This window comes from Gambusia affinis, linkage group LG19, assembly GCF_019740435.1.
Source record: "Gambusia affinis linkage group LG19, SWU_Gaff_1.0, whole genome shotgun sequence".
NCBI lineage: Eukaryota > Metazoa > Chordata > Actinopteri > Cyprinodontiformes > Poeciliidae > Gambusia > Gambusia affinis.
The window spans coordinates 2,689,065-2,761,153 of NC_057886.1; the positions used below are offsets into that span (position 1 = coordinate 2,689,065).

At 39.8% G+C, this 72,089-nt stretch overlaps 1 protein-coding gene across 10 annotated transcripts; it reads right to left on the bottom strand.

The window, feature by feature from the left end:
* Positions 1-8,307: 8,307 nt before the first annotated feature.
* On the bottom strand, positions 8,308-39,312 carry LOC122821360 (A-agglutinin anchorage subunit-like). 10 transcript variants are annotated; one of them, XM_044099193.1, is made up of 13 exons: positions 39,180-39,312; positions 23,606-23,663; positions 22,927-22,992; positions 20,964-21,017; positions 20,771-20,848; positions 20,543-20,663; positions 19,568-19,591; positions 19,280-19,321; positions 17,008-17,688; positions 15,565-15,588; positions 15,011-15,082; positions 14,812-14,921; positions 8,308-13,853 (listed from the first exon to the last, which is right to left on the bottom strand). In XM_044099193.1, exons 2-13 carry the CDS (start codon positions 23,633-23,635, stop codon positions 13,761-13,763), a joined length of 1,395 nt encoding a protein of 464 aa, XP_043955128.1. In that variant the 5' UTR covers positions 23,636-23,663; positions 39,180-39,312; the 3' UTR covers positions 8,308-13,760. The 10 variants fall into 10 exon arrangements, 9 of the variants coding, with proteins under 9 accessions (XP_043955128.1, XP_043955129.1, XP_043955133.1 ...); XM_044099194.1 differs by lacking the exon at positions 19,568-19,591 and adding an exon at positions 19,443-19,466 and having other exon boundaries at positions 39,180-39,307; XM_044099198.1 differs by having other exon boundaries at positions 15,011-15,043; positions 17,404-17,688; positions 39,180-39,307.
* Between the last annotated feature and the right edge of the window lie 32,777 nt (positions 39,313-72,089).

Below are 72,089 nucleotides of genomic sequence, written 5' to 3' on the forward strand. Positions count from 1 at the left end.
CAGTGTAAAGTCTGTTAACAAGCCAGGCTTCTGTTAGTCTTACGTTAATAAACCTTTAAACTTCTCGGGGTTTTCACTGAAAAACGCCTGGGAATACATTTTAGGAACATGAATACTTTTTGTCTAGAAACCAAATTCAAGCTGACTTCCTCACCACACCAGCAGGTGGTGCTAATGTACTTACACGATTGAGTCACTTGTCAAGACACTTTTGTTTATTGAGGACCTTCTACAAAACAATTGTAAACTCGATGTGCTTCAAATAAATTGGAATGAAAAAATAACCATGACAAATAATCAATAATCAGTGATTGAGTTTAAACTCTGCCAATAAACCTGGTCTCTCTCTCACACATATTCACCTTATTGATATTTAAACATGTTAGTGATGCTGAGGTTCTTAGTAGGACGGTTCCGGAGGGAGGGGGGTTCTGTCTAAGGCCCCATATTACCTTGGACCGGTTCTGCATGAGCAGCCGCTGCGATGCGCATCTTCAATATTTTCTCTGATGTTTATTTTGTGAATTCGGCCCCGAGATTCGGCCCAAATGCTCTGGGCCGAATCTTCCTTTAACACTTGAGATTCTGCAATAACTTATACAGCCGGGAACCTCCAGCCCAGATCCCGTCAGCAGCGGCTTTAAACCGCCTGGTAGAAACGTTAATGAGAAGCAGAGCAAACAGTCAGCAGGCGGTACCGGGCGGTGGACCGACTCACGCTGCCTGTAGTGAACCGGGCTTTTAGCAGAATGATGAAGTTAAAGTCAGAAGTTTTCTCTGCAGCTGAAGCATTTCTGTGTTTAGGGGTGAGGAGGATTTTGTCCCACTATTGCAAGGACGATTATAAAAATATACAGTTTTTTTTAACGTCAGCATCAGACCTACGTTATTCACAAACCAATGTATAAAAAAATATTCTTGCCCATAATTTTATAGTTAGAGGACACAGATCCGCCCCCCTCCTCCTCACCATGGACCCGGTGTGTGAACAACATGGAGGTTCTGAGAGTCATTATTAGACCGAGGGCAGCCAGACTAGTTTATTTTGCTAACTTATATTTAGCTAAATATTATTGCTGAGGGGCACAAACAGGCATTCTGACATACAGATTAAAAATAAAAAAAATTTTTTTTTTTTTGAAAAAAACAAAAAACTCAAAAAGGCATCACGGATAAAAAGGGCAGAGGCTGAACTTACATGTTCACTCATTCAAGACATAACAAAATTAGCTGGATGATTATGCAACACAGCCTGACTGCAAAATAAAGAAATTGCTCCACTATCCCCGATTACTTGGGATTTTGCCAAACAATCTGGAAACAAATTAAAGCGTTCAGTGAAATGCATGAAGGCCCTGATCTGGTGCCAGATTTACCAATCCCAGAGTGTTTGGATGTTGCTCCTGGAGAGATGAAACCCACACCTGACGTTGACTCATAAAAGTTAATTGTGGGGTTTATGTCCATGAAATTGCAACATTTCCATCTGTACTTTCCGCCTGTATTAGTCCCACAAACGTTTCAAACCAACCGACCTATCGATGACTAAATATACTAAATATGTTCCAATATTTAGTGCTAAATAAAAACTCAGAGCCTGGAAAACGCCATGCCTTTTTTTCAAATCATGGGCAAGAATATTTTTTTAGACATTGGTTTGTGAATAACGTAGGTCTGATGTTGACGTTAAAAAAACTGTAGATTTTTACAATCGTCCTTGCAATAGTGGGACAAAATCCTCCTCGCCCCTAAACACTGAAATGCTTCAACTGCAGAGAAAACTTCTGACTTTAACTTCATCATTCTGCTAAAAGCCTGGTCTGTTTAAGACATCAAAACGATGTTGAATATTCAGACCAACACACCCAAATATGTGTGTGTTCGTCCGAACCAGAACCAAACGAGGAGAAGCAGCATTCAGCATCTATGCACCACAAATCTGGAACAAACTTGCAGAAAACTGTAAAACAGCTGAAACACTGACTTCCTTTAAATCTCAACTAAAAACCCACTTGTTTAGAGTTGTATTTGAAACGTAATCAATTACAAATTATTGACGGAACCTGACTTAATGTTGTGTTCTGATTGTTGATTCTATGTTGCATTGTGTTTTTGTGTTTGATTTGATGTAAAGCACTTTGAAATGCCTTGCTGCTGAAATGTGCTATACAAATGAAATTTGATTTGATTGATTACATCATTTTATCTTCACAAAGACTTTGTATCATTTTTCATTTCCATATTCTAACCCAAACCATTACTGGTACCTGAATAACCCTAAACCTATTCCAAACTTCACCAATACCTCAGTCTTAAACCCAACCCCTCTCTCAAACACAGCAGGCAAAAATTCAGGAAGTGACGAACTGCATCCTCTTCACCTCCATATAAACATGGTGGTGGCAGAATTATGGTGTCAGAAGGGCTTTTGTGATCCGGGACAGGGCAATTGATCTGAGTTGATGAGAAGATCATTGGAGTTAGACAGAGAACAATACTGGAAGAAAACCTACGAAATGGTGCAAAAGACTGAGGAAGAGCTTTACTTTGACCAGAGCACTCACTTTAACCGTCCAGCCAGCAATACAAAAGAACAATTTGGATATAAACTTAATAGTATAAACTGATCCAGTTCAAGACAAATGTAGACCCAGCACAGAATATTTTGTGGGACTTGGAACGTATTGGAACGTATCAATCTTAATGGACTGAAACTCTTGTGCCAAGAAAGATCAGCAGAAGTTAGCAGATATACAGTGGATACCTCCTTATTTACGGTTGTTGGATTCTCCTGTCTGCAGATATTTCAGTGGAGCACAACTTCAGATTATTTGCGTTGTGATTATTTAGAAAACATTCTGCCTCTTTTCATCTTTACCACCCAGTGTGAGACCCCAGTGTGATTTCCACTAATGACTACCCAGTAATCGGTGTGACCATCTCCGTCTCTCTGCACACTTTTCCTTTGATGTGGTTGAAAAGAACAAGATAATCTAAACTGTTGTTAAGCTTGACTTTAGCAGCAGTATTGGAGCTTGACATTTCTGACTTAAACAGCTGAAGGCTTTCAGGAAGCAATCAGGGCTGTGATTGGGTTGACAAAATCAGACAGGAAGAGGCTAGCGCTGGCCTCAGAGAGCTGGGAGCCCCAGTGGAGTGTTGAAGTGAAATATTTACATCAGGGAACGTGTCATTTTAGCTATTTTCAGATGCAAAAATTGGACTCCGTCTGCAACAGGCAGAATAGAATATACAGTGTTATTCCAACTGGAATTGAGAAACAAGAGCAAAAAGTACGAGGTCTGGTTTTCTGAAGACGTGTCTTCTTTTGGATCCTGTTTCTAATCATTTGGAACATCTGGAAAGTTGTTTATTTGAAAAGGAAAAGGACATCCGTGATGTTTTACTACGTTGCAGTAAAACATTCTGATCCGGTCCGGGAGTTGGTCGTTGTGAAAACCATTCCTGGTTTTGCTGCTTGGTACGGTGATGAATACGCAGGTTTAGGAGGCTCACAGGTTTTTCAAAGGGTTTCGGATCATTTCGTCACAGACGTGCGTCAGCTGAAAACGGAGCAGGTGTTGCAATTTTGCTCCCCAATCGAACCGAGTTCTACCAGACTGAAAACACACTGACTCGTGTATCCCTGGTATTCACGGTGTTCTCCTGGTGCCATTTTCCCAGCCAGTCCTCCTCAGTACAACCTGCTAATAATCACCTACATTTATAATGTTTGCAAATACACACCTCCGTTTAAGCCCTTTTATTTCTCTCTGCTTTTGCCTGACTGCCAGTGTAACATTCGACATGATTTAGCTAAAATAGCCAATAATTCAAATGAATGGATTTGATAAGCTTTTCAGTCTCTAAGCACCCTTTCATGTCAGATTTATGAGCGTTACCTTATCTCACCTGGATCCAGAGGTAGCGTTCACGTCTTCAAAGCTGTTTATTTGTCGGAACCTGCTCTTTTCATAATTGCAGCGCTGTGATTTCACACGCAAGAGCAAATTCCAAATGCCTCATACTACGTCGTATCAACCCTACAAACGACTGCTTGACAATGCAAAGTTAAAGCTCGAACAGAAACAAGGAGAAACACGTTGGGAGAAGGGAATGAGGAGATCATTAAAATTTCATTCTGGTTTTTTTTTTTGTGTGTTTTGGGAACAACACAGTGCTGTATATCACACTGGCAGTCTAATCAATGTTTGACATAATTTCTATCATTTACAGTATTACCCTGCTGGTCCCGACTTGTCTCTCTCTGGGTTTTTTTTCCCGGCCTGATGTGTTTTGCACGGGAATTGATCGTGCAAAACGGAGGACATGTAGAACATCAGACTTGTTAAACTTAGAATAACAACTGACAACTGTCAGGATCCTCCGTTGGACCAAATCCAAGGTTCGACTATCCAAAAAGTAACTTTGCTTTTGAAAAAAATAAATAAATTATTATTTCACTTGACACCCATGTTGTTTCCATCTTCTCCGCTGCAGTCTTGCTAAATCATGACTCTTTTGGATAAACAGTGGTAAACAGAGCTGAAGAGCAAATGAAAAGAACAAAAAAACAAAAAGCAAAGGAAAACAGATGTCAGATCTTGTGAGTCCGGTTAGGTTGCACTCCCCGTGGTTTATTGATTGGACTGAAATCTGACAGAATTGGAGACAAATTTTTTAATCATACACTCGGTCCTTTATGGCAGAGTGAAATATTCTGATGAAAGAGGCCAAAGCCATAGGGTCTTGTTTCAATTACAACATCAAAATGCTTTGGTTGTTTCAAAATGACTTGTATATGAATGGTTGGACCCAAAACGTCCCAAAACACCTTCGCTCAGAGCGTGACATCAACTCCGTCAGATTGTACATGCATAAGATAATGTTGACATAAACTGCTGTGACATGTTGGGATTGGAGATGTTTTAAAGTAATAAATATATCCACAGCTTCATTGTTATATGTACAAAAAAAAAACTCTGAGTGCTTATTACATTATATAAGGACATGACCTTAGACATCGTAAAAGGAACATATAAAGGACGACTAAACCGAGAAAACTACTCAGTCGTTGGGTTCTAGAGATACCTTCGTTCATCATCACTGAGGTGTGAAACTGGTAGAAACTCAAAGGCACAGAAATGGATTCTTCCCAGGCTGATAGAGAAGGCAGCTGAAACTGGAAAAAACTCTTTGGACTTTCATTGGTTCAAACCGCGATGGATGAAACAAACAGAGAAATCCCTTGGAATCCTCTACTGAGCCTCAAAATGGCATCGCTTGGGATTTTGTTACGATCTTAAAGGTAGCAAAATCCTTTAAGATCGTAAAGGATTTTGCTAGAGGGGTTGAGCTTTACGTCATGCTATGAGGTTATTCCTTCTCCAAAACCAGACCTGGAGTGTTGCTTTGATTCTTTCATTTATGTTTGAGAAATCCTTTAATCTCCATGGCAACCATTGAGCTGTGCAAGATGCATCGGTGGACCTAGCCCCGCCTTCGAGGACGAATCTCCTCCTCTGAGCTGCAGTTTCCGAGCTTCTGCCCCACTCAGCTCCTTCAGACTAGCCAGCAGCAATTAGCGAACACCTGCTGAGCTCATTATGGGAGATGCTTCTCGGAGCAACGCTGGTAAAAATGTTGGTAAAGGTTTAGAAGAGGGGTTGTGATGACTTCCTGAAGGTGGAGTTTCAGAAACAACTGGAGTTTTTACGACATTTGTCTTAGACACAAAGACAGAGTCAGGCTTCACCTGAGTCAGACCGACAACCCACCTTCCACCGTCGCCCCCAAATGTTGGACTTCTAACGAAAGCCTTTCTGCACAGACTTTAAACTTTAACAGTGTGTGACAGCTGGCTGGTGACAACAGGTGACAGCATTTGTGACGCTGTCGTGGTCAGCATCACACCTGGTGGGATGCACGACTGAACTCTTGATTTCTTTAGTTTTTTAGAATTTTCATGTTTGCTGCCTAGGCAATGAGAGCGATTACATTTTTTTCCCCAATCAGTCAGATGATCTTCCTGTCAGAGCAGCTGCCCTGGATCTCAGACAAGATAAAAGATTGAATGCATTCATGAGGTATTTATGAACAAGCCTGAGCAGAAAATGCCCTGAGGATGGTTGGAGACACGCTCACTTTTTAGATTTTATTTGTGCTTATGTCAAAAACAGTAACACATGTCAAATGTTCAATAGGTAAAGAGTCAGTGTTTTAAAACGTTGACCTTCATTTTTCATAAACCCTGCAAAACTTTGCCATGCTAAAAATGAACTTCTGAATCCATCCATCCATTTCCTGTTCATCCTTGTCCCTAATGGGGTCAGGAGGGTTGCTGGTTCCTCTCCAGCTACGTTCCAGGCGAGAGGCGGGGTTCACCCTGGACAGGTCACCAGTCTGTCGCAGGGCAACATAGAGACATACAGGACACAACCATTCACACACACACTCACACCTAGGGAGAATTTAGAGAGACCAATCAACCTGACAGTCATGTTTTTGGACTGTGGGAGGAAGCCGGAGAACCCGGAGAGAACCCACCATGCACAGGGAGAACATGCAAACTCCATGCAGAAAGAACCCGGGCCGGGAATCAAACCCAGGACCTTCTTGCTGCAAGTCAACAGCTCTACCAACTGTGCCACTGTGCAGCCTCACTTCTGAACCCATTCATGGAAAATAAAGTGAAGTCGATTCAAAGCACATTAACTACAAGTACTTCTAAGAGAACTTCAATTAAAATCCAAGAAGGAAAAATAGCTTCAACCTTAATATACCTTCTAAAGCTTTTAAGGGATAAGCCAACACAAGTGGAGTGGAAGAAATCTTTCACAATTTAAAAGCTACTTGAGCCCCAGAAATTGTCTGGCACAACGCTCAGAACCACATCAGAGGGAGGTGAAAGCTGGTTGTAAAGACTGTTGGAGGCAAACAGCTGGAAGGTTTTCACTCTGCATCCCGAAGGATCTGATGGAATGTTCTGAGCCGCGGATGTGCAGAGGAACCCGAGAGGCATGAGCTGCGATTCTGCAAAAGTATTGCGCTAATTCGATTCATTCTGTAATTTCAAATGTTGTAAAAACTCCAGTTCTTTCTGAAACGAGACTTTTTCACAGATTCTGTTTGAAATTACATCTGGTCGACACACACAAGGAGAGAGAAATCCAACAAAGAGAAGTCATGATAGAGTCAAATGTAAGATAAATCAAGGTACAGCCGCACACTAATCTGGAAACATGATGAAGTGAGATCAGAGCAGCCGTAATAATGGATCAGTCAGTCTAAACGTTTGTTCCTGTTGACTTTGATTCTCTGGTGTTTTCATTAATTGAACTGAAGATGTTATGAGTTATTTTACTGCAGTGTAGCTGAAAGGTTTCCCCTGTGCCTGACCTCTCCCACAGTTTGCTACGTTGCCACCTTACTCCAAAGAAGATTGCAAAATTTCTCGCACGGAATTTGACACAGAATACTTGGACATCAGAAATGATCAGCAGAAATCATGTCAATTCCCAGCCTTTGCCAGATGGATCCTTCAGACGTTTCTAGAAGCCCACTCTGCTCCTTCAGACTAGCCAGCAGCTATTAGCAAACAACTGGTGGAAGTGCTCATCTGTTATAGGAACTACTTCTCAGTGAAACATCCTATGTACGTTTGTTCCTGTTGACTATTAACCCTTTTGAAGGGTTAATAGAGGAGCCATGTTGTGATGACTTCCTGAAGGAACAGGAGTTTCTTAAAGAGACAGAGGCCCAATTTCAAGGTGTCAATTTATGAAGTCAAATTTCCTTTAAGTCATGTTTGATATTTTTGGCATTTTCCTAACAACTGACGGTAACATAGTTACGTAATTGTGCTATAAAATATCACTATATGTCTGGAAAATACATGAAACTGACAATAAAATAAAAAAAAATCAGTTTTTTCACAATTTAGAGTGATTTTTATTTTTTAAAGGTTTTAACCAATTAAAATCCGTTTTGTTACTTTAACAGAAGAAGATTTGTTTGAAGGACAAACTAGTTATTAGTTTCCTCACAAACTAATAATTCCCAGTGTGCGGAATTTTGAGGAAAAAGTGATTTCGGAATAAGAAAGAAACCCAAAACGGTGTAAAAAGTGAAGCACTCTGAATGTCTTCTTGTGGCTGCTGACACTAACGCACTCCCAGGGCGCATGCAGAATGATGTTAAAAACGCGTGAGCTGAAAACGTGTGCTTCTGTTGTAAGGAAAAGAAAAAGAAGAAAAAGAAGGAAAACCAGTAAAGCCAGACGCTGAACAGACAGAAGACGACACGTGGTTTGTTTGTTGAGTACCTGTATTTTATAGATCCTTTATGCTTGTAAAACCAATCCATGCTTCCACAAAAGGTCATAAAAAAATAATAATAATAAAAACAAACCGAGGCTTGATCACACAAATACTGTTGCGCTGGAAGCTTCGCCGCTCCGCTTTCTAATAGAACCATTTTGAAACAACAAAGCATCTTTAAAACGAAGCACTGAAATTATAATCTGAAGGATTAAAGTTGCATCGATGCACATCTGTACAGTTGACCCAGCTGACAGACGGTTCAGTTCTTTCTGTCACAGCCGAGCCGTCACACAAGTGGCTTCACCTTTTTTTCTGCAAACCAGCTTGAGGCGTAAACCGAGCAAAGCGTTCCTCTTTGAGCCGAGAGTCAGCATTTCAGAGATTCACGTTCAGCAATAACAACAGTTTAAATCTCCAGTACAAAGAAGAGCTGCACAAACAAGCTGCCTCTGTGTAGCATCCATAAACCTCCGTGTATTTTGTCTTGGGATTTTATTCCATAGACTGACACAAGTTGCACAAGCATTTTATCTTATTATTATTATTTTTTTATATTTAAAAAATAAGAACCTGAAAAGTGTGGTGTGCATATAATACGCACCACACTTCCTTCAAAAGGCATTTTGGATAATATAATCCCAGCTTTACGTAGCTGGTGCAGACTGACCTGAAGAGACGTGAAGTTGAGACTCTATTGAAGGCTGGTGGAATGAAAACATTGATTCAAATGTTTAATGTTTGCATTTTTAATCTGTAAAAAAAACCAGCAAAAAACCTGTTTCTATGTTGTTGTTTTTTTTCACTTTACAGGTATAAATTCCTTTAGGTTGGTCTATCACAGGGGTCACCAAACCTTTTAGAGACTGGGAGCTGCTTCACGGGTCCAGAGCAACACGAAGGGCTACTGGTTTGATACAGACATCAATATTCTTGGCTCAGCCTTTATAACAATAATACATATATGTATATATGATTACATGCTGCTTGATCATATTAATGTTAGGGACTACTGACAATAGTTATCAGTAATAATTTACCATGGCAGATATGGTTAATTGCTATTATGTGATCAGAAGTTCTTAGTTCAGAGTTTTAAGTTTGATTCCCTTTTGGAGCTTTTCTGTGTGATTCTAAATTGCCCACAAGTGACTGAGAGTCTGGATTGTTGCAGCTGAACAGCTGTAGGCACTGAGAGATTTTCCCTTAAATAAAAAAAAGGAAAGAAAAGTTATTGTATTTTTATTATTTTTTTATTATCCAACCCTCTTTAGTATCAACAAAATTGTGGAGAGAAGAAAAAGATTTTTGCCAAAACATGCAGCGCACATCAGTGTGAGACTCTGGGGGTCAAAGGGCAGCCAAAGCCTAAATCTTATTGGTCAGTTTAATTTTTCTGTAAACTAAAAATGATGAATGGAGTTTGAATCTCCCGTAGTTCTAAGATCCCGCCTGAGCTTTTTACAGTTCTGGCAGGTCGCCGGTTTATTAGTTGTTTTTTTTTTTTTTTGTAGTTTCACGAACTTAGAAGCTGACGGGTCACCTGTTGGCTGACACCAGCAGATGTAGAAAAAAAATTTCTGACAGATCGGAAGGTACAAAGCTATCACTGCACCTGACCTGCAATAGAACACCTCTCCATCACGTGAGCGTTGCACAAACCTAAACCACTAAACAGCGCACCCTTTTTTTTTCTTTGTTTTTTTAACACAAACGATGCTAAATAATAAAGACATGGAAGTGAAGCCTACTGGTAGATCCACGGAAAGAGGAGGATGTTGATTCCAGGTTCAGGTGGTGTCAGAGTCCAAAGGAGGAGAAAGTGAAGCAACAATGTTTGATTAATTGTGGAACGTTTCGACTAGATTAAATAGTTTAACCCAGAGTCTTAGCGCGACGCTCAGGAAGAGCAGCAGATGTCAGTTAACAGGTGACCCATCAGCTCTCCAGTTCGGGAAAAAGCAGTTCATAAACAGGCGACCCGCCAGAACCGACACGGTAAAAAGATCTGCTGGGATCCAAACCGCTCTTAGATCTACGGGAGGTTCAAACTGCTCATTCATTTTATGCTAACAGAAAAAGGGCCAAGCTGCCAAATAAACAAAAGCAAACTGACCAATAAAATTTTAGCACACAGTCAGATATGCGCTACATACAAGATGTTTTGACACAGAGGATCTTTTTTTTTCTCCACAATTTTGTTAATTGTAAAGAGGGTTCGATAATAAAAATATCAGAAATTATTCTTTTCTTTTTTTACTTCAAGGAAAATCTTAAGGTAGGCAGACTGGGTCCAGCCGTACAGCTGCAGGCGCTGCTGCCCTCCGATAAAATCTTGCAGGTGTCTGCGCAGTTCTGAACTTTAACTATAGAAAAGAGTTTTATGCATCAAGCAATTTATTTTAAACGTTTTTTATAATCAACTTTTTTTTTAAAAATCTAAATATAAACAAATGTTATTAATTCAATGTAAAAACATTAAATTAAATAATTTCTTTGACAGTGCTCCCTAATGATAGTGGCTATTTTTAGAACTTGCTCCGCGGGCGACTGACAAGGTCACCTGCGGGCACCGCGTTGGTGACCCCTGGTCTATCACAACGAGTCCCCGTAAAGAAAAAAAAAAAAAAAAAAAGTAAAAAAGAAACAAAACAAAAACATGTGGTTGTAGCTTTCAATAAGCTGTCTGAAAACTGACCAAAACCTGATTAGCAAACTCCCACCGGTTGTCCAACCGAAGGATAATTCAGCAGAATTCTGTTGAATGACTCAAACTGCAGCTGCACTTTCAAAGACGGAAAGAAATAAATAAGGTCACAAAATATATACACATAAGCTTTCTTTTTTTTGTTTTGTTTTTGTTGAAAAATCGTTTTTTTACACGTTTGCCAAATCACAACCAACCATATTAGCATTTCCACACTCTGTATCCCTCGTGACAACGCAAGCAGAAGGGTAGCAAGGAAACTTTGAGTTGACGTACTTTTCACAACATATGTATTTCCTCTTTGGTTAGCAACATTTTCAATGTTAAAAAAACAAAACAACAACAATGGCAACGACAATAGAGCTTTCCAAATGGATAATTTTGAAAGGTATAGATTCAAAACTTAATATATTGACTTTAAAAATAAAAATCTCTTTTTTTAAATTGCATAAACTTAAACACTGTACACATTTACAAACTTCTTTCACAACATTTTAAGCTCTACAGTTGCTGTATTTGACAGCCTCTCTACACCAGTAGTAAACACACTCATGAGAAGTCGGCTAGAAAAGCATCACCTTTTCTCTTTCTAGGGATGCAACGACACATCCAGCTTATAACATGGAGATTTGGGATTTTTTTTCCACACACACAGAAACCCCCCAGCTTCATAAATGTGAGCTCTTTTGGTAAACTAAGACATTTCAGTTCAAATCTCATCAATCTGGGTGATTCACATTTTAAAACAGTGTTTAAATGAAGCCCAAAAGAAATAAAAAGTTACCACTTTGGTTTAGTACTAATAGGTTGCATCCAGGTTTTGGCTAGGATTAGCTGATAGAAGCTAGGCAGTTAGTTCCCATCAACAGCTAGCCGGATTCACTTTCTCAGTGGGCTCACAAATATTTTCTACCTCGTCTCTCACTTTGTCACAGTTTTCTTTATCCAAATTGCTGCCGCCAATTTTAACGCGGTGGAAGCAGCTTCAATGCTTTTGTGGCTGAAGGTCGTCATCAACACAGCAGGGAAGTATTTCAAGAACTACTTCTTTCTGAACTTAAAGGTAGGAGTCGAAAACACAAGACAGTGCGTCAGGTTCAAGTCCCTACCTTCATATGTGGGAGCTGTAAGCATGGCTTACATTTAGACCATCAGATGAAATCCCATTCTGATGATGGACAGCACGTCAGAGGTCAGATTTCACACTTCCTGGAAGCACAATGATGCTGTGGAATCTCACAACACCACAAACTTCTCCTCGGTGCGCAGAGTTTCAAGTGAAACTTAGATATTCAAAATTTCCCCTTTAGAATTTTGATGGTACCTAGCAAAAGTATTCTTACCCTTTGAAATGTTTGACATGTCAGGTTTACATGTACATCAAACATCAATGAGGACAGTTGGGCTTTTTTTATGTAGAACGCTAGCGCTAAAGCTAGCGAAGTAGTAGCCATGATAGCTAGTTAGCCAGTAGTTGGCCAGCAGTAGCTAGCGCCAGCGTATAGCTAGCGCAAGAGTAGCTAGCGCTGCATCTTCTCATCTCCCTTCAATGGTATGTCTGGGATTTCTCCCCTTGAGTTTGATTTCCCAGGAGGCGGTTCATCCAATCGGTGAACAGAAGTTGAGTTGCGAACAATGATGTCGCGGTTTTGTGCCGTTTTTGAATTGTATTCTACATATGGGAGTGGAGGAAGTCAACAAAATGGTTGAGTCTGTGTTGGCCACTATTCCAAATATTGAGCAATTAAAGTTGAAGCAAGAGGAAACTTTAAGACATCTTATTGCTGATGTCGTTTGGCTTTGACTTCTCTTTTGGCAGTGGGGAGGGGGAGTTATTTATAGAGCAAATAATCTCTTCCTTCACGATCCAGCAGGTGCATTACAAATGTCACGTCCATACTGAATAAAATCCGATCCAACTGTTTAAACCGTAGAACAACAACATGCTGCTTTTCACCAAGCTACTCCGTAGGGAATAACGTCGCGGGTTGACAAGCTAGTAAACCTGTGGAAGATGGTGCTCTAGTCTAATGAGATCCAAATTCAGCTTTAAAATCCTTGGCACATGGGGAAAAATACCATTTTATGGTGAGGAACACGTTTCTGGTGATATTTGTTTAAAAACGTGGCTGGAGTTCATTACATGTAATCAGTCCTGACAACTTTAAGGAGGTTGTAAAAGAATTTTTGGCAGAACTTCAGTACTGAGCAGTTTTAAGGGCTTTCCGTGTAAAACAAGTGAATTCCTCCCTGTGCTGGTGTAAAAAGACAACATCCCACTAAAATAGTTTACGGTTTGTGGCAGTCGCACAACAACAACACAGGGAAAATGGTCCAACAGGTCTGAATACTTTCACCAGGTACTGTACGGTCAATGCAATACAGTTCAGTGCACCGGAGGTTCCTACTCAAACATTACATTCAGTTATTGGTTCTTCTAATAAGAAGAGCGTTCACATCACTGAGCGTCATGGGAGGAACACAAACACATAAATGCCTCAGCCTGTGTTCAGTCAAATGGAGTGATGTGACCTGTGTTGCTGGAGTTCAGCCAGCAGACTCTGTGACCAACGCAGCTGCCTGCAACGTCTCCTCTCATGTCTTGGACTTTTTTTGTTTGTGTTTGGTGGACAAAATGATCTAGAGGCTCATGTCTTCATTCTGCGACAAACAGTTCATCCAGGAAAAGAGTTGCCTGTGAAGAGTTTGATGAAGCGAGGTCATGAGTTTGGTCTTCAAAGCACAGTGTCGTTCGAGTAACCTAAGCTTTTCTCTGGGCTTTCTTCTGCCGCCGTTGCGTCTGCATTCAGGGAGATGTGTTCGACGCTCTGCAAGAGAAGATAAGAGGAAAGACAGAAAGTGTCAGTGTGTTAAAAGCGACAGGTTTATACACGTTTTATACAGTCGGACATGTAAAAACTTCAGTAAGACGCAGCGAGGTTTGTTGGTGAAATGTATAAAACTAGCCACTGTGGATATGTAACACCAAACAGTCCAAAAGAGAAAAAGTCTTTGTTAAACTATGTTTTGAATCCTTTTAATTGAAATTTGTTTTTATATATTAGATATGATCACAGATACAACAACGGCGCTTTACTCCAACCATGTTTAGACAAGCCTGTGTGTCAGTTTAAGGTGTTGGAAATATATTCCTCTCATTTATATTATTTCGCACGCCAAAAAAATGTGCAGTTTGAAAGAAAAAGAAATACCGGTAAGAGCAGTGGCAGCCAGCCTGATGAAGTTTCAGCTCTCCAGTCTATCCATTTATTTTTCTTTCAAATATGCTACCAGATGGTTCCCTCTTTGAATGAAACTCCTGTTGGCTCTGCAAGCTCAGCATGTTTTTGTGGCTCTGCATATAATCAAGCTCAGCTGCATAAAGCAGCTTTGTCAGAGGTTGGAATGGGAAGGTGTTTCCATAGCGCTGGAATGTATTTATCGCCTTTCATGCCAAATTGTTGGCCAACCAGTTTAGCTCTGCCAGCTGAGTTAAGCTGCCCCCCCTTCCCCTTCTTAAGAGCTCGGAGGTTCACTTATATCACAACCAAACCCTCCTAAGAAACAAATGTAAATATATATCTGACACAAAACTCATCCTGTTACACGAGATGCGCTGTTCTCTAGTGAATTTTGAAGTCATACTCAATATTTTTAATAATTGCAATATTAAAAAGTATATGTCATGTGCCCTATTGGCAGCCTGTCTCCGGCACTGTTCATTTTTGGGTCGCAGGCTGAAGCGTGAATGTGTGTTTTTCGTTGGGGATCAGCGCTCAGGCTCACCATCTCCTTCTGCTTCTTGAGTCTCCGCTTCTGCAGGAAAGAGTTGAGCCCCTGCATGAGGTTACCGATGATGGACAGTATCAACGCCACCAGGATGGAGGCGGTTTGCCCTGGTTTCATGAAGAGATCGGAGAGTGGTTGTCATGCAAATCGACTCCGTTCTGCATGTGTAGATGTAGCAGCAACGAAAACACTTTACCTGTGAGTGGTGCTGATGTTTCTGTTGTCGAGCCTGTGCAGACAGAGATTTTGCACGATGAGCACATGGAGGCTACGAAAGAGTTCATAGAATATTTGACTTTCCCTGGAAACAAATCATGAAAATACGTTTCGAAATAAAATTCAGCTAATTGTAAGAAAAAAAAAAGATCCCTCGCAGTTTTATTGACATTGATTAATTTAGTGTTTTTCTTGTTTTTATTTTCTTTCCAAAAATGCTTTCTCACGAACTATTAGAAATATTTTCTCAATTAGCAGTGAGAAAATATTAGACTTTTGAACTAAAATTAGCTTAATCTTCACAACAATTATGTAAGGTGTAACCACGAACTACATAGAAATTCACAGAACATAAACAACTATTCCACTTTCCCCGGACAGAAAACACACAATATGTTTTTTTTTTTGTTTTTTTTTTTTTAAATGAAAGTTACTAGAAAGGAAAGAAAAAAAAACCCACAGCATTTCTAGTGATGTTTAAATTTGTGTTTTTCTTTTGATTTTTTTTTTTTTGCAAAGACATTGACAGCTCACCTGTTCTCCAACCCATACTAGGCCCTGGAAATGACAAAAACAGAAAACAATAATGTTAGAATTTTAAGCAAGCTTATTAATGACATTATGAAATTTATTTATGCATAACATGTAATCAGTGGAAAAATAAGCAATGAAAAAAATGCATAATCGTCTCTTCTATTGGGCAATTTAAGTAAAATCAGGGTACAGTTCACAACAAATGTGCAAGGTAGAACTCATTCAGCGTGAATATGGACATATATATATATCTGTGTGTGTGTGTGTGGCTCTAGTAGCCTCCACCTAAAAGTGCCAGGACAGAAAAGTAGGCAACAAGAGAGGGAAGACAGCCCAGGTCATGTTGGCCGAGCTGAGGACCAAGGCCTCCCCATGTGGGTTGTGGGGATTTGACTCTGAAGGTCAAAACTGAGCTGTTTCCACCTTGAGATGTTTCTAAACTGAAACGGAGTCCAACTGTGGTAACTTCAACTGATTGGACTTGACTTGAAAAGCCACACACTCGCCTGTCTGAGGCCCGTATGTCAGAAGACTCAAATACTTTCTTCCGGAATAACGTTTCCACACAACATGTGGAAAAAGTGCAGTTCTCTGAATACTTTCTGGATGCACGGTGTACTTTGATGTCATTTACAATTTACATGAAGTTATCGTTCTGTAACGTCAAAATCTTGTAAATATGGGATGAATCACATCCTACTTTGATGCATGACAGAAGATGAAATGTTTAATAACACCTTAAATAAATAAATAAAAATATTAGTTTTATGTTGAGAGTCTAAATTTAATATTTTACTCCTAAGTTGCAGTAATACTAGTCAAATGTACTAGAAACATTAAAAAGACGAAACCTTCTGTTGTTGTTCTTGTAGCTGTATAAGTCTAGTTTTTTGTGACAAATCTGATGATTGTTTTGCATAGATGTACAGATAACCATCAGAAAACAAAATTTGATGAAATGGGTGATCAGGCATAACATTATGACCACTTGTAAATAAGGTGAATAACACTCATCAGGCCTCGGTACTTCACATTGGGTGGGACATACTATTTTAGGCAACGGGTGAACATTTTTGTCCTTAAGGTGTGAGTAAGGTGACTGGGTGCGAACATCTCCAAAACCTCCGCTCTCCTGAGGGGTTCCTGCCATGAAATGGTCACTATCTATCAAAACTGTTCCAAAGAAAGAACAGTGGTGAAGCTGGGGTCGCAAATCGACACATACGTTTTGCTGCTATAATTGCTGAAGGACTTAATTCTGGTCCGAATAGAAAGGTGTCAGAGTACGCGGTGTCTGTAGTGTACGTGGCTGCATAGCCATAAACCAGTTGGACTGGCAGTGCTGGTCACAAGGTAAAGGCAGAGTTTGCAAGCAGAGTTATTAAAAATCATCAAAGAATCTTTTCCAGCAATGAAATGACCAAATAAAGTGGATCATCTTACCACTTTCGCAATGGCATGCCAAACAAGGTTTAACGGTCATTGGTGACCGCCGTGTTGTTGTATTTGACCATTGTGTTTGTCCTTTAGCTGTTGACCGTGTTGTTAAAGATGATCTTGACGTAGTTGTCAGCGATCTTGTTGACGCAGTTGTCCTAGGTGACATTGACGAAGTTGGGCTGGATGTTGTGGATGTAGTTGTCGTAGGTGACATTGACGAAGTTGGGCTGGATGTTGTGGATGTAGTTGTCGTAGGTGACGTTGATGTGGTTGTTGAAGATGTTGTCAGTGAAGTTGTGTTGCGTGACGTTGATTTAGTCGGGGTAGATATTGTGGATGTAGTGGTCGGAGTTAATGCGGACGTGGTTGGTGGAGATGCTGTCAACGTAGTTGTCCTACCTGACGTTGACGTACTTGTTGGCGATCTTGTTGACGTAGTCCTACTAAGTGACTTTAACGTAGTTGTTGTCGACATAGTTGTTCTAGGTGACATTGACGAAGTTGGGCTGGATGTTGTCGATGTAGTTGTGCTAGATGATGTTGACGTGGTTGTTGAAGATGTTGTCAATGAAGTTGTTTTACGTGACGTTGATGTAGATGGGGTACATATTGTGGATGTAGTGGTCGGAGTTAATGTGGTCGTGGTTGGTGGAGATGTTGATGGGGCTCCTGCAGATGTTCCATCTAAAATTACAAACATTTCAGTAAGTTCTAAGATATAAGCTGAGAGTAAATGATAAAGATTCAAATAAAGAATGTGTCCAAAATGTAAAGATACACTGAACCACATGAAAGTCAGGGTTAACTTTCGTAAACATCATAGCTGTAACAAACTCTTAACAGTAAGTTTTCACACAGAGACAGCCTGGGACTACACTGTTTTTACTGAAGATGACGATGATGATGATGATGGTGACAAAAGTAACCAAGACAACCTCACATCATGAGCCTGGCAATTCCAAATTACACAGTTTGGTGTTCTAGGGTTTGAAAGCTTCTTCCTTTGTCCTCCAAATGTAAAGGTGGCTGGTAAAAGAGTGACCTCCAGGGATTCTCTGTGGGTTTAGTGACCACAGTCTACAGGACGTAGGTTTCTCTGTGGGTTTCTAAATCATTTCCTTCCACTTACTCTACAGACAAGACTCTCTGTGAGTTATCCCAGCCTCCTGGTTGCTGCTGCAGAGCTGGTTGCCCTTCCGCAAGTGAGCTTCTGGTTTTTGGTTAGTCTCTCTGGACAGGACCCTCCTCCTAGGATCCTTCAGCCCCAGGAAATGTCCTGGTGGTTCCAAACTGCATCCATTTACCAAAGAAGGAAAGCACCAGAAATCATTGTCTTGCGTCTGATTCGTGCCTTGAAGTGCTTTGGTTTAGCGGTTTGTCCCCATGGTTTCCACAGCTGGACTCCGAATAAGCAGTAGAAAAATGTCAACTCAGTGGAAACAAGGAACAACTGAGTTTTTAAGCTTCAAGGAAAGAATGCGAATCCTTGACTTTCTACTTTATTTTCATTTCTATAAACATTCGCTGGAACGTAAGGGCAGAAAAAGAAGCTTTTGTTGATGTTGTTATTGTGGGATCTAGCTTGTAGAGTTTTCAGAGACTCGAAACAAAAGTTGCATTTTCACAATGCTCACGTTTCCTTTGGTGAACAAGTTCAAATTTATTTTTAAAACAAGTTTAGGGGCTCTGATAGAGTTATCAAACTGACTTTGATGTCAACTTTTAGTAGAGATTTCCCTGGCATAGCATTTAGTCAGAAGAGACGCGGAGTGATTCCTAGTTACCAACAATGATAATACTGTTATGCCTGATCAGTGTTTCAGTGACTATTGAAGGCTTGTGAGCAAATTTAATGCTTGAAAAAAACAAATAACCAGGAAGAAACATCAAGAAATTACAAAAAATTAAACAGTCAGTGAACAAATGGTGGACAAATTAGTTAATGGAATAAAAAATTAGGAAAATGTTTTTGGGTTTGTTTTTTGTTTTTTTTTTTTGCATAAAATGAGCCACAGTTAAATATTGAATACAATTTCTAAAATCAGTGAGATAGAGTTTGTAAAGCAGTCATGAATAAAGGGCTTCACTGCTGACTTTATAACACTGCAATTACAATTTAGATTTCGAATGAATGAATTTATTTATTTACTGCACCAGGTTAGAGCCTAACATGCTCATTCCTGCTTGTAGTTCCCAAAAACATGCAGAAATATTAAAATTCAAACATGGAAGGTAAAACACTGAACTAAATCAAGACGCTAAAACTTATTAATACCTGAATTGCTCCACAGCCATTCCAGAGTTTTGATCTCAGAACCTGAAACATAAAGCATGGTTAGTTTATTTAGAAAAGCTGCATAGTAAAAATATATGTACAATTGTCAAAGAACAGAAGATAATACAGTGCTCAAATGTTCACATATAATGAAGATAAATACTGAAGTTCTGGCAATCTTCAAAGAAAGAACTGAAATATAATATTAGTGATTGATATTACACATTAGGAAAAAACGATAAAAGCATAAGTGTGCACTGTGGTGCACTAATATAATGAAGTACTCACTGAAGTTCTGGCAATCTTCAAAGACTGAAAATGAGAAATATGAATATTAGTGATTGATATTACAATTAAAAAATCATTTATTTACAATGAAAGCAATGACTGTCTTTAAATATTTGCTGTAATGCACTGAGACCAACAGACTACATTCTGCATGTACCTCACTTGTACACAAAGTCAAATTTTAATCATTGTTGTGTATACCTTCTTAGCAAACTTATGTTTCAACATAAGGGCCGACTGTCAGCAGCTTTCTCAAGACAGTGAAATAATAAGGGACAAAGGCTGCCAAACTGCCACAAGGCAAAACCTTCCCATATTGTGTTAGAACCACAAACATCAGTGTGTTTTATTGGAACAAAGGAAATGCTATAATGCGGTGCTAAACATAGGACCCAAACGCAGAGACGGAAACTGAATTTTGATTAAATCGTGATTCGAAGAAAAAGAAGATGAAATACAAAAACTTACAAGAAAACAAAAAAAAAACACAGGAGCAAAGGCAAAAGACAAACTATGAATCCAAAGAACATTAAGGCAAGGAAACACACAAAGAACATGAGGTGGAACCAGGAAGTGACGGAAGTAGACAAAAGGAACCGGCAAGGAGTGACCGAGAATGAAGTGCTCAAATGCAAGTTCTTGAACGCTGAACAAAAGATCTAGGATGATTAGCTACATGATTACAGGTGTGAGTGGAAAGCAGAAGACAGACTGAGGAGAGGCACAGAGGAACAGGAAATAAAGCTAACACTATAGAAACATCCTAAAACTAGAGTTGCAAAGAATAACTATAACTAATAAATAAACATAACTAGAAACACAGAGAAGAACTGAACTAAAGGAAAACGGGAACAAGACAGATCTAACCAAGATAAAAACTTGCACTTGCTGTGTAAACGCCACAGCCTGAGCTCTCTCTGCATTGATCTCGTCTCAAATGATAAGGCAAAGTTGTTAGGCGTCATTATTTCTTACTTTCTTTTTCGTGTTTATTTTCGTAATTTATGCCGCGTAGTTTGGCAAACAAACACCTGAAGTGGAACATGTATATTTTGTGGTTCCCTCCAGTTGTATGGTCACACATTTTCTCCAGGTTCTATAAACAAAGAAAAACATGATCAAAAACATCAATGGGTGGAAAAAAACAAGACAAGAAAAAGACACTGCCATTGAAATTCTGAGATGTCAAAGAAATAAACTCACGTCTCCTTCAAAGCACTGAATGATATGTTCAAATAATTCTTGGTTTTGGTTTTTCCATATAGTGCACTTTAGGATTTCCTGCAAGAAAGAACAGATAAATGCAAACTCTTTCAAATGTAGGTAAATGTGCAACTCTTTGAAACGTCCAGAATGGCTCAGATTCTCAAAGGTAATTGTTGCATCATTAAGTTACCTCGGGGCTGGTGGAGTTTATTAGGGTAATCAGATCAGTCATGTTTTTGCCGTTCTAAAATATGAACGAAACAAGATAGAGAGACAATATTTACAGTTCATCCTTTCAATTGCATCAACCAAAGCTGTGAGCAATGAACTATTTTATATATAAAAATCTTTGTTTAATCAGTATTACTATTTTTCCACTAAGAGGTTAGAAGACACAGGGCCATGCAGAGACCTTTGGAGGGGTGGGGGCTCAACGTTATAAAGGGGCACATTGAACAAAAACTCTGTACAACAAATTAGCAACAACCCATATGAATCAAGAATTTAATTGGATCCTACTATATTATTGCCATCATGTGGGGACAATGCAAAGCAAATCTAATCTATATTTTCCCCAACAATTATAAAGTTTCTGTTTCTGCTGCTGACAGTCCTGGAGGCCTGAGTTGATCTGAGACTGGAGCTGTTAAACAGACCAGAGCAGAGAAGGTCAAAGGTTATAAAGTTATGAAATAAGACAATTTGCTGCCATTTTATTAATTAAGCCCTAATAATATCTAACAACCTGGCTGCAGACTGCTTCATAAGTCCAAAAATATAGTATTTTGATGTTAACACCTCTGAGACCTAGAATTAGAAGACTGGAATATCAAGGCAAAGAAAACTCAGAAGCTGCTGGTAGGGGCCATTCAGGGGCCTCCAGACATTCAGGGGCCTCTAGAAATGGTTTAATTGTAACACAGACCGCAGATCTAAACCTGAAGCATCATTTAGAGAAGGACAATGTTAAATTTTATTTAATGCATTCAGCTGATTAAAAATAAATAGTACATTTAGGATTTAATTAGGAAGTTTACTTTGTAAAGGTTTAAAGAATCATCTTGATAGTTTGATTGTTGTGTTACCACGGTTACAGTATGGTGCAGTCCTCACTAAATCTACATTTAAACACTGTTAGTGATGCTGATGTACTTAGTAGGATGGGGTCGGGAAGCCTAAACCATGATTCTGTACAGGGCCCCAAATTACCTTGGGCCGGCCCTGCATGAAGAGCCGCTGAGCATCTCATCTGGAATCTACCTGGAATCTGCCTGGAATCTACCTGGAATCCACATCGATACTTCGGGGACATTTTGATTCATTTCATTGTTTGTCTTTATGCTGCGGTTCTAATTGCTGCTATAGTATTTTCTCTGATGTTTATGTGATGTTTTGTGAATATCACATTGTTTAGTGATATTTTTTGAGCTCCAGATGCTCTGAGCTGAATCTTTCTTCAGCAGTTGAGGTTCTGCAGCAACTTCTACTCAGAGCCGTGAACCTCCAGCCCAGAACCCGCCAGCGGAGCGAACCGCCTGGTAGTAACGCAGGGAGCGAACTGTGAGCAGGCGGCACTGTTCCTTTATATCAGGATATCTGGTTCTGACCCACAGCGTTGGGACCGACTCAGTCCAGCACTGGGGCAGCCTGGTAAAGTTAAAGTCAGACGTTTTCTCTGCAGCTGAAGCATTTCTGTGTTTAGGGCCGAGGAGGGTTTCCCCGTTACTACAAGGACAATTACAAAAAAAAAAAGAGAGACAGTTTTCTTCAACGTCAGACCAACGTTTTTAGCCAGACTCATTTATTTTGCTAAATTATTAGATTTGGCTAAATATTATTGTTGAGGGGCATAAGCAGGCCTCCTGACACGCAGCTTGAAATAAAATACATTTTGTATTTGACGAACTGGAAGCACAAACAACTGAGATAAACAATTAAAAGCAAAACAAAACCTAAAAATGACCAAAAAGCTTGTGATCACTCAATGCTATTGATCCAGACTGAGTACAAATGATGATATTTGTCTGTTGTGAGTTTCACATACATATTGCAGATAGAAAGAGATTTTCAATATATTATAGCCTACAATTGACAGCATTTGCCTAAAAAAACCAAAAACAAATAATAAATCAATAAACTTGAATTAGACATACCCACTTATCTTTGGAGAAATGATCATAACACGCCTCCTCCGACAAGCTGATGAGACTTAAAAAAACCTGCAAAAATGTAAAGCAAAGTTATTATTTTCACTATAAATTTTTTGTTTCTTGCATTCTATAACAATGGTGAAAAAATGAGGAGCTGTATTTATGTTAAACTGAGGTAGAAGCTCAATATGTGGCACCTTGATACATTCAGGTCCTTTTCGAACCCGACCAACTGGGCTCAAAGATGGCTTCCATTTTTCAAGATGGCCGTCAAAATGACCTCAAAGTTGAATTTTTCTATCCGTATTAAGAATTTTGGTCTAGTTTATTGCTTAGTTATGTTTTGTTTTTCAGTTATTTTTGTGTTTTATGTTCACTTTTCTTACTATACATTGCCCGTCCACTTTATTAGGTACAGCTGTCCAGTAATTTGCCAACACAAATTGTGAATAAGCCAACGACCAATTGGGTTGACTTAGCAGATTTTTAGCCGCTTGCCAGCTTGGAGCAGTCAAACTTTATTTTACATCTCAACTCAAAATACCAACATGCATCCGATGAAGTAAAAGGAAAAGGAGGAAAGTAAAACAATCTGACATCATCAGAGTTGATGTAGCACATCTGCATCATAAGTCACCTTTGAAGACAGCCAGGGTCGTGAGACTAAACAAGTAATACTTACAAAGAACAAGAGGAGGCAGCAGGAAGCCATTCTGTTACCGTGACAACCCAGGTTCACTCTGTGATGAGAGAGGACACAAATGAAGAAAACTTTAGTAGCCAATCCCAAGGTGGAACCATGTTTTAGGGTGAAATGAGAACTTCTTTTCTGGTGTTCAATGTCACAAACAACGTCTGTGCTCAACAGTCCTTCCTCACATCTTTCATTAAAAATATTAAATATTTGTACACACTTGATGCTAAAGAGAAGGTAAAGACGGGCAGTTTGTCACTGTGCTTCGCCAAAAGTTGATGAAAAGCAAAAGCGATGATCACAAAGCTTCCTCTGTTGGCTGTTAGTGAGTGTGAGTGGTTTTAACCATTAAAGTGAAGGGCACTTAAAACCTAGAGGATTGTAAACCACACCACAATGTGACGTTTGCAGTAGACCGGATACTTTTCATGGTTCCACCAAAAATACGTTTGATTCGGTTTCAGTTCAGATTTTAACGTTTTACTGACGACAACAGACCTCAGAGATCACCAGCAGAAAGATTACAGGTTTCATCGAGGGTCGTAGAAACCATTTATCTTGTTGACAGTCAGTGGTAACTGTCAGGGTGTTGGATTGTTTTTAATTTTAGTTTTGGGCTGTAGCTTTCAGTTTACAGCTGGGCACGAAGTTTAGTCAACATTCTCTTAAGGCACAAAAAATGAAAATAAGAAAAAAATAAAGCAATAAAGCAATTTCAGAATTGCTCGTTTGTAATAAATGACAAGAACGATTAAAATCACACATGAATAATTGCTGCGCCTCGATCCTCCATCTACTTCCTGTTTTGTTTGTAGTTTGTTGATTACGTGACTCCTGTGATGTGGAGAAAACGTTTCCACTGCAGTTTTGCAAAATAAACCAATTTAAGTATGGAAAAAAAAAACAAAAAAAACAAAAAAAACCCTCATACCAGCAGCAAACTTTTGATTAAAAAAAATAGTTTTTTTCAAAATTGCCATGTTTCCGTTAAGCAGATTTATTTTCAAAGGGTCAAATTGAGCAACTATCTGTGGAAAAGTACCTGCTATTTACACACCTCTTCTTCTTTGCCGTCTTTGCTGTGTTTTTGTTCACTCTGTCAACTCAACAACCTCTACCTGCAGCATGTATCTCCACTCCATCAGTAACTATGACAACAACCCGTCTCCCATTGAATACCTCATGGTTCATGTCTTACCATGTCTACCTGAGATTAAAGGAGGTTCTCTTTTGGACACACACACAAAAAATGTCAACGGTACAACAAAGCAGAGGATTGTTTCACAAAACCCAGCGTGAGAGATAAAGCCAGGGTTGGCATGGCGCCATCGGTTCATCCTGGCTTTCTGCGCTTTACAAAGATCAAACCAGACTCAGGAGGTGCGACGGTTTTCTTCAAGAGACCTTCAGACCGATCACAAATTCCTCAGCAGATAAATTGCGTACTCCACACCTCACACCAAACAAACATCTTTTGATGGAGGATAATAACTTCACAGAACCATGTATTAAAGCTCCCAAACAATCCTTTTAACATTTTCTTGCCTGTTGAACTGGTTGTAAAGCTCGAGGGCATGTGCTGTTGAGCCGTATCATGTTGCAGGTATGTTGCAGTTGTCACAACTCCCAGAACGTAGGCAGTGCCTAAAAAATTCAAACTCCCAAACTCAAGGACATTATCACGCAATTGTCGCAGCTCACATGTGAGCCAGAACCAAAGTTTACCAGAGGACATCCCGTCTCCGCCTGGGGCTGGAGTGTCTCGATGGTTTACTGTAATCCCAGCATGATGACTCCCACGAAGACGCATCAAAACAAATGTTTAAGCAAAACGAGTCCGGGTGAAAGCTGAACGTGCTTAAACCATTCAAGATCCTCAGGGAAGCATTCAGGCCCCTTTACTTTTTTCCATTGCAGCCATTTGCAAAAATCAAAAGAGTTTATATTATTTAAACATTGGCCAGTCAAGAACGCTCTCAGAGTTCTTCTGAAGCCACTCCTTTGTTATTGCAGTTGTGTGTTTGGGGTCTTCATCTTATTGGAAGGAGAACCTTCAGTCCAATCTGACATCCTGAGAAGTTTGGAAGGTTTTCTTCCAGGATCTCTCTGTTCTCGGCCGCATTCATCTTTCCTTCAGTTGCCACCAGTCATCCTGTCCCTGCAGCTGAACAACAACCCCATAGCATGATCCTGCCACTACCATGTTTCACTACTGGGAATGCATTGGGCAGGTGATGAACAGTGCCTGATTTTCTCCACATATGCCGCTTGGAATTAATGGCAAAACGTTAATCAGACCAGATCATTTTGTTTCTCAGTCTGGGAGTTTTTCATGTGTCATTTATCAAACTATGCAGGTTTTCATCCATCTGGCACTGAGGAGAGGCTCCATCAGGCCTCTCTGCCTGCTGGACGGCTGAACTGACAGCAGTGGAACTTTCTCTCATCTCTCTGCTGCTCTGGAGCTCAGCCACGGTGACCTTTGGCTTCTTCTCCCACGATTCCTCAGTAGACTGGAAGAAAGAGTTCTGCTTCCATATAAGGACCGTGGAGGCCACTGTGATCTTAGGAACCTGGAGTTCTGCAGAAATTCTCTTGGATCCTTGTCCAGATCTTTTGTAATCGTTGCCACAGTTCTGTCTCTGAGTTCTTGGGCAGTTCCTTCCACCTCATGGTTCTCATTTGTTCTGACATGAACCCGCCTGTGAGGTCTTGTATAGACAGGTGTGTGTGTTTCCTTATCAAGTCCAATCAGATGAATTAAAGTAGAACCATTTCAGTGAGGATCAGAACAAATGGACAGAATGTGAGTTAAATATAACTATCACAGAAAAGAGTCTCAATACTTAAGACCGAGTGACATTTCAGTTTTTCCTTTTTTTTAGTAAATGTGCAAAAATTTCTACATTTCTGTTTTTTCGGTATGCTGAGTATAAATCCATGAGAAATAATATGAACTTTTTTTGACCTTAACAAATGGCTGCAATGAAAGGAAGAGTGAAAAGTGTAAGGGGGTCTGAATACTTTCCGTACTGTAACTGTCCTGCTAGCGCTGTCCAGACGACCGACCGATTCTCCTGGACTCAAACATGATCTGCTCTGTCTGATTGCACAATGCCTGGCCTGGATTCAGGGTCAAAGGGGGAAGACATGGTCAGGCACCGAGCCAGAAAGACGACAGAGTGTCCACCCCGGCCTCACAGGGCTAAAGTAATCTAAACCAAACCAAAGTAAACAACTCCAGAAGATGAGACACCAGCCAGAGTACAGAGCTCTAATCGCTTGCTGTGATAACACAGTTGAAACCAGATATTATTTCCAGTGAATACAATTTAAAAAAATAAATAAATAAAATAAAACGATTGCACATTTTCTTTCTCACTGTTCACAGTTAAATGAGACCAAACCTTTCCTGTTTTCAGTTAGTTAAATCATTCCTATTTGTTCAATTGCTGGAAAGCCGTTTGTTTAACATATTTAATATGTTTTTACTGTCAGGAATGCCTGACTTTTGAAATGCTTGACTGATATTTATATTTTAATTTTTTAAAATTTTTAATTATTTACTTTCAGATATTATCTCACTACTAAACTGTTTTAAAGGACACAGACAGAAATCAGCAGCTCCGCCACAACAAGTCCTTCCACAAATGCTAGCACTAGTTAGCGTAGCCACCGACGATGGCGGATAATCAGATTTCCTGTGACGATTAGGAAATCTGGAAACATTGATTGTCGTCGCTAAGACCCGCCTCCTGGCTCTGATTGGTTGCTTTTGACTGAGCGGTGGAGTGACAGTTTTTAAACAAATTTTGAAAAAAAATAAAAAAATACTTATGTAAAAGTTGCCTATTGAAGCTTTGACTGACGTGTAACTGGCTTCAACTGTACTGGGAAAACTGTGGAGTCCACAGTTTTAAGAAATGATCTTATGGATGTCTCCCTTCTTTTTGTTGGCCCACTGAGTGAAAGAGAAAATATGACATATGGTCATTGACCATAAGAGCATCATATGTGAGGTCAGACCCCAACAGAAACTAACAGGGACCAGTAAATGTGTTTAATACGCAGCACCCTCCTCATTATCCCCATTAAACATCACATGGGGTTATGTAAGTGGAGAACCGAGGAAATGACATATTCATCTTTTTATTATTATTTTTTCATCAATATTTAATGATGCCCTGGATGGAGCAGCTGAGGCCTCTCTTCAGTCCAGTTCTGAGTAATGAGTTCAATTTGATGTTCTCCTGTCCTGCTGTGGCTAAAAGGTCACAGAGGTCCAACAAAAAATCCAGTCTGGTAAATTACCTTCAGGACCTCCAGTAAAATCACAACAGAGTTCACACTAGAAATCAGACTCACAAACTAACATGCAGAGCCCAGTGATGTCAGTAAAGAAAAAAAATGATTCCAGTAAAAAGTGTTTATAAGACTATTTTCAGGAGTTTGCCTCAAACTCAGAGGTCGCGTTAACTGTATTTGACCTTTTTTTTAAAAAATGTTTTTTTTAATGACGGAAAAAGTTAAAGCCCGTCGTTCATTATAATTCACACCCTTGACTGGTGCACATGGGCAGACATTATAGACTTTACACAAAGAGTTCAGTTCATTTATGCAGTTTATAAATGAACTACAGGAGTCAGTCAAAATTAAGTACAACGTAAAAAGTCGAGTGTGACCTCCGCTCAGACGGCTAGAAATGTTCAATCAGGTTTTATAGTAGAGCTCATTTCAGCAACATGGGAGTTCAAAGTGCTTTACAATGTGAAAACATAATAAACTATTCATACGGTCAACAGCTGCGAAAGCCAATAACAGATATTGTGTCATTGCTAAAATCATCAGCACACCTCAATTATTACTTCAGTTTTCTAAATCCTTGCCTTGCTAAGATGGAACAGAGAAAATCATCAGCACACCTCAATTATTACTTCAGTTTTCTAAATCCTTGCCTTGCTAAGATGGAACAAAAAGCCTTGCTAACAAGTAGCTAAGTGAATTCCTCACACTGCCGACGAGCGGGTCAAAGGTTGAAAAATGACAACATAAAAACCCCTAGAAGTCTTTACTACCATGAGGAATCGATCCATGAAAATCTGGAAAAACGTCCCCAAACGTTCAACAAATTTCGGTAGTTAATGTGATTTTAGTTTTGTTAGAAGAAGAAGACGAGGCGGTGAGGTTGCGGCTGCTGTCTAAACCTCCGTGCAAAATACGAAAACTCTGAGAGTTAATTCAGGTTGAATAGAGCAAAGAGCGGGTGGCTAGAAGACGATTTCCCAACAACCTGAGCAGCGTCAAACATCATAAAGTTGCTGCGGCGGAATCATTATGGCATCTGCTTCACTTTATGGAGGGTCAGTGAGTTCAGTCCTGAACCACACAGGGGAATGTTGTTCCTCATTAGTTTATAATTGTTTGCATGTCTGCTTCTCTCAGACAGGACTCAGCAAATTTCACAACAGCTTGAAATGCAATAAATGTATAGTCAAATTTCCAAAAGTATTCATGGTTCTAAAATAGTGCTCATTCATCCTGAATGATCAAAACGTAAAATGATCTTCTTTAAGAAACTTGGTAATGCATCATGAGTTGGGGGGGAAATAAATCCACTATGAAGAGGAGATTGTATTTTAGCAGTGTGAGATTATTTGATATCATCTCTGAGACATTGCTTCCATGTCTCAGTTTCAGTGGAGCCAGCAAGAAGAAAACCTGATGAGGTCGGGAGCAAAAACCTGCGAGCTGGGAATGTTGTTTGTTTTAGACGTGTCGGCGCCTGGCAGGTTCCCAACTTCACAAACTGTTCCCGTTTCCTCTAAGCAGCTGCTGAACTTAAGAACCAAACCAAGCAGATAAATCAACAGGACGGTTTTTCCGGACAAGGGTTTGCGTTTTCCCTGTTTCTGTTTCATCTTTTATTCCTTTGATGGTGCCCATGGACTTTCTGCACAAATGTAACATCATATTCCCAAAGAGGAAGCTACAATTTACTCAGCTTGTGTGATTGAGAATAAATGTTTTTCTTTTATTGTCATTGTTGGTTTTAACATGTATATGAATGAGTTTCCCCAGAAGGAACTCATAAAAGATTATTATATTCCATTTTCCTCCATCAGTTTTCAGACTTTCTCTGTACTTTGTGGTTCTGTCCTGGACTCTCAGTTTCAGATATCAACAGTTTTATTGCTGAATCTGTACTGAGGCAAGTCAGAAATCATGCTATTATTTTATGGTTTGTTCTGGTTTGTTGTGGTTCTGCAAATCCAGTTTTGCTTTCTGGTCAAACTGAGGCTTTTAGGTAATGGAGCAGGCTAGTTGGATTTCTGTGTTTGTTTGTCCTCCAAGCCCCAGAGGGTTTCCTCCCACAGCCAAACTACTCAGGAGTGAACTTGTTTTACTTCACTTCTTTTACATAAACATGTTCATTATCTTTTTATCAGGTGTCTGTATTTTCTTTAATCTCTGCAGCTGAGAAATGTTGAATTTCTTAAGAATCCTCTGACTGTTTTTTTTGTTGTTGTTTTTTTTTTTTTTATTAAAACAGGTCTAAAATAATTTCTGGTTCACTTTCTTAGATTTTTGTTTTATTTTATGGATTTTATTCATTTTTTTTAATTATTTTTATCCACTGTAATTGCTTGTCTTGTTGTCATCGCTCCTCTCTGAACTCCTGATTGCTATTTATTCCAGACGACTCGAGTTCAGGAAACCAAACTTTTCTTTAAAGGGTTTTATCTGTAACACATTTGTTTAATTCCCAGCTGGTGCTAAACAAACCCGTTTCCTTCCTCGCCTGTGGTGGCGCTCCACTGAGAAACACAGCAGGAAACAGAGCAAAGACCTCTGAAAAAGACGCCGAGAACATCCTCCTTCTTCCCAAAATGTCAAGGAAAATGCAGAGGCATCAGATCGTGGAGGTTGTAAGATTCCACAGACTAAAAAGTTTGAAAAAAATGTAATACAAGTAGGGTAATTGAACATTTACTGTTCTTTCTTTTCCCCAAAAAGAATATTTCACCCTCTCGTTTCTTGGAGGTCATGCGTTGCCATGGAGACGCCCATGAGCAGTGCTGACTGGGACCTGGTGTTTCCAATCTACCTTACTGGGAAGGTCCATTGTTTGAGAAGGAGAAGAGATGTTTTTTTTTTTGTTTGTTTGTTTGTTTGTTTGGTCCCAGCTTGTTTTTGTTAAATTGTTCGTTGTAATTCTGTAAATATTTGTTTAGGAATATTGTTTAGTGCTTTAAAAGCCAGGTGGTTTGAGTCAGAGGGGTGGCTTCCCTCCTGTTGGTTGGAATGTGTGTCAGTTTGAGGATTGCAGTGCAATGTCCAATGAACTGCATTAAAAAAATCTGAGATTTAGAGCTCTATAAATGCTGGACTTTGACGTATTTTCCATCGCAAACCGACAGTGGCAGACAGAGTGAAATCCAAATCCAAAAACTACAAGAGTCAGCGTCTCAGCAAATTTGCCTGATTTAATTTCGACTTTGTGGGTTCAGGGTCTGTGCACTTTAACATAAAGACAAGTCAACATACCGACGCAGAGGGTGGCACATAATGTACAGATGAACGCTCAGGTGAATGTGTTTGGCAGGAGAGCGTAGAGATCAGAATACCACAGTCACAGTGAACATGCTGATAATAGTGAAGATTGATTTCGCCAGATAACATTGTTTCTGTCTTTTAGACTGAAAAAGGAAAAGAAAACAACAACAGAAAGAAAAAAAAAAGGACCACTGCTCCCAACGTGATTAATAAGTGTTTATTTACATTACCAGTGTTTGCAGTCATTTCCTCTGTTTTCACTCTTTCCTGAATAACATTTCTCCTGAAGTTGGACTTCGGTTTTTCTGCACTGCGCTGATATACCTCACTGTAAACGTCTTTTTAATGTTTACACGCACATTATAGACATTGTTTTTTAAAATTATTTTAAAGAAACTGGATGGATGGATGGATAGTTTGTCTAGTTTTTTTTTTTTCTAGTTTTTTAAATACATTTTCAACACTTTTGGAACTTTTTTGTGAACCTCCATATCCTGATGCTGCTGTTGCACCTGAACGTTCGCTCTGACACAACAAAGGCTGTTTCTATTGTGCTCTTAAATGCAGTTTGTTTCTTTATACCAATTTGAAATATAAGTTTTAAATGGAAAGAAAAAACACAAATCAACGCTGTAGTTTCAATCGGTTACTTTCCGTGATTTAAGTAGTTTATATTTTTAGGAAGACACTGAACAGGAAACACGTTATCTCTGAACGGAAAGCCAAGGTGCTTCAAGGTACTTTTTCTTACATATTTGTTTAAATTATTATTCACACTGCCCCTTACAGCTGGTTCGCAACAACATAGCCTGCCAGGAATGCTAAGGCTAGTTAGCATGTACGTCGATGACGGCAGATAAACGTTTTGTTTTTTCTGGAGCATTAAGCTTCTTCTCTGCCATTAACACATTTAGCAGCACGTACACCAAGATGATTGACAGCGCTATCTTTCTTTCACAGATAATCTGTCTCATTATATTGTCACAACTGGTTTTCCATGGTATTAACAAATATGGGGGGGAACACATTATTTTTGTAAAAGTTACATTCTGCAGCTTTTAAAGACCGCGGGGGACGGAAATAGATTTTGAGACCTCAGGCTGCGTCACCTGGAAAGCTCTCATGTGATCTAACCAAGAAACGCTCTGGGCAAAGATCGACTCGAGGAGGAAAAAAAATACCCAGATCAGTTTCTCACTCAACCTGTCCTTTCTAGAAAAAAAAGCAGAGAAAGCATGTCAGTCACTCCAACAGCGAAAGACAAGACTTGTTGATCATGGGACTGTGGCGTTTTACCGACCTGCATGTCTCAGCATCACAAGAAAAGGTTTGTAATAAAGCTTATTGGTCCGTATATGACCTTATGGGTCAGCACCAAAGTTTGGCTTCATAAATGCACAGTTAGCCGACTTGCCTGTCACATCCGTCTCCTAGTGACAAAGGCCGCTGCTCACCCGTATTATCTTATCGTGTTCATTAAAATTCATCTGTGATTTCTGCAGTGAAGCCGCAACAGTTCCAGCTCTCAGCTGGAAACAGATGTTGTTGACTGAAACGCTGATGCAATGCTCGTACAAATGCTTCCCTGGCAACAATTTCTGAGTAGGTTACTTGTCGTGGTTGGTTACTAAGCGGTGTGCAAAGTCGGTATTGATTGCAGATAGAAGAAGAAGAAAAAGAGCTAAGATGGAGGAAATGGATACCTGACGTTCCTGTACTGCTGAGTGAGTTAAGAATAAACGCTGTTAAGAAGAGTTTTTGTCTTCTCGTACTTCTACTTCGTCCTGGCTTGCAAACATAACATTACTGTCTGATTTAATTTGTTCAAGACTACTTGCTTGTCAGTGACGACAGCTAGGATGTTTTGCTCTCACTTGGAAATGAGAAGTACGCAGTGATGGGATTTTGGGCTCCTTTTCGAGATGCGGCTCTAATGGCTCTTCTTACTGTGGAGAGCCGGCTCTTTCGGCTCCCAAACGGCTCCCCATATAAATTTTTGACATTATTAATTAATTAATAGCTTAAACCTAATTTTATAATATTTTGTTTCATTATTGACATTGTTAAGCACTTATGATGAATAAAAATGCCGCATAACAATGCTTTATAAATAAACCTTTTATTATAACCAATTAATTTATCACAGCTACAGTAGTTGTTGCACTCGTGCTGTCAGAAGGTTGTGGTTCCCTTTCTGGCCTGGACTCCTCCAGCAATACCGAAGCGTGTGATGTCCGCATGTGCCCTTGCAGGATGTTTGTCGAGCCTGCACCATAGGAAATACTGACTTTGCACAGTCTGCACTCTGCCCTAGAGCTTGATGTAGCATTAAAATGAGTCCAAATCTTGCTCCGTTTTCTGTCACTCGTTTATTTTCACCTATTCAGTTCTCACACTGACTCCCCTTCTTTCTGTCGTGCGTGCTTTTTGACTGCTGAGTGAGTGTCTGTGCATAAACACCTGCCGACGAATGCCTGCCGTTTCCACAAAAAAAGTGGAGATAAACTTTTTTTTCAGTGTTTTCCCGCCACATTATTGATTGAAACTATGTGTGATTGGTCAGATGTGTGGAGCACATGCTTGACATGAGGGCAGTGGACCGACCGAGGGAACAAAACTGTCTGCTCTAGCACTGGCAGATAGAGGAAATTGATACCTGACGTTCCTGTACTGCTGAGTGACTTAAGAATAAACACTGTTAAGAAACACGCAAGGAAGGAAAAGGAGAAGGGGGTGGGGAGACAGTGAGGCACCGCACAAATGGTTGTTTGTCTTGTATGTCTCTGTGTTGACCTGCAACAGACTGGGTGACTGTCCAGGGTGAACCCACCTCTCACCCAGAATGCAGCTGGAGATGAACCAGCAACCCTCCCGACCCCATTAGGGATGAACAGAAAATGGATGGATGGCAGGGTAGATGGAAGAACCAAGTTACCACACCGATAGAACACACACACACACATATTTTAACTCAAGTAAAAGCAAAAGAAAAAAAAAGTATTCGGTAAAACGGCCACCCCTTACTGAGCAGGCGGTGGCCAATCTGTGGTTTGGACTAAAATCCCACTCTGAGCTATAACTATAATTTTCAGGCAGCACAACCGCACACTCAGTCACAACTTCCCACCACACCAACACTACTCTGTCAACATCAGTCTGACATATGCATAAACATCCTGCATATGCTGCTACAATTTTTTTGTGTGTTTTTTTTTTTTTTACACATTTTTATCCTGTCCTGATGAGAAATGATGCAGACTTCTACCAACCTTTATTCCAGTCCTGTTAGACTATTCGGACTGAGTTTTCACTGTGTTGAGAATCGAGCAAAGCTGGAAGAGGCGAACCCAAAAACCCGCAGCAGAAGGTCGTTTTATGGAGCAACAACTGAATCCAGGTTCCCAAAGTGGGTCCTGGAGGGCCGGCAGCCTGCATGTTTTAGTCCTGCACCTGGATAACCATGACTCACTCAGCTGCCATTTTGGAAGGGCTGTCATGCAAAAATATTAACTAGAGACATGCATCCAAAAAAAACAGTCTGGCTCCATCCATCCATCCATTTTCTTTACACCCTTCTTCCCTAAATGGGGTCTGGAGGGTTGCTGGTGTCTATCTCCAGCTGCGTTCTGGGCGAGAGGCGGGTTCACCCTGGACAGGTCGCCAGTCTGTCGCAGGGCAACACAGAGACATACAAGACAAACAACACACTCACACACACACACACACACCTAGGGAGAATTTAGAGAAACCAATTAACCTGACAGTCATGTTTTTGGACTGTGGGAGGAAGCCGGAGAACCCGGAGAGAACCCACCATGTACAGGGAGAACATGCAAACTCCATGCAGAAAGATCCCCGGCCAGGAATCGAACCCAGGACCTTCTTGCTGCAAGGCAACAGCTCTACCAACTGCGCCACTGTGCAGCCCTCGGTCTGGCTCATGAACTAAAATGTATCATTTTATTTAGAAAAGAATCTAATCGCCATGCGGTTTCTTTCCTTCTCCCTCAACAATTGTTTGACTGTAAAACCTAAAATACATCAAAGCATTTTGACAAAAAGGTTCAAAGAGGTGTGAACACATTTGCACAACATGGCATATTCATTTTCTTACACAAGACTGCGACTGCATGGGGGTGTGTCAGCCTTCTGTATAGAACAGGGGTCTCAAAGCCCAGTCCTCAAGGGCCACGGGAATGAAATGTCTTAATGACCTCCTCCTTGTGTAGATCAGTTCTCCAGAGCCTTAATGACCTGATTATTCTGTTCAGGTGCTGCAGCAGAGACACATCGAAAAGTTGCCGGACTGCAGTTTGAGACCCCTGGTATAGAAGTTTCTGTACTTCTATGTAACTGTAGCCATTCAGTGAAAATAGTGCAGGTACGATTCCTAATATGTGAATTACGTAAACATGAAGCCAATTGCCTGATTTAGAGTAGATGTTTACTGGTTCAAAGCTGTGAGCCACAGCAGTTGAGTTTTTAACCATCTGTCATGAAATGTTTTTAGAGTGGTGAGAATGGGCCCAGGTTGTCCAAAACCAAAAACCGGCCACCGAGGGAGGGTGGCACAGAAAGCAAGACCAGAGTCCAGGAAAAATACAACCCCAAATAATTCAGTCCAATTATAAAAACAGACGAGGCGAGCAAAAAGCAAAAAGCTCAGACACTGATCGCTTTGTTTTCAGACATACTAGACCAGTGTTTCCCAACCCTGGTCCTCAAGGCACACTGCCCTGCATGTTTTAGGTATTTCCTTGCTTCAGTGCAGCTGATTTCAATTGATGACTGATTAACAGGTTGAATCAGGCACATTAAAGCAGGGAAACCTCTAAAACATGTAGGACAGTGTGCCTTGAGGACCAGGATTGGGAAACACTGGTCTAGACTGAAGAAGGGCAAGGTAGATGACTTAAGACTTTAGACCAGGACAAACAGGGAGACACAGACGTGTGGGATTAAATACACAGAGAGATAATCAGAGAAAATAAAGGACAGCTGTAAACTAAAGGGGGTAGCAGAGGCAACACAGGAACTAATTAACACAGAGAAAACCAAATCCTCACACTATCTGAGTTTGAACAAAATTAATCTGTCCGTCCCAGTGACTTTTATTATCCAGTGCAACATTCAGTAACGTCCATAGTCCGCTGTATTATCTCACTCCACTCACTTTTTTTATGAGGTTCTATTTAAACATATCTGCAGGTCATTTTCCTTGGACTTTCCATAAAGCACAGCAAGCCCAGTTGTTGTGAGCCTACAGCTGGCTGCTGGATTAAAGCAGAAGAATGGAACAATGGAACAATGGAACAATGGATCCTGTGATCCTGAGTCCTGGTCTGAACATGAGAGCTGGACCTGAAGTCCAGTTTGCCTGGTATCAGTCCTAACGTGGCACTTTGTCTCTGACTGCTTTCCCCTCATGCTTCCTGGCTCAGTCGATGCTCTGCTCCCCTCCCTTCCTGCCAGGATTTCACAAAGTCGAGATTAGATGTAAGCTGTTGCCGTGTCCTTCTGTTTTCATACCAGCAATTTTGGGGGTTTTCATCGTCCATTTTATTAACCCCTTAACTGCCACCCTGGAAATGCTTATGTGTTATCCAATGGACACCGGTGACCTCATGGGATCAAACGGATTTTTATTATCATTTGACTGAACTCAACTGAATTAAATAAATTAAATAAATTTGCTAAATGGAAACGCGGCAATTTACAAAGAAGGAAAATTTTAAAAAAGTAGGATGATGTGGTTTTTCAAATATGTGGGAATAGATGGATTTTGCACTAATCAATCCAACGGGACCTGAACCAGGACTCAAAGGTCACACGGGGGGAAGGTTGGCAATGAACTAAAAGAAGTAAACTCAAACATAAGGAGCAGAACATACAAGGGGAAATTAAGAAGCTGAACACTAAGGAACGAAGTCACAAGGTGAGCTCTGACGGAGTTCGCAGGTCGCTGTAGATAGAAAAAAAAGAGGAGTAAAAATCTCAGAAATGTTGAGATTTGATCTCAAATAGTTTCTAGAAAACAACACTTGGAAATTCCATAGTTTTCAAGGAAAGTGAGTAAAAATTTCTGAAATTAATCTTGAAATTTCTGAGGGTTTTTTTTTTTAGCAAATTTTCAACTTTTCCAACTCCTAAATTTCAACGTTTTTTTCCCCCCCATTCAAATTCCTGTGTGTTTTTTTTTGTTTGTTTGTTTGTTTTCATTTTAATTTTTGGGGGGATTAAACTGACTCCTCCACTTTGTTTTCTGTCTACAACGGCGCCAAACACGGCGAGGGGGACGTCCTTGCCACCCTCGGTAACAAGAGTGAACACCAAGCAGGTGGTCACGGTACACGACATAAATAATGAAAACTAAAATGAATGGGTTTTGGTTTTATTTCAAAACACAAAATAAAACCAAAACAAAGACTGGGTCAAAAACGGTCTCTTTCCGTTTCCCTCCACCAGCATGGAGGTCATAGTGGACTGTAGTGGATTCCAGTTCATTTACCCAGAAATTTGACCACATCAAACTGCTGAACACCTCGTTTCTGAGTAAGACCCAACAAAGACTCCTCTTCCTCAGGACACTATGACAGCCATCTGTCCACCCTCCATCCTCTCTGCCCCCTGCAGACACACCACACCCTTATGCTGCGCCACGAGGACTGATTGAGACTTCATTTATTTGTTTCTCTATCACTGAGGCTGCTGCTCCAATTCCATTATATTCTGGAAACATAATGAATAAACATCATATGTCTTATGTCTTTGGAATCTCATCAGCAGCCTGGGGTCATTCGCAGGTCGCATATTTAATGCCGATGATTCGGTCAGTCTAAGTGGACCGTCGCTGCACAAACAGATTTTCTTTTTTCTGCCTGATTTGATCTTATAATTATTTATTTGTAAGAATTTTTTTTCATGTTTTCTTCTTTAAAGCACCAAAATTTGAAAATAAGATTACGTTTCTGTTACTGTCTGAGTACTTGAGTCGCCTTTTAATCAAATACTTTTGCTTGATTACATCTTTTGTACTTTTACTTTCCGCTGTACTCTACCCACTTTCTCCCCTAATGTTAAATAAGCCCGTTTCTTTCACTCTATCGACTCACTTTGATGTTATAAAAAGATGTCAAGAAACTAGGATCTAAAGCTGAGACCTGGGGAGACCTGTGCTGTGGTGACCAAGGGGTTAATACGCCCCACGCTTGGAGGTTGTGGGGGTCGCGGGTTCGACTCCCGGTCCAGACGGCCTTCACCGCCTGTCTTTCCTCTTTCCTGTCTGCCTAAAGTCGCAGAAAGACGAGCCACCAGCGTCGCTACAACACTACAACTCTTCGGAGAAAAAAAAAAAAAAAAAGCTGAGCGCAAACATTCTATTTAATTACATTATATATATATATATATATATATATATATATATATATATATATATATATATATATATATATATATATATATATATATAATAGGTTTTTTTCTGTTCCACTAACTAAAAAACAGAGTCTAAGCCAAAAAAAGAAATAGCACTAAGTATTTGTAAAGATAAAACAAAAAAAGCTGAATCAGTGATTTCCATTTTCAGAAGCACAATAATAACCACGGCCACCAAAACACGTCATGCTCCCGTTTTCTGCAACAGGAGAAAGTGAAACATGGACACATGTTGAACAGATGTTCACGAACGCACATTTCATGATCTAATCGCTTCTGCTCGCTGCTCATTCCCCCCCCTCTGCTGCTCTCTGCAGAGGAGCAAAACGTCCCAGGTTTCGACGTCCCACCGTGTGGGGCAGAAGGAGCAGACCTTCTCCTTACAAGAGCAGAAATACGTTTCATCCAAAAAATAATAGATAAATAAATAAATAAAAATGTTCAATTTAACTTGCATCTAATATGCAGGCATCTCCTTATTTTTTTCCAAAGTGCAATCATTATTATTATGCAGCCAATCATACGAACACGCAGAAAATATTCAGAATCTCTCCAGAACATAACCATCACTTACCACAAATAAAGAGGCGGATCGATTTCGTAAGGTTTCTCTGCTTCCAGACTCTCCGATCAAACAGTCACGATTCATAGAAAACGTTTATAATCCAGTGGAGCCTACCGTCCTGCAGCGTCTGCTCCGACTCACTGACACACGCGCCCGCTTTCTCCTTTAGTAAATCACGTCTTTACTTTCACTTTCGGTGTGAAACGTTTCCTCCTCCAAGGATGATATCATCCTGGACTTTCCGGTGCTATATGTTGTAATGGTCCACAACCTTTTCAGTACAGCGGACGGGTCAACCCTTCTTTCCTGCGGACCGGGGGAAATTTAGGGAAATAAACAATGTTTATTGTTTAAGCTTTAAGCTTGTTTATTAAAATAAGCTTAAAAAAACTGCATCACCAAAACAGCTAAATTACGCAGAACTTGTCCTGGTTTATGTGTTTGATTCAAAGCAAAGATTAATGGCTGAAAGCCAACATAAACATTGAAGAGCCATGAGATTAAAAATAAAATGTTTAAAAAGATCGACTGGCTATGTTGTTTTTCACATCTCCCTCATATTATAGGATATTTCAATTAGATATCCACAGAAACTATAGTGAAACTTTTTAAACATTGTTTTTGCAACACGTTCTACTTTATTTACAGGAGACACTGCAGATCTATGAGAAAGTGTCATTTCTTCTTTATTGTTGACATTTTTTCCTCATAATTTAACTAAACATCTTTATTCTTTCCATCAAGTGACTCTAATACTCAACCATAAGAGACAACGCTGAAAAAGCTTTTGTCTTATTTACTTTTACATCAGAAACGGGTTAAAATCTTCAGTCAAACTGAGATTCTGAAAGTGCGACAGTTTTTCCCCACATTGTTTTTTTTGTCCTGCGGTGCCTCACTGTCTCCCCCCCTCTCCTTTTCCTTCCTTGCGCGTTTCTTAACAGTGTTTATTCTTAAGTCACTCAGCAGTACAGGAACGTCAGGTATCCATTTCCTCCATCTGCCAGTGCTAGAGCAGAGAGTTTTGTTCCCTCGGTCGGTCCAGGTTAATTTAACTTTTAACTGTAAGGATATTGTGAAATGACTAAATTGCAAAGCTTTGCCCAGTTAAGGTACAAACAAAATAATGTGGCTTCCATTGAATGAGCAAGGAATTAGTTTGCATGATCTCAGAACTGTTCACGTTTATTGATAAGTTTGCAGAACATGTCAGTCAGTATAAGACAGAGAAGATGTAAAATAATCGACAGTACTCTAAATGCTGGGTGATGGTAGAAATTCTTAGCACAGTCTCCTCTTGAAGTGAGGTATATTTTGGTGATATTTCCAAAATATTCTTAAATATTCCTTCACATACGAAGAATTATTATTGTTTTGAAGAGATCGTAGAGAAAGTAGAGACGTTTTCTAATCCGTTTATTTGTCGCGTTTTGATCAGGAAACGGCACGACCACCTAATTTTGTCCAAACATCTGCGTTGAGGACCCCGTTTGACTGTCACTAGATAATCTTAATGCGGCTCGTTTTGTTTTGAAGTTTATTTCCCCTCGTCACCAGCCTGCAAACTGTTTCCCAGAAGAGAACACAGACATACTGTATACTGTAGGGAATGTAGGAACCTTGATTACTATAATTTTGGCTTGTCAATTTGGATGTCACCACCAGCTACAACATTCTGGCATTCTCAAGCAAAATCCAAAACGTCTCCCCTCCCTCTCAAACAATGTGGATTTTCCCAGTGAGGCTGATTGAAAACTCCAGGGGCCTCATGTATAAAGCGTGCAAACGCACAAAAAAATGTGGCCCCAATGGGCATTTTTAAAAATGAACGTGGCACGAATGTGTGCGTAAATATATGCGCCGGGCAAGCAAACGTTTTTCTCTGAACAACATCCAACTACAAAGCGTCAAAAACTCACCTAAATCCACTGAAACCTGACGACGTTCAATGTTATTTAGACCACGGAGCATCAAACCCGATGTTTTCAACATAAACGTTGAAACTGAACCGCATTTATCCTCACAATAAGCTAACATGCACATAAAATAAAGAACATAAAAATAAAAGGATGTGAAAACATCACTCCAATGTAAATAGTACTTTTCCTCAGTTTAGGTCTCATAAAGACGCAACGCATTGGTCCCAACGCCAAAGCGCATAAAATGCATCTATGGGGTCATTTCATTCTCACTAAAAAGAGAAAACAAAGATGGATCAGCAGATTTGTAAGGTGACCAAGGTGTGTATTCAATCACACGTATTTAAGTAGCTGCACAAAGGTGAGCCGCGTAGTTGAGGAGAACGTTGGCTCTGATGGAGAACATCACCGATGGAAGGATTCAGAAGGAGCGATTGATCAGAGATCAGATTGATCTGCTGGGAAATGTTGATGACTTATTAGTGTTTGGATTATCCAGACTGATCATCCTGGATCTCTGAGCAGAACTTTAAGAAGCAGGTGCAGTCATCCACTTTGTGAACGTGCCTTTAAGGACAGAAATCATCTCTATATAACTTCTGCACATGATTCGTTTATTTAGAATAAACGTCCACATTCCCAGTCAAAGACTCTTTGACACGCTGTCTGTCTTTAAACCCCGGCTGGACGCTCTGCTCTTCAAACAGGCATTTGCAGGTTTGGATCTCTTTATATTCTTCTGTCATGTGTTCTGGCCCATCTGCCTGCTTTGTTTTCCTCCTCAGCCCTCACCTCTCCAATCAGCTCATCTGGCTCACCTGCATGCTGATGCACAATCAGGCTCATGTCATCCACCTGTTCACCAGCAGTCATATTCAGCTCTCAGGCAGGCAGACGGTGCCAGATTTTTGAAAGCCCTCGTGTGAGTAGATATCCAGCGTTTCCTCTGTACCTGACCACGATCTTGACCACGTTTTTGCCTCTCGGAGTTTACTGCCCTGTCTAGCCCTTGTCGGATTTTCTACTGGATTCTGGTTTCCGGACGTGACCCTGTTTCTGCTTTTTGACTTCTGCCTCTGCCTCGCCCCTGGATTTGTCCACCTGAAATTGCCTGCACGTGCTGGAGCCTTTGCTGTACCCTGACCACTGATCCTCGCCTGTTCCTCAGATAAGTTACCCCTTACTGCCTTTTTATCCTGACCCCTCTCCCAGATCAAGCCCAAGGGACTGCTTGTTGTCACAAGTTACCTAGACTGTGTTTCTCCCTCCCACTACACCTCTAGAAGAAGCTCCTGTCCTGTTGCTGGGGGTTGCCGGTCCCATATCCTGATTCCTCATTAAAGGCTTGTTTATTTTACTTTGTGTCTGACTGAAATTTCGGGTCCTCAGCTCTGATCATTACATCTTCTTTTTATTTGGATTTTTTTCTGTCAAATGTTTCATTTTTTGTGAGATGACCTTATGTGCCCTGAAGACTATTCTGATATTGAGTCTGAGTTGTTTTTTTTGTTGGTTTTTTTTGCAGCTTTGTGTCTGGTTTCATGGTATAGCAGTGGCTGCTGTTCAGTTCCTCTGGGCTTACAGACATTTATCATATACTGGTTAAGACTTTTATGTCAGTCACAACCACAACCTGAACAGTTTTCGTGTACTGCGGAGGCAGTCGTTGGGTGGTTACAGCACCGCCCCCATCATTTATGATGTATCTAGTGGTTGTGTTTTGTAAACCATTATGATGATGGACATTAGCGTTTCATCCTCAGCCTCTTCCTGTTTTACCTCTCAACTCCTCCGCCACAGCCTCACTCCTCCTCTTCTTCTTCTCTCTGGCCAAATCCTTGTCCTTCTCCGGTCAGTGTCGTGTAACATTGTTTTGTGGTCTGGCTGCTTACCCTACACACCTCCCAATTTGATGGGACCCACCTTTGATCTTGCGGTGGTTCAGCAACGAGAATAAAGTCGACTAACAATATTTATTATCACGATAATACGGGGGTTTCCCAATAACGTCATCCATTCGCCAATCCAATGACATTCGACCCGATTTCAAAAACCACTTCAGGCGGACAAACCCGCGTGGAACAAGACAAATGTTCACCGCAAACCTGATTAAACGCAGAATAATTACATGTAATCTAAGCCCAGGATCACACTCCACGCAGGATCAGGTTGTAGATATTTAAGATTGACACCAACATGGATACGTGGGTTCTCTCCGGGTTCTCCGGCTTCCTCCCACAGTCCAAAAAAAAAACATTACTGTCAGCTTAATTGGTCTCTCTAAATTCTCCCTACATGTAAGTGTGTGTGTGAATGGTTGTGTGTCCTGTATGTCTCTGTGTTGCTCTGCGACAGACTGGTGACCTGTCCAGGGTGACCCCGCCCCTCACCCGGAACGTTAACTGGAGATAGAAACCAGCACCTCCTGACCCCACTGGGGACAAGTGTGTTAGATAATGGATGGATGGATGGAATGTTTATGACTTGGGAAGTGACCCGAAACGAAACAGGGACGTCCAAATATAGGAAAAGACAGGAAAAATGATGCGCCCTCACACAAATCAAGGAAAACCAACTCAATCTAAAAGCTGGATGAACTGAATGAAAGAGTAAACTCAGGACAACAGGAAAGAATGACTGAACTGCAAAAACACAAAGTACAAAAATAACGACAAGTTGCTTGTAATAAAGACTTTAATCAAATCAATCTCTACAACAAATGAAAAACACTGCAGACCTGCATCAAATATGCCGACGCTCAAAGTCAAATCCAAAGGATCTGGCGACGCTCTACCACAAAACCAACAATATACAAAATGAAAACATACGACACAATCTGATTAAAAACACTAATGTATGAAGCCAACCTGCAGCGCCGAAGAGCCCAACACCCAGACACAAGGCTACACACCAAAACGTCACTAATAGTGCGGCATTAAAAAAAACACGTCAGCTTAAAGTCATTTAATTTAACAGTTTCCCTCCAAACCTGACAACTGCCAACCAGTGGGACCTGTGGGCCCAACACACACAGGAAATGTTCCAACCCACCTCAGACATTTTGTTCTTCAAAGACATTTTGAACTTCAAAGACATTTTGAACCCGTCGTTGTTGTTGCTTTGTGTCCACATTCAGTAAATCGTGCGATTCCCTCCTGCCTGTCAGCGTGCAGTCGACTGTTTGCAGCAGCTTAAAATGTGAAAAAAGAGTTGTTATCAGTTCATCAGGCCTTGTTTTCATTTTTCACCGAATTGTCATCGTCAGCATCCACAGCTGAAATCAAACGGTGAACAATGGAGGCAAATAAGATCCAAGATATCAAAGATAAACACACAACCAGGTCCAGGAATTAAAAGGCAAACATGTTAAAACAGATCAAATGAGTGGCAATAAAAGTTCAGCAAAATCAAATCTCAGTCTGGCTGAAGGCCAGTCAGTAAAATATCTACTTTTTAGATGAGTTTTGAAAGTTACCAGTGAACCACAGAGGGATGTGGTTACCAGCTCTAAATGGAGCTGGGAGGAACAGAAGCAGCTGGACAGGAAATAATGGCTTCAGTCTATTATAACATAAATTACATGAACTCTGCTACAGCTCCATCCAGTTTATTGCAATAAAATGTGCTTTCTGAGATGTCTTTAAGTGCAAAGTGAAATGTAATGCTTTAGAAAAAAAAGATGGTTTCGTCATACTTTGTTTTCTTCTTTGGTGGTTTTTAATGAAAGTCCTCAAACTCTCACAGTTTTGCTCTGACTGTTTTCTCTTTTGGTCAAAATGGTTTCTTATGGGTGCAAGAAGGTTCCAACACCTAAATGTGAATAAAATGATTCTTTTTATCTTGCAAGCAGTGAGATCAAACAACCAAAGTGCCCTTACCTTCATAAGGACACAGTCGTAGTGGGTAGCAGGTTCCAGGTGTGCACATTTAATCATTTTGATGTGTAAAGTTACACTTTGTGACTTCATTTTTTTGTCAAGTTATTTATTTACTTTTCTCGGAAAAACTGATGAGATGTGAAATCCGAGCTGATCTGCAAATTTCAGTTCAGGGAAAAGTCTGAATCTGTTTCCTTCTGGGCATTTTAAGATATGAACTGGACCCTTATTGAACTCATTGATGTTCTTCTTTATGTCAGTTTAGATCAAAGTTACCAGCAGCACAAGCAGCAGCTGGTTTTATTCCTTTAATACAGAAAACTTTAACGCGTGTTAGAGGAGCGCTCAAGGCATGACGTCAATCACTTCATGTCTTTACCTGAAGCAGGAAGAGAAAACTCTAGAGCTTTAGTCTGGTTGTGTAAGCTGAAGTATTTCGGAACTTCTACACAAAAATATTTATGGCGCCAGGATGAAATGAAAGAACCCTGGTGTTTATCTCTGCATCACAGCTTCACATGCCTAAAATCAGCTTGAGCTCATGTGTAAAACTTTCACATGTAAACATATTCATGTAAACATTAACTGAGTAAGTCAGCTGGCTTTGTGAGTGGCGTTGGCTGTGAGAGCCTAGCCAAGTCAGCTAACTCCACAACTTAGCTCAACTTGAACAAGAAGAAGCCAGACCTGCCTTGGGAAAGCAATACCCAAGATGTGATCGGGTGACGTAGCTACAAATGGTCAATACTTGTTGTTTCTCCCCCCAAAATACTTTTTTTTGTAAGTGATGATAGTTATGTGTACCCAGACACTTTCAGACAGATTTATTCAGAACAGGAAACGGAGCCACTTCTGATAAGATAAAACAAACCTAAACGTCCAGCTGAAAGATCTCACCGGTTCTCATTTGAACCTCCCTCACACTCACAGCTCTATCTAAACAAAAATATTCTCTGTCATCATTTGCAACACAAGCACAATCCTGCTTGCAAAAGATAAGGAGGCGACAATGTTTGGATGAAAACACGGATGAAAACAAGCCGTAAAGCTCCATGAGTTGTTTCTCAGTTTAGAGCTAAGAAAAGGATATTTCATCAGAACGTTGCAGTCAGGATTTAATTACCAATGATTTGAGTCACGATAAACCTCGGATCTCTCCTCCGGTAATCGAACACGACTTGAGATGTTTGAGGAAAATCGATTTCTTCCTTATATAATACTGACTGCTGTATAAAAATGCCTTTTGTTACTTTTGTATCGCCTTCTTTCTATTTGTAAATCATCCAGATTCTCTTCTTACTTCAGGACTACAGATACCACGCTTTGTCACATTTTGAGTGTTTGAATACCTTTGACAGCTGGTGACTGTAAGGCATTCATTCACAATACCATAAAAATTTAGATTATTCATGCTTTTTTAAATTGTTTGATGAAAACACACATTCGTTTCCTTCTCATTGCTACTTCCTGTGTTTAAATTGGCAAGTTACTTATATTCCAACAGTATTCAAAAGTTTGTTGATGTACTATGATCAAGTGAAGGGGCCTGTTTACTTTTTAAATGGTTCCCAAATCTCTGTTACTAACAGTCTATCAATAGTCCAAACACAACACAAACACAGCAGAGGCAGACTGGGCCAATAATCTGGGAATGTGATACCATCCCAGACTACAAGCAGATAATTTACACAAATCACCAAGACTGGGTGACCTTTAGTTTGGGACCAATAACTTCCTGTCTTGACTTCATCTTCAAACAAACAGGAATGCTTCGTATCGTGCATTCAAGAAAGACGTCGCATAGAAATGTCCTCATATAAAATTCAAAACAAGGTTTAAGACAGGTTAAAACGATCCATTGTGTCAAGTAAGTAAAAAAGTAGTAGAAAAGACAGCCAAGCGAAAATGAGAACATTGTTTCAGATGCAACAGGCGGTACCAAGACCGACCAAACTCTGGCCGACGGCCTCCTTCCTTTAATAAGAGGAATGAGGAGGGGTCACGTCTTCCAGCAGGACGATGGCCTGAAAACACAAGATAAACCAAATTAAACCAGCTCTATTTTCAACTTACTCTTGCACTATTTAAATCAGCATGGAGTAAAATGGAGAATATTTGGCAGAGACCTGAGCTTTGTGATTTTTCCCAGAAATATTTGTTTCTCTAGGATGCTGAACACCTCCTTCCTTCCTTACAAGTGACTCTTGGCTCTTGTCACACTTTTGCACTTGTTCCCCATTAGTGTCGACTTAATTGGAAAACTATCAGTGGTTGTTTGGAAATGCTTTCAAACTAAGGATGTAACTGGATGTCTGGCGGCCCTTCCCAGGATGTGACGTAACGAGGGTACAGATTTTTGGCAAGCTGCTCGTTTTTCTTCATCATCACCATTTGTTAGAGTATTAAGTGATAAAAGACAAAAATTGAAATGTGGCGCAGTGGCTAGGTGGTTTGTTAGCATGTTCTCATTCCCATTGTTGCTACCTGAACTTTAAGGCAAAAAAAAAAAAAAAGAAAAGGTTCCAGTGCTTCAGTAGAATCAGCTCCCTCTTCTTCATCACTCCATCTCGCTTCTTCCTCCAAAACTGCAGATAAGACGCTCGGATCTTTGCTGGAATAGCTAACGGTGACTAACGGTCTGCTCGGCGTTAGTCGTTTATGTTTCTGCTCGGCCTCATTGCCTCACAAGATGACGCTGGCGTTTGGTCCAGATATTGCAGACAAAAACTGCAGCTCTCTGCCATGCCATGATGTTTGTGGGAATCTTTGTGACCACAGAATAAAAGCACAGCAGTTCATTTTTGCTAAGGATGTCTTGGTTTTTACTTCAGCCAAGAGTTTTAGGAAATCATAATAAGTAACATCTGACAATGCAAACCATATTCCTCAGATTAGGGTGATGACCTACGGAAACCGAGAGCATCCACTAAACTGAAGATGGAATTAGACTTACATCCAGGTTAAGACATTAATCCACAATTATATGTATATATTATTGTTTTTAGGTAGATCATTTGGGTGTCAGCAGAATGTTTACTTTATACGTGCAAATGCCTGATTTTCATCTTTATAGGTAAGAGAAGAAATCTTATGTTTTTTAAGGACGAACAGCAGCAGGAACATTTGCTAAACAAAAAGCTGTGAACCCAACATTCACCTCTGAGGAACCCCAACATATAGAGAGGTTCTCTAAACCAGCTGATCCATATAAACACATAAGAGAGCAGTGGCAGGATCTTAATGTAAAATATAACAGAAACAATCTCACACAATGAAACCTTTGCTCGCTAAGCTGTTTTCCGAGTAAGAAAATAGCTTTAGAACAGAACCTGAGGTTTTACAGTGCGCCACTTTCCAATGAATTAACAACAAATGTCAGACAAGGAAAAACAGTGTTTCCCTTTATTCCCAGGAATAAAAGGAAACATTATTATTCCTGTGGACGAAGCAGAATTCCACAGAGCTGAGAGACGGTGAAATGCAGAAGTGAAAACAGAAATGAAGCCACAGTTGTTCAACAAGTGTGCTTATGTTTTACTGCTTGGAAAACAGCACCCCTAACATTACACCAAAAGTGCAGAATGGTCAAAAAAACATGCAGATTGCTTTGAATGCATTAAAGCTTTTTTCAGCCTGTTCCATGTTAGAAAGCGGCTTTGCCTCTGTGCTGTAACGGTTTATATGAAAATGTAAAAGTAAAAGAAAAACATCCCTGCAGCCGGGGGACTTTCTAAACCTTCACATGACACCAACAGGTGTCCATCTCAGCATGTGTAGCAATTCAGAGATATATTACATGGTTGGTGTGGGAGGACCTTGTGATTTGAGGTCATAACATATCATAATAATGACATTAAATGAAACATGTTTTCTTTTTTTAAACTGACTCTACAATGTCCTTTATGACTTTATATTGTTATGTTTTTATGGTGTTAAGCATTTTGAGCTGCCTTGTTGCTGAAATGAGCTACACAAATACTCTTGGCTGATTGATTTATTGATTGATGTGTCCTGTTAAAGTCTTTCTTGTGAAGTGCTGCCCTGCCGAGGATCGTAGCTCTGATAAGCTGCGCTCTTAAATCTTAAAATCTTCTTTTAAACTCTTAACATTGGTTGTTTCTGGAGAGCACTGGGAAAAGACAGAGGAGCTTGATGTTTTGTCACTTTACATACCGTCATATTTTAGTGACCGTTTTAGGAAATATGTAAAAAAAATATTTTTTTCATAAAATGTTTTTTTATTTATATATGTATATTATTGTTGACATCCATGAATTAAAGTTCTTTGGTGCTCAGGCCCCGGCTGAGGACATCGAGCTGTGAGTTGCAACAAACCGGTCAGGAATGGCAGGTGAGGTTAGAGAGTCTTCCAGTTTGAATTTGTGCCTAGGCTTCATTTTACAAGAATACGCCTGAGTGTTGATTTTTTTTTTTTTAGAGAGATATGTGACATAAAAAAGACATAAAAGCCTGAGAAAAGTTTCTAAACGAGTACTTGGAACAACCAAGAGATTCAAAAACTGAAAAAGAAGGCCAAAAGCAGCAGAGTACTTTATTAAAAGCTAACAAAGATAATTAGGAGTCTGGCCATGTATTGTTCTGTATGTCAGCATAAGTCATTTAAAACAAACTCCCAAATCAACTGGAAGCCTGCGCAGCAAGTACAGAAATTTTCACTCCACTTTGTTTATAGTGGCTGAAAGACAGCATCCAACTTCATGATCGTATTGAAAATGTTACATTTTGTTACATTTCTCTTATTCCATTTTTCTTGGCTCATACCTTTTAATAATGAACTTTAAACCTGGTCAAATTGAGAGTGTGACATTATTGTATGTTGTTCTTTTTGTTAACTAAAATGTAATTAAAACAGCCCCTAAAAGAAACAGGCTTTGTGATGACATAAAAATAAATAAACTCCAGATGGTATGGATCATTTCTAACTTAACTGCATATTAATACTTTATGCTTGTTAGAGAAACATGGCAGTGAAATGGAGAACAATCCATTTCACAGAAACAGAACAATCCTCAGGTTTCTGCAACAGACTGGCAACCTGCAATAGTGAACTCTGGTTTAGAGATAATGGACGGATTATTCTGTTTCTATGGCCTCAGATAGGAATTTATTAAAGGACATGATGTGTTTTTAGAGCAAATTACCTACTGATGAGGCTGATGATGAACTGAAATAGTTTTGATTAAAATCCAGATAATTAAAGTTGTTTAATAAAACTTGAATTGCATGTTAATCTTCCAACCTCCAGCACTTTTAATCCTAACAGAATTTTTTTGAACTTTAATTTCTCTCCATCAAATTGGGCCATTCCCTTAGTGACAAAGATGTTCGCTACAATTGTTTTTTCCAAGTCAAATGCACCTCCAGCCCTACAACCTTATGAATCCAAACACGCACCGTTTGTTCTTAGACTAAATTAACACGTGAACATTGATCGACTCTCTTTTAATCTATTAATTATCACCAACAATTTTAGGCTCAATGTTTTATTTAGTTTGCCCTGCAAAAAAACGTCTGCTCCGGCTGAAAAGTAATTTTTTTCTCATCCTATTTGAAATACAAAGAAATGTAAATGAATGAAAAACATAATGTTGAATTTCTGAATGAATCAAAAACAAAGTTCTTGTTTTGTAATGACTAAGCTAACACTTGTTTATCCCTAAATAACTTATCTTATGTTGAGATAAGTTACATTCATTTTGTCCTAAAATGAACAAAAGTAATTTAAAACTGTTTTTATTTGATGAGACATTAATTTGATAATTTCCAGGCAGCTAAAGCTAACAAACAGAAAATGTTTTCATTGCTAGCTCATAAAGCTATCGATTAGCTTTATGTGCTAGCCCCTAAACCATGTCACTTGTCACTGGCTATTAATAAAGGATATTCTTTTACAGTAAAACTTGAAGCAGAGTGAGTCTGTAGCTACTAGACTGGGTAGCAGTCATAAACTTATGAAACGGGTTCATAGCTTTATGAATGCCCTGCTCTATTTGGAGTAGTGCTAGATATTTTAGAGGTTTTAATTTATGATGCTTTTTGTTTTTCCAATGAAACACAAAGCAACATTTTTGCCCACTTGCCCAAAATAAAGTCCATTTTCTTGGTAATTTAAGGGACCATTTAAGTTCTATACACATAAAAAATTGTATATTTTTTTTGTGTGTGTGTCTATATTTGGTCTAACTTCTCACTCATAAACCTATGAACTGGGTTTATGAGCTAGCATCATTTTTGGCATCATTCATCAAAAAAATCTTGTCCAGAGTTGGGAGTGTCTTTTATACCAGACATTTTACTACTTAAGATAAAGCTGCACCATTCATACACACACACATTTTCAGTGATTGCTTTTCAGGATGTTTATGACCTCCTGATGAGGTCATAAACATTAATGACCATGCAGCGAAATCGATGCTTACATCTCAGTTTTATGATGTTTTGAAACAAACAAGAGATTTCCCACAGTTTACTGAAGGAGCAGCATTAAATCTACAGAGGCCACCCAGTGTTCAGCCTGTTCCATGTCAGAAAGCAGAAACACCTGTAGCCACTTGGCAGTAAATTGATGTTCAGGAATGCGTCTGGACTTGAACTCTGCTCGGCAGATGTAAAAAATCTGAAATGGATGCATAAGCTTGGTTGGCAAAGGAATTTGCAGATAAGAATGTAAGATAGAGGCAGACAGACAGAGAGAGCACAGTGAGAAGCTAAAGCATTGGTGATGTGAGCTAGTTTAACCTGGTGTAATAAGGACATCTGGAAGGTAAAACATTTGCACATTAATGTCAGTCTAATTTAATGGCAACCAAAGGGTTTTTTAAACAACACAGTAGCAGTAGAGCGACGTTCTTCCACGCACCCCGTTCCTGGCTTGAGGCAAACTTTAAAGGCATATCGTATAAAATCAACTTTTTTGAGCTTCACATCATGTTATGATGTTATTCCCTCATCAAAAACATAACTGGAGTGTTGCCCTGATTCTTTTATTCATCAAATCATTTAAACTCCATGGCAACCATTCACCTGTGATAAACGCCTGGACCTAGGCCTGCCTTCGAGCAGAGCAGCCCTACCCCATGGTTCCTCCATTCAGATCCTTCAGACTAGCCAGCAGCAATTAGCAAACACCTAGTGGAACTGCGCATCATCTGCTGAGCTCATTATAGGAGCTACTTTTCAGTGCAACGCTGAAAAATAATAATAAAAAAATGTTGTTAAAGGGTTACTAGAGGAGCCACGTTGTCGTGACTTCCTGAAGTTTCAGAAAGGGCAGGAGTTTTTAAAGAGACAGAGGCCCAGAGCCAAATCAGGATGGAAAACACGAGCATTAAAAGCCATAAACCGTAACAAACAGTGAATTGTTATTTGAGGTTTATGGTGTCCAGTATTTTTAACTGTGCTTACATGCTTCTTTTATGTTTTTATTTCCTTCATAATGGATTTATTGTAGAAGTTGTCTGATGTGTGAGAGGTTTATGATGGTTTTGGATTATGCAGCAGCCAGAGTCTCCTTCGGAACTATAAAATCCATCTCAATGCAGTAATAGCTCAACTCTGCAGTTGCAATAACACAAACACTGACACACCGCAATTTTTCAAATAAATCACAGCCAAGACAAAGAGCCACCTCTGAGGTGCAGCAGCCACAGTGAAGTGGTCTGTGAAGAAACACAAAACCGACTGAGTCCAGGAAACAGCGCAGCAGGAGGTGTTGTTTGGATCTGCACTTGTTAATGTTTCACACACATTCCCCGACACGAGCGATGCGAAGCTCCATGGAGCATTCAGAACGAGTCCAACAAGCACTCAGACCTCAAAGACATCTCGGAGTTTCTCGCAACCATTTAAAGAAACGGGACGGAAAACGAGCGCAATTTCCTACAGTACCATACTTTGCTGAAGTTTTTTTGGGGGTATTTTGTCACTTTACAGCCTCAGATTTTATCCGATATCATGAAGAATAAAAATAAAAATAATAAAAATGAAGAAAAGTGCAACTTTTTTTGTATCGCTTTTCAATTTAGCATCGTTTTTCTCCATTTTTTTCTTCGATAAACAGTTCAGGCCTGAGTCCGTGAACATCAGTTTTTACGTTTTGCCATGAGTTGCGTGTTAGATTTCAATCAATCAATCAATCAATCAATCAATCAATCAATCAATCAATTTTATTTGTGTCTCACATTTCAGCAACAAGGCAACAAGTGATTTACAATCGTGACAACTCAAGAACAAGAAATCATAATGCAGTCAACAATTGAGAAACCAGTGGCGATCTTTACATTTTGACAAGAGCCATCATCAAGGTCATCAGTACACGGCAAGAATGTTGGTCAATGTTTGATTTATTATAGTTCTGAACTTTGACTGTAGACTCAAACATCAATAAAATTAATCTGGCTGTGTGTGTGTGTGTGTGCGTGTGCATGTGTGTGTGTGTGTGTGTGTGTGCGTGTGCATGTGTATGTGTGTGGGTGTGTGCGTGGGTGTGTGTGTGTGTGTGTGTGTGTGTGTGTGTGTTGTTTTTGTCTCCTGGAGACTTTGCTTTAATTCTACTTCTTTTTTCTATCTAATCTTAAGAAATCACAGTCAGTCAGAGAGAGTCATGAAACAGGAAGAGCAGGTTTCCTGGAAAAGAGGAAGTAAGTTTCCAGAATGCAGATTTATTAAAATAGATGAGACTGTTCGTTATTTCAAAGCATGAAAGTTTTAAAGAATAAAATCGAAACATTTTGAGTAATTGGATAAGATTCAAAGTAAAATACATAAATTGGTTTACTTGTAAGAATCCTTTCATTTACACTTACATTTGTGGAAATATTTACAGGTAAAAGAAGTAACTGTAACTTTGGTATCAGTTAATTAGAATCATGGATTATTCTTGGTTTCTTTTCAGAAAACATCTGTAATAACTCACATTAAGATTATAATAAGAGCAACTAATAAGTTATGGAGAGGAAAAAGTAGAAAATGTTTTATAGTTTGCATTTAGCCCAAAAACTATTTGTAAAACATCATTCTTGGGTCTCACCAGAGTCACTAAAACCAACCTGGTTCAGTAACAAGATCAAGTTGTAATAAAGAGAAGGAGTGACCGTTAACAGGTGACCTCTGTGAAACTAGCTGGCTGCAGGCTGATCAGTCTGACTGATTCACAGGGGGAAGAAGGTTGGATGTCAAGTCTTTCTCCACACCAGCTGTAAACAGAGTTTACTTCAGTTCTGGACAGGGTAAAGTCCAGCAGATTTAGGAAACTCAATTTACCTGTTAGACGGAGAGCTGTTAGCACAACTCCACTCTCAGAAGAGGAAGTAGAGAGAGAGAGATTAGAGAGCGAAAGGGAGGGATGTGTGCAGCAACAACTAATGGAAATCAAAAGTGCTCAGAACAACTTCCACACACACACACACACACCCTGTGAATTCACTCATGCAATTGGACCAATGTAGACAAGCAAATTCCACTGTGAATAATTTGGATACATGCTAGTATAAACGACTCAAAGGAAGTGGGTTGTTACAAAAGTCCACGCTTTATGTGCAAGTGATGAAGATTAACATTTGTTAATCTTCAGCCGAACAATTTGGCTTCTGAAGGTTTGCGGTTTGTGGACCTACAATCCGAAGCGATGTTTTTACCCTGCTGACAGATTTAGAAACTCAACAGTACAGTAAGGCGCCAACCAGAACAACATTTGTTCCAAACCCTGGTGAGAAATTCCCTGAAAGCAAACACTTGTATATAATCTGAATAAACCGCTCCGGTTCAAGAACTACAGAGTCATCTGTATAAGCAACTGTTAGCAGTTTGAGGAAACATGTGTCTAAGTATACAGACTGTTTCTGTGAGGATTTGAGTTTTTCTGTGTGCTAATTTTGGTTTCTGTGTCAGTTGAGTCTCCATATTGTCCCAGCCACCCCTTGATTGATCCCAGCTGTGTCTTGTTCCCCTGGTTACCCTCTGTGTATTTAATCCCACCTGTATCTCTTCTTTCTTGTCGGTTTCTCATCTTGCCTATCATCACTTCTGCCTGTAGCCTTGTTCATTTCCAGCTGCTACCTGTTCTGAGCTCTCAGCCTTCTGCTCACCTGTGCTGCATGGATTACTGAGCTTTATCCTTCATTAAATCATCATTTCATCCTGCAACCTGGGTCCACTGCGTCTACCTCACCATTCCACGACTGCAAAACGTGCAATAATTCAGTTCTTGCTTTTCATTAAAGTGAACTTTAATTCTACAACCATGTATATACCAAATATAAAGATGGCACCTTGCCCTTAATCTAAGAGAACAACATAACCTCACCACCATGAGAGGCAGTTTCACCGCCTACAAGAGAGTCAGTTGTGGTAATCATTAATCTGTTCATAGCTGAGCCTGTAGTCTGGACTTGGAGGGCGGATGCACTGGCAAATATTTGAGATGTTCAGCATGTGGGAAAAGTTTTGACTCTGGGACACAACAGAGAAATGTGGCCAGAACAGATCTATTCTCTATTTAGATTACAAAACATTATAATACAGGCTGCAATGTAATACAACATCAAAAGCTCCTAGAAGGGTGAATACTTCGCTTGGCACTCCAAAGTGTATGGCTTGGAGGGGACTAGTGTATTTTTTTATGATATAGACCATAAATAAGTGGAAAATAGTCCTATCACGTCTGTCTTCTCTGACCAGAACCTCTGAAAAGGAGCCAAATCTTTTTATAGGATTTTGGCTGTTATTCAGAGCAAGGTCAATTCATGCAAAGGTAGGTTTTCCCCTTTGAGTGCTACATAGCTAGCTTTGTAAGTTCATTGTGAGGGCTAGCTAATCCAGCAAGTTTGCTAAACATTGCAAGTAAAGCATCAATGTTTCAAATTTCCTTCAGCGCTATAATCTGTTAAAATCCTGTGACTTTGTTACGGAGTCTTGTTTCTGCTCTTCCTCTCCTCCAAGCAGCAACTGGCAAACAACTGCACTGGTTGTATCAATATTTCCATTGGCCATACAATTGCTAAATTTGGCATTTAAAAAAATTAAATTTGCTAAATGACAATTTTGAGAAAATTGTTTTTTTGGGGTTTTTTTTTTTTTTTTGGCCGTATCAAAATTTATTTACTATGCAAAAACTGCAATAGAAACACTTTTTATGCATCTCATGAGTCATGTGATTGTTACAACTCAGCCAGGGGGAAGGAGAAGTAACATTAAAGAAACCTAGATGTTAAGGTTTTTCAGTTTGGGATTTATTGTTTGGGTTTAACAAAATAAAAAGGTAGGAAAAAAAAACCTTTACAATCAAAAGTTTAGGTGTGATAACCAAAAACAAAACACTGAATAAAACAATGTCCACAAAACAACCAGAGTTGGAAACCAAAGATCTTAACCAAACAAAACAGGACCAAAACCTAAGGTTAACAAACAACAAAACTCTGTTAGGCTACTATAAGCTTACATACAAAGTTCCTCACAGGGACTATCACAGGTAACAAAGATTTACAAAAGCTCACACAAAGACAATGCAGAATACCACAGTCAAACACCCAGCAAAGAGGCAAGCTGTCTCAGTAAAGAATCAGCTGCGCCTTCTCCCAGGAAGTCTTGGGTTTAATAAAAAGGGAGGCCTCATCCAGGATTAGTGGAGCTGATAATTGGTGAGCCAATCAGCTCCGCTGTAGACCTCAGGGAGTGGCACAGGAGGATTAGGGCTGCAGCTAGTTCCCAATAGAGTTAATTTCATTAGAAAGCTGCAGATATACAGAAAGGAAAGAGACAAAAGAAACATACAAGGCCACCGGCCGTAACAGTGATCAGCAACAGGATGTTGCCACTGGCGCAAACCACGAAAAAGTCAACAGGAAGTAGTTGGAAGATTGTGGAATGACATGTCGCGTGATCAAAGTTATTTACTTGTGGTATTAAATGCGTTTCTTACGCAATGGAAACACTGCAATTGCAAAATTATGCTTTTTCATTGGTAGCGGAATATAGACAAAGTTTTGTGCTCCCATCTACAGGAATTTAGGAGGTTATGCAGCAATCAGGCTTTTTGCTGCTGATTCCGATCACCCATGAGGGCCGATCACCAATACCAATCACATGGATTGGCTGTTAATTTTTTTGCTTTAGGTAAACGCAATTGTGAGAGCTGGCAAAACGAAAAAATTATCTGGTAACACAATCACCTAACTTTGAAATATTCAGTCAAGAGGACGACTAAAAACTTGCAATCAGTAATACAATATTTAACAGAAAGACTCTCAACAACCTAAATTATTACAAATATACTTTTTCATGGAAAATTGGCCAATTGTGATAGGCCAAAGTCTTCCTGTCCTTCACCAACTCTCTTGCACATCATCCCCGTTGCCTCAAACGGAGGCTGGAATCCCAAACCATAATGATTCCATCCTCCATTTGATGGTCTTGGCTTCATGTTCAGGCGAGCTCGGCTTCACATTCTTGTCTCCCAAACCCCGACTCACTCTGGTGTTCCGTGGCAAAATTCAAACAGGTCCGCACACGCGCCTTCCCAATATTCTTCAAGATCTCTATCCGTGATGACGAAGTGGGTTACCTTGACGACTGTGTGCTCAGTTCCTTTGAGATTCTGAATTAGATGTATCAGTCTAAACTTGTACCATTTCTTGTTAAACCCCCAGGTAATGGAGAAACCTATCCCTACTGCCTACATTCCTGCTGGTTTTTATTTCAAATCTAAACTATCATGGTGAAATTCCAGCACCGACAAAGTAAGGTTAACACAATCGTTACGGCTTTGAAAAATAACAGACTGTGGCACCTGGTCTAGTCAAAGTAAATCCTTTCATTTCATGTTGACGAGTGAAGCTGATCTGAGACATCATGTCTACCTGAGCTGTAAGACAGAACAGGAAAAAAAATGTCCATCTTATTAGTTCAGATGAAGTTGTGAAGGATCAGGTAGGAAACTTTCAACACTTCATATGTCGGTCAAAGTTTGACCCGTTCCTGTTGACAAGTCAATCTTTTTCATTTATTTCTGTTTAATATTTAACGACTCCACTTAGAGATTTTGATTCTGAGCTCATCTTTCACCACATCCTGACTGTCAGGGTTATTCAGTCTCACTGCACCCTGGAGCGGTGAGGCTTGGGCCAAAGGAAAACTTTATAAGACGGCAAACTGACTTTTCATCATCTTTGTGTTTCTTTTGTTGATTAGAGGGAAGAGAGAGCCAAGTTTGCTACACTAAAGTGTGTGTTCTGGGTGCTTTAAATAATACAGTAATGCCTATTGAGTGAAAAGTCAGGGTTATTTTAGGCACAGGTTACTGCCTGCATAGGCATTAGTTATTTTAGTCGTTTCCTTGAAGTGCTTTCTGCTTTTTTTTTTTTTTTGACAGGTTTAAGGAAGCACGTCGTCCACGGTGGTCTTTCTTACGCAGAGTTAGCGATGTTAGAAACGTTAGAGAAAACACTTGAAGTCCTCATTCAGTCCTTTACAGTTCACCGTCTGTAAGGAGTGGAAAAGGTTCCCTATGCAGCAAAAGTTTGTCTTTGTTGCTTCCTCTTTTAGGAGCTTCTACTCGTTCTATGCCTAGAAATTTCAGGGAACAAATATCTTGGCCAACTGTCATGGCAATTCTAGAAACAGAAGATCTTTACTCTTTATAACAAATATCACTTTTATATTTGGAAATCCTTAGTTTTAGTTCTCTTTTAGTTTCGCCTAAACCCGGCCGCCAGGGCATTTTAATCAAGTGTACAACATACGTAGTCCAACGAGTGATTCTGTGTGAAGTAGAAAATATTTTGTCCTTATTTTTTAAACACTGCCATATTATATCAATGTGCTGACAGCTAAAAACACAACTTGTCTTGTTGGCAAACAAACAACAACTACAACAACAACAAAAAAAAGGCTTCATGACCTTAAGGCGGATTTGGCAACAAAGTTCCCCTTTTGCAAACGAAGACGGACTTACAGGAATCAAGACGATGGCAAAATGTGGCGAGGAGATAAAGGAAAACGAAAACTCCAGGAGGGGCAGGTTAGCGAGCGACAAGAGAACCAGGCCCGGCTACTTGAGAATGAAGGCCAACTGGTTAAGAAATCTGAGAAGGTTGAGAAAATGAATAAACACAGGAACGATCTGAGAAGGATCTGCAGAACTCGGCAATGTGCTCTGTCTTCCTGGTTTAGGTCAGAACACCAGCAGCAGCGTTCTGGACTCTGATTGATTTCTTTTAGGCAGACCAGTGAAAACACTATTGCAGTAATCAGTGTGACTAAAGATGTAGATGACATCTTGCTGGAACATTAGTCCTTTCCTTAAAAGCCAACTCAAGACAGGTGTAGAGTGGCATCCAGGCCAAAACCAACTACACAGGCAGGCCCCTCACTGCCTCCTCTCCCCCCACATCCTTCACGAAGCTGGCGACCTTCTCAGATTACTTAACCAGCTGGCCTTCATTCTCAAGTAGCCGTGCAGGCAATCAGGCTGCTTGCCTGGAGCTCCGTGTTTCTGCTGTCTCAAAAAAACCAAAGCCATATTGGGAGACCTCACAAACTGTCTACCCCACAGTGGGAAATATGACATACACCACCAGACTGAAGAAATCTTTTTCCCACCGAAGGCCATAACAAATGCTAATGGCCAAAACCAAACGGGATCCATTCTCTGGAAAATCGGGGTCAGATGATGCACACAGCAATTAAAACAAAAAGGTCAGAGCATGTGTGTCGGGTAAAAGAAAACAGCAGTCAGAGGAGACAATGGAGTCTTATCCAGACATTGGAGGAGCACATCACTTATATTTGGGAGCAGAGTTTTATGGGAAATTGTAGTTCAACAGTTTCCCACATTCTAATATGGATTCAACACTTTTGAATGACAAACTCAACTTTTGATGAACTGTGAGGTCTTTCGCGAAGCCAGCTGTGCATTAGTCCAGGAAACCATTACTTGCAAATAAGTGTGATGATACTGCATACAAACTGGTATGGTGCTCAGAAATCCTATAGAAGAAAAAAACTACAAAAAACTAAAATTTCTGAGCTCCAAAGCTCAAAAATATTCTAGAAAAAAAACTCATATTTTGAGCTTAGTGTCAAGCATTTTCTTTAAAAAGGAAACAAATTTTTTTTTTCTGAGTTGCAAACATAAAAAATTTAAAAAATCTAGAAAATGTCTGAGATTATGGTAATTAAAAAAATTCTGAGGTTTTTCAAATTTTTCATTTTTCAATCTCAACTTCTAGAGAATTTCTGAGTTTTTTTCCAGAAATCTACTCTTTTTTATTATTATTATTATTATTATTATTATTATTATTATTATTATTATTATTATTATTATTATTATTATTATTATTAGTATTAGTATTATTATCTACAATGGCCCTAATACGGCCTCATATGCCAGATGCATATTTTTCTTAATCTTTTTCAGAAATACACCATGCTCATTCCCATGTGCCTAAGATAAGGCAAAATCACAACACAAGGCAATGCTCTAACTGCTCCAAATTACGTTGTTGAAATGGCAAAAACCCAAAACAATTCTGGGCCCAAAAACATGAGAAAGATAAAATATGGGCTTGGCAGAAGGTAAAACCAAACATACAGGATGGGGGCAGAGATGAGGGGCGGTTTAATGCTGAGGGGCAAAATAAAAGAACATTATAAGAAAAGATGCGACATGTGATGAGTGAGAAATAGAACAAAATAACTCTGATAGCATCACTGTCCGACAACAGCTCCTGTAAGGGACACTAGCCAAGCTCAGTAATAGTGAAACCATTACATCAGAATGAAAATGAAACCATTCCGTCAGCTGGTTTCATAAAGAACAGAGGGAGACGGTGGAGTTGAGCTGGCTGGTGTGTGTGTGTGTTTTTTTTTTATTCCTCTGTGATCTAACCACAGGTCAAAAGGATTTCACAAACAGGCAGAATGATGAAATGTGGTCTGTGTGGTCTGTCTTCAATAGGTCTTTGTTATTGTATGGACGTGTCTTCTTCTTACAAAGTGCAACATGATGCTTTTCTTTTTTCTTGATTCATAAGTTACTTGGTGTGGATAAAGTAACCATGTATTTTAATTGATGGAGAATAGAAAATAAAGAGCTGCAAAAGCACTCAGAAAGGTACTTTTTTGCTCCCCAAGTAAATGTAAGGAGCTACTTCCTGCATTTATGGCTCCGTTCCAACCAAGTCAATGATTTCAGGGCTGAGCATCAAGAAAGTACACCGGGTCAAATAGCAAATCTGACTCCAACAAACTTGCTGTTCATAGGAATGCATGTGCTAGTGTTCGCTCTTGCATTGCCAGTTATTTAAAGACATCGATCTGACCTCTAGAGCAGTCTCCCTGGGCGTAAACCACGGGGTCGTCAGGGGGGTCTGGACCCCCCCATTCTTGGAAAAGTCTAGAATTCTGTGTTTGGGAGCCGAGAACAGATAGAAAAAACAGAAAGTTCTGCCTTTATTTGTTCACTGTCTTCAACGTAGAGCCTTTAAAACCACAAAATAAACTGAATATTTTTCTATATAAACCCTGGTGATTTAAATGTTACGTTTAAGTTATAATACCCCCCAGATATTACTTTCTATCTACTTGTTTGTTCTCAGTCATCCAGGACATGACCAAACTAAAAAAAGGTTTAAAAATAAAGCAACTGAACAAGTTATAATTTAAATAGCCCATGACTTGTATTGGGAACAATTTCAAAAAATCAATGTTTATGAGGAATTTTATTAAGAGCAGTTACTTATTAAAGCTTTTTTATAAAGAACCTTCATTTTCAGCAGAGATTAGATCAGTCAGACTGAACAAAACTCACACAGAAGCAACATTTGAATTTTAGTTTTACTTCTCAATAGTTTGTTTACTGAGAAAAACACGTTTGATGTGCATTACTAGTACCTACTGTGGCCACCAGGGGCCCCAAAGAGCAATTTTTTTTTTCTTTTTATCCATAAAATAATGGTTTCTGCATACATTATCAAATATATATTATTGTAAAAACAAATCACTTCATAGTGAAATTGTGTATTTTCGGCTTCAGTGAGGGGGCCCCTTCATGGCCCTAAGCGACTGCTTAGTTTGCTTATGTCTTGGCCCGGCCCTGCACTTTGGTGCTTCATAATATGGAAAGACCCAGCAGAAAACTCCATAAAAAAAAAAGAAGAAGTTAACAGCCCACGTGTATGACGGTGCATTAGGTCATTGTAGATATAAATATAAAAATGGAGAAGTACATTTCTGTCAAAAACCTCAGAAACTCTCTAGAAAAATACTTGGAGATTTAAAAGCAGGAAATGTTCTCTTGCAAAACAGTAAGTCATTGAATGTGGACGTCATTAAACTGAAACAAATCTTAGAGCTATTTAACACCAGGATAAGTCACCTGGATCCCACATTAGACAGGATATCAGCATTTCCTTCCTCCAGCTTTCCAAGAATAGATGTGTCCCGGAGTGAAGCCCATGCATTTATTTATTACACCAGGGCTGGAGTATTGTAATTCTTTATCATCAGGAAGTCCACAAAATGCAGTTGAAAGCCTCCAGCTGAGCCGAAACGCTGCACTAAGAGTTCTGATGAAAATTAGAAAGAAAGATTATATTTCTGCATTTTTAGCTTCCGTTTATCGGCTTCTTGTTAAATGCAGAATAGAATTTAAAAATTCCCATTCCCGCAATAACCAGAAAGTGGAGATAGGCCTTGTTTTTTTATGCTAATTACAAATGTGCAGGCTAAAGTAAGCATTTGCTATTTTTAAGATGCTTAAAAAAATAGTTAGCCAGAAGTTCCATCCATCCATCCATTTTCTGTTCCGGGCGAGAGGCAGGGTCACCCTGGACAGGTCACCAGTCTGTCACAGGGCAACACAGAGACAAACAACCATTCACACACACACTCACACCTAGGGAGAAATTAGAGAAACCAATTAACCTGACAGTCATGTTTTTGGACTATGAGAGGAAGCCAGAGAACCCAGAGAGAACCCACGCATGCACAGGGAGAGCATGCAAACTCCATGCAGAAAGACCCCGGGCCGGGAATCGAACCCAGGACCTTCTTGCTGGAAGGTAACAGCTCTACCAACTGCACCACTGCGCAGCCCCCATCTACCCTTCCTCCTTCTGAAAATAATCCTCGTCTCAAACGTTGAATGTACGGGGCGACGCCATTTTGATTTCTGCAGGCGAATCCCTTCCTGTTGTGAAGTGGAGTTCTGTGGTGGTGAGGACGGTTGAGTGTAAAATGATGGTGTTAATGATAAATACAGAAATCCAGGCAGCACATATTTTTCAGTGAGGTGTTTCAAGTGAACATAACACTCTATCAACATCTCAGCATTTAGCATGAGTGCTGGTTTTGCAGGCCATGTTCCCACGAAACATTCAACATCTTCTGGGAGCCATAAAAGCACTTCTGTCCTGTACTTCTAGTGATGTGTCGGTCGCTAATGATCCGGCTCTAAGAGCCGGCTCTTTGAAGTGAACGATTGGAACCAGCTGCACAATGGGAGCCGTTTTAGGATCCTATTTGGGAGCCGGGTTTTTTTCTACAGTATATCGCTGTCTCTCCGCCTCCCTGTCGTTGTGCTTGTACTCTGCAAGTGCCAGAGCCGACAGTTTTTCCCCACATCGTTTTTTTTGTCCTGTGGTGCCTCACTGCCCTCATGTCAAGCATGTGCTCCACACATCTGACCAATCACACATAGTTTCAATTAATAATGTGGCGGGAAAACACTGAAAAAAAAGTTTATCTCCACTTTTTTTGTGGAGACGGCAGGCATTCGTCGGCAGGTGTTTATGTACAGACACTCACTCAGCAGTCAAGAAGCACGCACGACAGAAAGAAGGGGAGTCAGTGTGAGAACTGAATAGGTGAAAATAAACGAGTGACAGAAAACGGAGCAAGATTTGGACTCATTTTAATGCTACATCAAGCTCTAGGGCAGAGTGCAGACTGTGCAAAGTCAGTATTTCCTATGGTGCAGACTCGACAAACAACCTGCACAGGCACATGCGGACGTCACACGCATCGGTATTGCTGGAGGAGTCCAGGCCAGAAAGGGAACCACAACCTTCTGACAGCACGAGTGCAACAACTACTGTAGCTGTGATAAATTAATTGGTTATAATAAAAGGTTTATTTATAAAGCATTGTTATGCGGCATTTTTATTCATCATAAGTGCTTAACAATGTCAATAATGAAACAAAATATTATAAAATTAGGTTTAAGCTATTAATTAATTAATAATGTCAAAAATTTATATGGGGAGCCGTTTGGGAGCCGAAAGAGCCGGCTCTCCACAGTAAGAAGAGCCATTAGAGCCGCATCTCGAAAAGGAGCCGAAAATCCCATCACTGCGTACTTCTCATTTCCAAGTGAGAGCAAAACATCCTAGCTGTCGTCACTGACAAGCAAGTAGTCTTGAACAAATTAAATCAGACAGTAATGTTATGTTTGCAAGCCAGGACGAAGTAGAAGTACGAGAAGACAAAAACTCTTCTTAACAGCGTTTATTCTTAACTCACTCAGCAGTACAGGAACGTCAGGTATCCATTTCCTCCATCTTAGCTCTTTTTCTTCTTCTTCTATCTGCAATCAATGCCGACTTTGCACACCGCTTAGTAACCTACCACGACAAGTAACCTACTCAGAAATTGTTGCCAGGGAAGCATTTGTACGAGCATTGCATCAGCGTTTCAGTCAACAACATCACCTGTTTCCAGCTGAGAGCTGGAACTGTTGTGGCTTCACTGCAGAAATCACAGATGAATTTTAATGAACACGATAAGATAATACGGGTGAGCAGCGGCCTTTGTCACTAGGAGACGGATGTGACAGGCAAGTCGGCTAACTGTGCATTTATGAAGCCAAACTTTGGTGCTGACCCATAAGGTCATATACGGACCAATAAGCTTTATTACAAACCTTTTCTTGTGATGCTGAGACATGCAGGTCGGTAAAACGCCACAGTCCCATGATCAACAAGTCTTGTCTTTCGCTGTTGGAGTGACTGACATGCTTTCTCTGCTTTTTGTTTCTAGAAAGGACAGGTTGAGTGAGAAACTGATCTGGGTTTTTTTTTCCTCCTCGAGTCGATCTTTGTCCAGAGCGTTTCTTGGTTAGATCACATGAGAGCTTTCCAGGTGACGCAGCCTGAGGTCTCAAAATCTATTTCCGTCCCCCGCGGTCTTTAAAAGCTGCAGAATGTAACTTTTACAAAAATAATGTGTTCCCCCCCATATTTGTTAATACCATGGAAAACCAGTTGTGACAATATAATGAGACAGATTATCTGTGAAAGAAAGATAGCGCTGTCAATCAACTTGGTGTACGTGCTGCTAAATGTGTTAATGGCAGAGAAGAAGCTTAACGCTCCAGAAAAAAAAAAACGTTTATCTGCCGTCATCGACGTACATGCTAACTAGCCTTAGCATTCCTGGCAGGCTATGTTGTTGGGAACCAGCTGTAAGGGGCAGTGTGAATAATAATTTAAACAAATATGTAAGAAAAAGTACCTTGAAGCACCTTGGCTTTCCGTTCAGAGATAACGTGTTTCCTGTTCAGTGTCTTCCTAAAAATATAAACTACTTAAATCACGGAAAGTAACCGATTGAAACTACAGCGTTGATTTGTGTTTTTTTTCTTTCCATTTAAAACTTACATTTCAAATTGGTGTAAAGAAACAAACTGCATTTAAGAGCACAATAGAAACAGCCTTTGTTGTGTCAGAGCGAACGTTCAGGTGCAACAGCAGCATCAGGATACGGAGGTTCACAAAAAAGTTCCAAAAGTGTTGAAAATGTATTTAAAAAAACAAACAAAAAACTAGACAAACAATCCATCCATCCATCCAGTTTCTTTAAAATAATTTTAAAAAACAATGTCTATAATGTGCGTGTAAACATTAAAAAGACGTTTACAGTGAGGTATATCAGCGCAGTGCAGAAAAACCGAAGTCCAACTACAGGAGAAATGTTATTCAGGAAAGAGTGAAAACAGAGGAAATGACTGCAAACACCGGTAATGTAAATAAACACTTATTAATCACGTTGGGAGCAGTGGTCCTTTTTTTTTCTTTCTGTTGTTGTTTTCTTTTCTTTTTTCAGTCTAAAATACAGAAACAATGTTATCTGGCGAAATCAATTTTCACTATTATCAGCATGTTCACTGTGACTGTGGTATTCTGATCTCTACGCTCTCCTGCCAAACACATTCACCTGAGCGTTGTCATGTTCTGATCTTAATCTGCAGATTAAGATCAGAACATGATCTGTACATTATGTGCCACCCTCTGCGTCGGTATGTTGACTTGTCTTTATGTTAAAGTGCACAGACCCTGAACCCACAAAGTCTAAATTAAATCAGGTAAATTTGCTGATTCGCTGACTCTTGTAGTTTTTGGATTTGGATTTCACTCTGTCTGCCACTGTCGGTTTGCGATGGAAAATACGTCAAAGTCCAGCATTTATAGAGCTCTAAATCTCTGATTTTTTTATGCAGTTCATTGGACATTGCACTGCAATCCTCAAACTGACACACATTCCAACCAACTGGAGGGAAGCCACCCCTCTGACTCAAACCACCTGGCTTTTAAAGCACTAAACAATATTCCTAAACAAATATTTACAGAATTACAACGAACAATTTAACAAAAACAAGCTGGGACCAAACAAACAAACAAACAAACAAAAAAACATCTCTTCTCCTTCTCAAACAATGGACCTTCCCAGTAAGGTAGATTGGAAACACCAGGTCCCAGTCAGCACTGCTCATGGGCGCCTCCATGGCAACGCATGACCTCCAAGAAACGAGAGGGTGAAATATTCTTTTTGGGGAAAAGAAAGAACAGTAAATGTTCAATTACCCTACTTGTATTACATTTTTTTCAAACTTTTTAGTCTGTGGAATCTTACAACCTCCACAATCTGATGCCTCTGCATTTTTCTTGACATTTTGGGAAGAAGGAGGATGTTCTCGGCGTCTTCTTCAGAGGTTTTTGCTCTGTTTCCTGCTGTGTTTCTCAGTGGAGCGCCACCACAGGCGAGGAAGGAAACGGGTTTGTTTAGCACCAGCTGGGAATTAAACAAATGTGTTACAGATAAAACCCTTTAAAGAAAAGTTTGGTTTCCTGAACTCGAGTCGTCTGGAATAAATAGCAATCAGGAGTTCAGAGAGGAGCGATGACAACAAGACAAGCAATTACAGTGGATAAAAATAATAATAAAAAAAAAAGAATAAAATCCATAAAATAAAACAAAAATCTAAGAAAGTGAACCAGAGATTATTTTAGACCTGTTTTAATAAAAAAACAACAAAAAAAAAACAGTCAGAGGATTCTTAAGAAATTCAACATTTCTCAGCTGCAGAGATTAAAGAAAATACAGACACCTGATAAAAAGATAATGAACATCCATCCATCCATCCATTTTCTTTACACCCTTCTTCCCTAAATGGGGCCGGGAGGGTTGCTGGTGTCCATCTCCAGCTGCGTCCCGGGCGAGAGGCGGGGTCAACCTGGACAGGTCGCCAGTCTGTCGCAGGGCAGATAATGAACATGTTTATGTAAAAGAAGTGAAGTAAAACAAGTTCACTCCTGAGTAGTTTGGCTGTGGGAGGAAACCCTCTGGGGCTTGGAGGACAAACAAACACAGAAATCCAACCAGCCTGCTCCCTTACCTAAAAGCCTCAGTTTGACCAGAAAGCAAAACTGGATTTGCAGAACCACAACAAACCAGAACAAACCATAAAATAATAGCATGATTTCTGACTTGCCTCAGTACAGATTCAGCAATAAAACTGATGATATCTGAAACTGAGAGTCCAGGACAGAACCACAAAGTACAGAGAAAGTCTGAAAACTGATGGAGGAAAATGGAATATAATAATCCTTTATGAGTTCCTTCTGGGGGAAACTCATTCATATTCATGTTACAACCAACAATGACAATAAAAGAAAAACATTTATTCTCAATCAGTAAATTGTAGCTTCCTCTTTGGGAATATGATGTTACATTTGTGCAGAAAGTCCATGGGCACCATCAAAGGAATAAAAGATGAAACAGAAACAGGGAAAACGCAAACCCTTGTCCGGAAAAACCGTCCTGTTGATTTATCTGCTTGGTTTGGTTCTTAAGTTCAGCAGCTGTTTAGAGGAAACGGGAACAGTTTGTGAAGTTGGGAACCTGCCAGGAGCCGACACGACTAAAACAAACAACATTCCCAGCTCGCAGGCGTCTCTGCTCCCGACCTCATGAGGTTTTCTCCTTGCTGGCTCCACTGAAACTGAGACATGATATCAAATAATCTCACACTGCTAAAATACACTCTCCTCTTCATAGTGGATTTATTTCCCCCCCAACTCATGATGCATTACCAAGTTTCTTAAAGAAGATCATTTTACGTTTTGATCATTCAGGATGAAAACAAACCAAACTCCGTGGTGGTCCTGATGCAGCAGAACACTGGATTCCACCTTAAGAATCTCTCTACACACACACACAGAACGACAGAACAGAAAGATAAACACACGTTCATTAAAAAATACGTGACAATTTTTATGTTGTTCTCTACGGACCTTTAGAAAACAACTGAATTTAAACTGAAGTGAATGTTCTCAGGCAGCACTCAAAGTCAAAGCAGAAAAACGTACCGCCTTTTACAGACTGCAAACATACAAAGAAATAGACATTTAAGAAACACGTCAAAACAACATAAAATTGTCATTGCAGTCCAGGTACCAGTAGCTGCTCTTACAGCCGTGTGCTTGTTGCAAATTGAAATTCTGAAACTAAAAGGAAACACTCATTTTGACAAATCCGCCCAAGGATGAGGTGATTTATTTATTTTTTTTACCATATCGACATGGATGTGTTCCGCAAAGCTGCAATGGAAACTTCTTTTTTTTTTTTTCGGATCACATCAGTCACGTGATCAACAGGTGGATGTTACTACTGGTAGAAACAACGAAGAAGACAACAGGAAATGGTAGGAAGATGACGGTTTGTTTTTTTTGGGTTTTTTTCTGATGATGTGCAGGTGATGAGACATCGCCAGTCTGCTGCGTGATTTTTACCTTCGGACAGAATGTATGACAAAAATAAAACTGGTCCAAAAACGGAGGGCTGAGGCACACCACAGGGAAGATTAACAGGGTCAGAGGTCATGTTATTTGCTGTAGTGAAAGCTCCTGTTAGTAAGTCAGATTTAGGACACAGCAGTTTAATCTCAGTAAGAGTTGATTATGTTTTGGATTATTGGAGTAAAATTGACTAATTCCACACAGCTTTTTCATGACATTGATTTGGTAAAAGTCTTGTATTTTTCATTTTTGGGGTTTTTGTGTCTGACACTTCACAACTTTGCTCCACTGATTTTTCATGACACAGTGAAAATATGATCGCAATCTGACTAAATACCAAAAAGTTTTAGAGCCATGAAGACTTTTGGAAATTTGACTATACATTTATTGCATTTCAAGCTGTTGTGAAATTTGCTGAGTCCTGTCTGAGAGAAGCAGACATGCAAACAATTATAAACTAATGAAGAACAACATTCCCCTGTGTGGTTCAGGACTGAACTCACTGACCCCCCATAAAGTGAAGCAGATGTCGGAGGTGTTACCACAATTTCACACGATGTCATAATGATTCCGCCGCAGCAACTTTATGATGTTTGACGCTGCTCAGGTTATCGGGAAATCGTCTTCCAGCCACCCGCTCTTTGCTCTATTCAACCTGAATTAACTCTCAGAGTTTTCGTATTTTGCACGGAGGTTTAGACAGCAGCCGCAACATCGCCGCCTTGTCGTCTTCTTCTTCTAACGAAACTAAAATCACATTAACTACCGAAGTTTGTTGAACTTTGGGGACGTTTTTCCAGATTTTCATGGATCGATCCCTCATGGTAGTAAAGACTTCTGGGGGGTTTTTTGTTGTCATTTTTCAACCTTTGACCCGCTCGTCGGCAGTGTGAGGAATTCACTTAGCTACTTGTTAGCAAGGCTTTTTGTTCCATCTTAGCAAGGCAACGATTTAGAAAACTGAAGTAATAATTGAGGTGTGTTGATGATTTTAGCAATGACACAATATCTGTTATTGGCTTTCGCAGCTGTTGACCGTATGAATAGTTTATTATGTATTTTTTTATGTTTTCACATTGTAAAGCACTTTGAACTCCCATGTTGCTGAAATGAGCTCTACTATAAAACCTGATTGAACATTTCTAGCCGTCTGAGCGGAGGTCACACTCGACTTTTTATGTTGTACTTCATTTTGACTGACTCCTGTAGTTCATTGATAAACTGCATAAATGAACTGACTCACTGCGCAAGTTACAGTGAGTCATGTTAATCTCTGCTCCTCTATTTATTTCCTCAAGATAAACTGCCAGCTCCTCTGTTTAGACAATAAGTTAGACATTTCTGAACCAGAAGCTCCGAAGCGTCCGGTCCATCACTCTTCAACACGCCGTCAGCTCCCGGTCAGCAAGACGCATTTAGTTCAGAGACCATGAGAAGATATTCAGAAAGGATTTTTGATTGATTGATTTTAGTTGCCTCTGTGGTAAACTCTTTGTGTAAAGTCTATAATGTCTGGCCATGTGCACCAGTCAAGGGTGTGAATTATAACCTGTCAAATGAACGACGGGCTTTAACGTTTTCCGTCATTTAAAGAAAACATTTTTTTTTAAAAAAGGTCAAATACAGTTAACGCGACCTCTGAGTTTGAGGCAAACTCCTGAAAATAGTCTTATAAACACTTTTTACTGGAATCATTTTTTTTCTTTACTGACATCACTGGGCTCTGCATGTTAGTTTGTGAGTCTGATTTCTAGTGAGCTCTGTTATGATTTTACTGGAGTTTCTGAAGGTAATTTACCAGACTGGATTTTTTGTTGGTCTCCTTGTTGGACCTCTGTGACCTTTTAGCCACAGCAGGACAGGAGAACATCAAATTGAACTCATTACTCAGAACCGGACTGAAGAGAGGCCTCAGCTGCTCCATCCAGGGCATCATTAAATATTGATGAAAAAATAATAATAAAAAGATGAATATGTCATCTCCTCGGTTCTCCACTTACATAACCCCATGTGATGTTTAATGGGGATAATGAGGAGGGTGCTGCGTATTAAACACATTTACTGGTCCCTGTTAGTTTCTGTTGGGGTCTGACCTCACATATGATGCTCTTATGGTCAATGACCATATGTCATATTTTCTCTTTCACTCAGTGGGCCAACAAAAAGAAGGGAGACATCCATAAGATCATTTCTTAAAACTGTGGACTCCGCAGTTTTCCCAGTACAGTTGAAGCCAGTTACACATCAGTCAAAGCTTCAATAGGCAACTTTTACATAAGTATTTTATTTTTTTTTTTTCAAAATTTGTTTAAAAACTGTCACTCCACCGCTCAGTCAAAAGCAACCAATCAGAGCCAGGAGGCGGGTCTTAGCGACGACAATCAATGTTTCCAGATTTCCTAATCGTCACAGGAAATCTGATTATCTGCCATCGTCAGTGGCTACGCTAACTAGTGCTAGCATTTGTGGAAGGACTTGTTGTGGCGGAGCTGCTGATTTCTGTCTGTGCCCTTTAAAACAGTTTAGTAGTGAGATAATGTCTGAAAGTAAATAATTAAAAATCTTTAAAAATTAAAATATAAATACCAGTCAAGCATTTTAAAAGTCAGGCATTCCTGACAGTAAAAACATATTAAATATGTTAAACAAACAGCTTTCCAGCAATTGAACAAATAGAAATGATTTAACTAACTTAAAACAGGAAAGGTTTGGTCTCATTTAACTGTGAACAGTGAGAAAGAAAATGTGCAATTGTTTTATTTTATTTTACTTTTTTTAAAATCGTATTCACTGGAAATAATATCTGGTTTCAACTGTGTTATCACAGCAAGCGATTAGAGCTCTGTACTCTGGCTGGTGTCTCATCTTCTGGAGTTGTTTACTTTGGTTTGGTTTAGATTACTTTAGCCCTGTGAGGCCGGGGTGGACACTCTGTCGTCTTTCTGGCTCGGTGCCTGACCATGTCTTCCCCCTTTGACCCTGAATCCAGGCCAGGCATTGTGCAATCAGACAGAGCAGATCATGTTTGAGTCC

Bases quoted from the DNA above. Each gene is read 5' to 3' on its own strand.
- LOC122821360 (XM_044099193.1), bottom strand. From the start codon at position 23,635: ATGGCTTCCTGCTGCCTCCTCTTGTTCTTT. The intron at 15,083-15,564 runs GTGAGCTGTCAA...ACTCTTTCGTAG, and splicing joins TAGTATGGGTTGGAGAACAG to CCTCCATGTGCTCATCGTGC. The intron at 14,922-15,010 runs GTAAAGTGTTTT...TCATGAAACCAG, and splicing joins AACATCAGCACCACTCACAG to GGCAAACCGCCTCCATCCTG.